We start from the raw sequence: 72,089 nt of genomic DNA on the forward strand, positions 1-72,089 counted from the left end.
TGTGTTCCCTAACTTCTAACTCTCTGCCAGGCCAGGCCCTGTTTCTTTTACTGCCAACCCCCTGACCCCTCGTCGTCCACCTACTTCCCGCTCTATTATGCCTTTTCCTTTTTTGCTCTCTTCCATGGCGTTTGAAAAAAAACGCAGGCCTAGCTGAGCCTCATGAAGGAAATCTACCAACAAAAGATGCATTCCTCGCTTATGGGAGGTGCTGTGAGACGAGTAACAAGGGCTGAAGAGGTGATTGGGTTGTTGAGTTGGGAAGCGCCAGAGGCGTAGCCAGGATTGTCTAGCAAATGGGGCCTGATGCTAATGTCGTTGGGCCCACTGCACTGACAAAAATATCTGTAATACCCACACAGCGCTGCTGATTGGGCATTTACAGATTTTGTGTGGGCCTTGCCCTTCAGGCCCTACCCTGCCTGCGCCTCTGCTCTCTCCCCCAGGGCAAAGAGTGGGAAAAGCTCGCTACAGCAAGAGTCTTTCAAATCTTTCACTTTTGAAAGCAGAGTGTTTACATTTAAGATCTTGAACAAGCAGCAATAAGGAAGCATACAGTAGCACAGGACAGAAGACTGCCCTGCGCATATCAGTACACCCCAATGACAAAGGCAAAGATTTAACTGACCTGCTTAGCTATTGGTGGCTCACACCTCACAATGAATATCATCTCTCCGTGAAGCAAAACATACTCTGAATTGGGGTGAAAGATAGATCTCATGGGCCAAAGGAAGGTAACATGGAAATTCAGTTTCCTGCTCTCAGAGGAAGGAGGGTAGACAGCCCAATGGGTTAATGCACCTACTGAAACCTCCTATGTGTAGCCTGCAGGCGACAAATTCAGTTGCTGGTGAGATGCTGATACAGGCTTGCTTGCTATGCAGGGCCCGGTGGTCACCTCGCAGCGCCTCGAGAAGGTGTCCTGTTTGAGTCCCCGTGCAAATATCTTATCAACCATGACCCGTAGGTTACACTCTTTCCCCTTGTGTTTTCCAGTCAGTTGGGGCCAGAGAGACAAGCTTTTGTATGGACGTTACCAAGGCCAGAGTGCAGAAAACAAATGCACAAGTGTTAGTAGGAATGCAGGTATTGAAGGGCCATTAGCTGTTGGCTGATCGCACAGGGCAATGCATACCCATTTTCAAAAAAAAGAAAAAAAGATTTTTTCCCTTTTTAAAAAAAACATGGCAAGGTGACTCCGAACATTGGGTTAGAACTCAGGTCTCCATCATTCCAAGACCAATCACCACTTGAGCAACAGGTGGCTGTGTGTCTGACTGTAGCTTTTGGGCGTATATATCTTTCTTTTGCATGCCCCTGTGAGCATACCCATTTACATTGTGAAACATATTCACTGAAGAAAATGAGGAAGGAACAACTGGGCCCCAGCTCCACCAAATACCAGCTAACTGCAGTAGCCTAGTGGTTAATTGCTTGCGTTACAGCGCTGGGTTCGAGTCCTGCTAACAGCACATAAACGGAATAGTTGTGTAGTCTCCTTGTACAGATGCAGTAGAAGAAAGCAGAGAGGCGGCGCTGTGGGAGTAAAGGCTAATGGAGGAGGTGGGCAGGCTAAAGGGGGAGGTAGGGCTATATGGATGGGACCCTGTGGAGAGGAGGCGAGGCTGGCTAGGCCTACAAGGGCATGGCATAGGTTCCGTGGTAGAGGAAGAAAGCCTAGAGGCAGCACCGAGGAGGCCAGGAAGTGCACGGTAAATAAAGGAGAAGGTGGGGCAGGCGAAAGAGTAGTGCTGGATGAGGAAAAAAATGTCAGTTCATGGTCCATTCCACCATCTATGGGGTACCCTTTTTTTCCCCTCCTCACTGGCCCCTTGCCCCATTAGATCACGCCTTTACTCACCCCCCCACAATTCAGGGCCCTCTTCCCCCCTGACACCGTCCCCAGGGTCCACTTTATCCTACATCCCCACGACCCTCACACCCCCCCTCCTCCTCCTATTCAGATGGACCCCCTTCATCAAGCCACACCACCCTCTTTAACCTGCCCCGTCTCCTCCTTTATTTACCCTGCACTTCCTCTCCCCCGCTTCCGCAGTCCCGCCTCTCCACCACAGAACTCATTACATATCCACAGAACCTTTTATTCCGTTTATGTGCCGAAAGCAGGACTCGAACCCAGGCCCCCAGCGCTGTAACGCAAGCACTTAACCTCTAGGCAATTGCAGTTAGCTGGTATTTAGTGGAGCGGGGGGCCAGATATTCTGTCCTCGTCATCGGCTTCAGTGAACATGGTTCACATCGCAAATGGGTATGCTCACATGGGCATGCAGGAGAAAGATATATATGCCCAAAAGCTGTTCTTAGCAGCACTGCCACCAGTGGCTCAAGTGGTAAGTGCTTGGTTTGGGAATGCTGGAGACCTGAGTTCTAATCCAATGTCCGGAATCTCCTGGGCATGCATCATTTTTTTATAAATGTTTTTTTTATTTTTAATTGAAAATGGGTATGCATTGCCCTGCGCGATCAGCGAACAGCTAATGCCCCTTCAATACCTGCATTCCGACTAACAGTTTTGTCTTTTTTCCTGCATTCTGGCCTTGGTAACGCCCATACAAAAGCTTGTTTTTCTGGCCCCAATTGACTGGAAAAAAACCGAGGGGAAAAGGAGCAATGTACGGCTCATGGTTGATACAATACTTGCTCTGGGACTCAAACTGGACACCTTCTCGAGGTGCTGTGAGGTGACCACCGGTCCCTGCATAGCAAGCAAAACTGTTTCAGCATCTCACCGGCAACTGAATGTGTCGCCTGTAGGCTACACATAAGAGGCAGCAGTAGGTGCATTAACGCATTGGGCTGTCGACCTTCCTTCCTCTGAGAGCTGGAAACTGAATTTCCATGTTGCCTTCCTTTGGCACATTAGATCTATCTTTCAACCCAATTCAGAGGATGTTTTGCTTCACGAAGAGATGATAATCATTGTGAGGTGTCAGCCACTAATAGCTAAGCAGGTCAGTTAAATCTTTGACTTTGTCATTGGGGTGTACTGATATGTGCAGGGCAGTCTTCTGTTTTCTGCTACTGTATGATTCCTAAATGTAAACACTCTGCTCTCAAAAGTGAAAGATTTGAAAGACTCTTGATGTAACAAGCCTTTCTCACTCTTTGCCCTGGGGGTGAAAGGGCTGCTTTCTGCCTTTAACACCCTGACTTTTGGAGTGGCTGGGTCCACCACTGAGAATCAGAGCCTACTGCTGGAGGGAAACAGACAGAGGTCTGCGCCCTGCGTCCTCCACGCGTCCCAAACGCGACCACAGCCCTTACGGGCACAGCCCTAGGTCCTGGCCAGTACAGCCTCTATGGTGCAGCCACCCTGGTAGCTTAGGGTTAGGATATGTGCTCTTCAACATAAGCCGGGCCAACCAGGCCCCAGAGAGTTTCACGGCATGCACTGTAATCCCCTAGTGATGGTGGCATTAGTGACAATATTCTTGCTGGAATACTGATGCCTTTTTTCCTCACAGAAGCCCCAGGAGCCTAGTCAAATGAAGCGGTGTGCACCTCTCACTGGCCTCTGTTCACCCTCTGGCTAACTGAAATTAGTTCTGGGCTCTCCAGGCAAATGTATCCATTCGGGAGAGGGGTAGGAATAGGAAGGCTCTTTCTGCAGGCACGGCGGGGCAGAGTCAGAGAGCTACATTCCTGAGGCCTCTTTCCTCCTCCCTCGCTCATTGTGTTCCCTAACTTCTAACTCTCTGCCAGGCCAGGCCCTGTTTCTTTTACTGCCAACCCCCTGACCCCTCGTCGTCCACCTACTTCCCGCTCTATTATGCCTTTTCCTTTTTTGCTCTCTTCCATGGCGTTTGAAAAAAAACGCAGGCCTAGCTGAGCCTCATGAAGGAAATCTACCAACAAAAGATGCATTCCTCGCTTATGGGAGGTGCTGTGAGACGAGTAACAAGGGCTGAAGAGGTGATTGGGTTGTTGAGTTGGGAAGCGCCAGAGGCGTAGCCAGGATTGTCTAGCAAATGGGGCCTGATGCTAATGTCGTTGGGCCCACTGCACTGACAAACATATCTGTAATACCCACACAGCGCTGCTGATTGGGCATTTACAGATTTTGTGTGGGCCTTGCCCTTCAGGCCCTACCCTGCCTGCGCCTCTGCTCTCTCCCCCAGGGCAAAGAGTGGGAAAAGCTCGCTACAGCAAGAGTCTTTCAAATCTTTTCACTTTTGAAAGCAGAGTGTTTACATTTAAGATCTTGAACAAGCAGCAATAAGGAAGCATACAGTAGCACAGGACAGAAGACTGCCCTGCGCATATCAGTACACCCCAATGACAAAGGCAAAGATTTAACTGACCTGCTTAGCTATTGGTGGCTCACACCTCACAATGAATATCATCTCTCCGTGAAGCAAAACATACTCTGAATTGGGGTGAAAGATAGATCTCATGGGCCAAAGGAAGGTAACATGGAAATTCAGTTTCCTGCTCTCAGAGGAAGGAGGGTAGACAGCCCAATGGGTTAATGCACCTACTGAAACCTCCTATGTGTAGCCTGCAGGCGACAAATTCAGTTGCTGGTGAGATGCTGATACAGGCTTGCTTGCTATGCAGGGCCCGGTGGTCACCTCGCAGCGCCTCGAGAAGGTGTCCTGTTTGAGTCCCCGTGCAAATATCTTATCAACCATGACCCGTAGGTTACACTCTTTCCCCTTGTGTTTTCCAGTCAGTTGGGGCCAGAGAGACAAGCTTTTGTATGGACGTTACCAAGGCCAGAGTGCAGAAAACAAATGCACAAGTGTTAGTAGGAATGCAGGTATTGAAGGGCCATTAGCTGTTGGCTGATCGCACAGGGCAATGCATACCCATTTTCAAAAAAAAGAAAAAAAGATTTTTTCCCTTTTTAAAAAAAACATGGCAAGGTGACTCCGAACATTGGGTTAGAACTCAGGTCTCCATCATTCCAAGACCAATCACCACTTGAGCAACAGGTGGCTGTGTGTCTGACTGTAGCTTTTGGGCGTATATATCTTTCTTTTGCATGCCCCTGTGAGCATACCCATTTACATTGTGAAACATATTCACTGAAGAAAATGAGGAAGGAACAACTGGGCCCCAGCTCCACCAAATACCAGCTAACTGCAGTAGCCTAGTGGTTAATTGCTTGCGTTACAGCGCTGGGTTCGAGTCCTGCTAACAGCACATAAACGGAATAGTTGTGTAGTCTCCTTGTACAGTTGCAGTAGAAGAAAGCAGAGAGGCGGCGCTGTGGGAGTAAAGGCTAAGGGAGGAGGTGGGCAGGCTAAAGGGGGAGGTAGGGCTATATGCATGGGTCCCTGTGGAGAGGAGGCGAGGCTGGCTAGGCCTACAAGGGCATGGCATAGGTTCCGTGGTAGAGGAAGAAAGCATAGAGGCAGCACCGAGGAGGCCAGGAAGTGCACGGTAAATAAAGGAGAAGGTGGGGCAGGCGAAAGAGTAGTGCTGGATGAGGAAAAAAATGTCAGTTCATGGTCCATTCCACCATCTATGGGGTACCCTTTTTTTCCCCTCCTCACTGGCCCCTTGCCCCATTAGATCACGCCTTTACTCACCCCCCCCACAATTCAGGGCCCTCTTCCCCCCTGACACCGTCCCCAGGGTCCACTTTATCCTACATCCCCACAACCCTCACACCCCCCCTCACCCATCCCCTCCTCCTCCTATTCAGATGGACCCCCTTCATCCAGCCACACCACCCTCTTTAACCTGCCCCGTCTCCTCCTTTAATTCCGTTTATGTGCCGAAAGCAGGACTCGAACCCAGGCCCCCAGCGCTGTAACGCAAGCACGTAACCTCTAGGCAATTGCAGTTAGCTGGTATTTAGTGGAGCGGGGGGCCAGATATTCTGTCCTCGTCATCGGCTTCAGTGAACATGGTTCACATCGCAAATGGGTATGCTCACATGGGCATGCAGGAGAAAGATATATATGCCCAAAAGCTGTTCTTAGCAGCACTGCCACCAGTGGCTCAAGTGGTAAGTGCTTGGTCTGGGAATGCTGGAGACCTGAGTTCTAATCCAATGTTCGGAATCTCCTGGGCATGCATCATTTTTTAAAAAATGTTTTTTTTATTTTTAATTGAAAATGGGTATGCATTGCCCTGCGCGATCAGCGAACAGCTAATGCCCCTTCAATACCTGCATTCCGACTAACAGTTTTGTCTTTTTTCCTGCATTCTGGCCTTGGTAACGCCCATACAAAAGCTTGTTTTTCTGGCCCCAATTGACTGGAAAAAAACCGAGGGGAAAAGGAGCAATGTACGGCTCATGGTTGATACAATACTTGCTCTGGGACTCAAACTGGAACCTTCTCGAGGTGCTGTGAGGTGACCACCGGTCCCTGCATAGCAAGCAAAACTGTTTCAGCATCTCACCGGCAACTGAATGTGTCGCCTGTAGGCTACACATAAGAGGCAGCAGTAGGTGCATTAACGCATTGGGCTGTCGACCTTCCTTCCTCTGAGAGCTGGAAACTGAATTTCCATGTTGCCTTCCTTTGGCACATTAGATCTATCTTTCAACCCAATTCAGAGGATGTTTTGCTTCACGAAGAGATGATAATCATTGTGAGGTGTCAGCCACTAATAGCTAAGCAGGTCAGTTAAATCTTTGACTTTGTCATTGGGGTGTACTGATATGTGCAGGGCAGTCTTCTGTTTTCTGCTACTGTATGATTCCTAAATGTAAACACTCTGCTCTCAAAAGTGAAAGATTTGAAAGACTCTTGATGTAACAAGCCTTTCTCACTCTTTGCCCTGGGGGTGAAAGGGCTGCTTTCTGCCTTTAACACCCTGACTTTTGGAGTGGCTGGGTCCACCACTGAGAATCAGAGCCTACTGCTGGAGGGAAACAGACAGAGGTCTGCGCCCTGCGTCCTCCACGCGTCCCAAACGCGACCACAGCCCTTACGGGCACAGCCCTAGGTCCTGGCCAGTACAGCCTCTATGGTGCAGCCACCCTGGTAGCTTAGGGTTAGGATATGTGCTCTTCAACATAAGCCGGGCCAACCAGGCCCCAGAGAGTTTCACGGCATGCACTGTAATCCCCTAGTGATGGTGGCATTAGTGACAATATTCTTGCTGGAATACTGATGCCTTTTTTCCTCACAGAAGCCCCAGGAGCCTAGTCAAATGAAGCGGTGTGCACCTCTCACTGGCCTCTGTTCACCCTCTGGCTAACTGAAATTAGTTCTGGGCTCTCCAGGCAAATGTATCCATTCGGGAGAGAGGTAGGAATAGGAAGGCTCTTTCTGCAGGCACGGCGGGGCAGAGTCAGAGAGCTACATTCCTGAGGCCTCTTTCCTCCTCCCTCGCTCATTGTGTTCCCTAACTTCTAACTCTCTGCCAGGCCAGGCCCTGTTTCTTTTACTGCCAACCCCCTGACCCCTCGTCGTCCACCTACTTCCCGCTCTATTATGCCTTTTCCTTTTTTGCTCTCTTCCATGGCGTTTGAAAAAAAACGCAGGCCTAGCTGAGCCTCATGAAGGAAATCTACCAACAAAAGATGCATTCCTCGCTTATGGGAGGTGCTGTGAGACGAGTAACAAGGGCTGAAGAGGTGATTGGGTTGTTGAGTTGGGAAGCGCCAGAGGCGTAGCCAGGATTGTCTAGCAAATGGGGCCTGATGCTAATGTCGTTGGGCCCACTGCACTGACAAACATATCTGTAATACCCACACAGCGCTGCTGATTGGGCATTTACAGATTTTGTGTGGGCCTTGCCCTTCAGGCCCTACCCTGCCTGCGCCTCTGCTCTCTCCCCCAGGGCAAAGAGTGGGAAAAGCTCGCTACAGCAAGAGTCTTTCAAATCTTTTCACTTTTGAAAGCAGAGTGTTTACATTTAAGATCTTGAACAAGCAGCAATAAGGAAGCATACAGTAGCACAGGACAGAAGACTGCCCTGCGCATATCAGTACACCCCAATGACAAAGGCAAAGATTTAACTGACCTGCTTAGCTATTGGTGGCTCACACCTCACAATGAATATCATCTCTCCGTGAAGCAAAACATACTCTGAATTGGGGTGAAAGATAGATCTCATGGGCCAAAGGAAGGTAACATGGAAATTCAGTTTCCTGCTCTCAGAGGAAGGAGGGTAGACAGCCCAATGGGTTAATGCACCTACTGAAACCTCCTATGTGTAGCCTGCAGGCGACAAATTCAGTTGCTGGTGAGATGCTGATACAGGCTTGCTTGCTATGCAGGGCCCGGTGGTCACCTCGCAGCGCCTCGAGAAGGTGTCCTGTTTGAGTCCCCGTGCAAATATCTTATCAACCATGACCCGTAGGTTACACTCTTTCCCCTTGTGTTTTCCAGTCAGTTGGGGCCAGAGAGACAAGCTTTTGTATGGACGTTACCAAGGCCAGAGTGCAGAAAACAAATGCACAAGTGTTAGTAGGAATGCAGGTATTGAAGGGCCATTAGCTGTTGGCTGATCGCACAGGGCAATGCATACCCATTTTCAAAAAAAAGAAAAAAAGATTTTTTCCCTTTTTAAAAAAAACATGGCAAGGTGACTCCGAACATTGGGTTAGAACTCAGGTCTCCATCATTCCAAGACCAATCACCACTTGAGCAACAGGTGGCTGTGTGTCTGACTGTAGCTTTTGGGCGTATATATCTTTCTTTTGCATGCCCCTGTGAGCATACCCATTTACATTGTGAAACATATTCACTGAAGAAAATGAGGAAGGAACAACTGGGCCCCAGCTCCACCAAATACCAGCTAACTGCAGTAGCCTAGTGGTTAATTGCTTGCGTTACAGCGCTGGGTTCGAGTCCTGCTAACAGCACATAAACGGAATAGTTGTGTAGTCTCCTTGTACAGTTGCAGTAGAAGAAAGCAGAGAGGCGGCGCTGTGGGAGTAAAGGCTAAGGGAGGAGGTGGGCAGGCTAAAGGGGGAGGTAGGGCTATATGCATGGGTCCCTGTGGAGAGGAGGCGAGGCTGGCTAGGCCTACAAGGGCATGGCATAGGTTCCGTGGTAGAGGAAGAAAGCATAGAGGCAGCACCGAGGAGGCCAGGAAGTGCACGGTAAATAAAGGAGAAGGTGGGGCAGGCGAAAGAGTAGTGCTGGATGAGGAAAAAAATGTCAGTTCATGGTCCATTCCACCATCTATGGGGTACCCTTTTTTTCCCCTCCTCACTGGCCCCTTGCCCCATTAGATCACGCCTTTACTCACCCCCCCCACAATTCAGGGCCCTCTTCCCCCCTGACACCGTCCCCAGGGTCCACTTTATCCTACATCCCCACAACCCTCACACCCCCCCTCACCCATCCCCTCCTCCTCCTATTCAGATGGACCCCCTTCATCCAGCCACACCACCCTCTTTAACCTGCCCCGTCTCCTCCTTTAATTCCGTTTATGTGCCGAAAGCAGGACTCGAACCCAGGCGCCCAGCGCTGTAACGCAAGCACTTAACCTCTAGGCAATTGCAGTTAGCTGGTATTTAGTGGAGCGGGGGGCCAGATATTCTGTCCTCGTCATCGGCTTCAGTGAACATGGTTCACATCGCAAATGGGTATGCTCACATGGGCATGCAGGAGAAAGATATATATGCCCAAAAGCTGTTCTTAGCAGCACTGCCACCAGTGGCTCAAGTGGTAAGTGCTTGGTCTGGGAATGCTGGAGACCTGAGTTCTAATCCAATGTTCGGAATCTCCTGGGCATGCATCATTTTTTTAAAAATGTTTTTTTTATTTTTAATTGAAAATGGGTATGCATTGCCCTGCGCGATCAGCGAACAGCTAATGCCCCTTCAATACCTGCATTCCGACTAACAGTTTTGTCTTTTTTCCTGCATTCTGGCCTTGGTAACGCCCATACAAAAGCTTGTTTTTCTGGCCCCAATTGACTGGAAAAAAACCGAGGGGAAAAGGAGCAATGTACGGCTCATGGTTGATACAATACTTGCTCTGGGACTCAAACTGGACACCTTCTCGAGGTGCTGTGAGGTGACCACCGGTCCCTGCATAGCAAGCAAAACTGTTTCAGCATCTCACCGGCAACTGAATGTGTCGCCTGTAGGCTACACATAAGAGGCAGCAGTAGGTGCATTAACGCATTGGGCTGTCGACCTTCCTTCCTCTGAGAGCTGGAAACTGAATTTCCATGTTGCCTTCCTTTGGCACATTAGATCTATCTTTCAACCCAATTCAGAGGATGTTTTGCTTCACGGAGAGATGATAATCATTGTGAGGTGTCAGCCACTAATAGCTAAGCAGGTCAGTTAAATCTTTGACTTTGTCATTGGGGTGTACTGATATGTGCAGGGCAGTCTTCTGTTTTCTGCTACTGTATGATTCCTAAATGTAAACACTCTGCTCTCAAAAGTGAAAGATTTGAAAGACTCTTGATGTAACAAGCCTTTCCCACTCTTTGCCCTGGGGGTGAAAGGGCTGCTTTCTGCCTTTAACACCCTGACTTTTGGAGTGGCTGGGTCCACCACTGAGAATCAGAGCCTACTGCTGGAGGGAAACAGACAGAGGTCTGCGCCCTGCGTCCTCCACGCGTCCCAAACGCGACCACAGCCCTTACGGGCACAGCCCTAGGTCCTGGCCGGTACAGCCTCTATGGTGCAGCCACCCTGGTAGCTTAGGGTTAGGATATGTGCTCTTCAACATAAGCCTGGCCAACCAGGCCCCAGAGAGTTTCACGGCATGCACTGTAATCCCCTAGTGATGGTGGCATTAATGACAATATTCTTGCTGGAATACTGATGCCTTTTTTCCTCACAGAAGCCCCAGGAGCCTAGTCAAATGAAGCGGTGTGCACCTCTCACTGGCCTCTGTTCACCCTCTGGCTAACTGAAATTAGTTCTGGGCTCTCCAGGCAAATGTATCCATTCGGGAGAGAGGTAGGAATAGGAAGGCTCTTTCTGCAGGCACGGCGGGGCAGAGTCAGAGAGCTACATCCCTGAGGCCTCTTTCCTCCTCCCTCGCTCATTGTGTTCCCTAACTTCTAACTCTCTGCCAGGCCAGGCCCTGTTTCTTTTACTGCCAACCCACTGACCCCTCGTCGTCCACCTACTTCCCGCTCTATTATGCCTTTTCCTTTTTTGCTCTCTTCCATGGCGTTTGAAAAAAAACGCAGGCCTAGCTGAGGCTCATGAAGGAAATCTACCAACAAAAGATGCATTCCTCGCTTATGGGAGGTGCTGTGAGACGAGTAACAAGGGCTGAAGTGGTGATTGGGTTGTTGAGTTGGGAAGCGCCAGAGGCGTAGCCAGGATTGTCTAGCAAATGGGGCCTGATGCTAATGTCGTTGGGCCCACTGCACTGACAAAAATATCTGTAATACCCACACAGCGCTGCTGATTGGGCATTTACAGATTTTGTGTGGGCCTTGCCCTTCAGGCCCTACCCTGCCTGCGCCTCTGCTCTCTCCCCCAGGGCAAAGAGTGGGAAAAGCTCGCTACAGCAAGAGTCTTTCAAATCTTTCACTTTTGAAAGCAGAGTGTTTACATTTAAGATCTTGAACAAGCAGCAATAAGGAAACATACAGTAGCACAGGACAGAAGACTGCCCTGCGCATATCAGTACACCCCAATGACAAAGGCAAAGATTTAACTGACCTGCTTAGCTATTGGTGGCTCACACCTCACAATGAATATCATCTCTCCGTGAAGCAAAACATACTCTGAATTGGGGTGAAAGATAGATCTCATGGGCCAAAGGAAGGTAACATGGAAATTCAGTTTCCTGCTCTCAGAGGAAGGAGGGTAGACAGCCCAATGGGTTAATGCACCTACTGAAACCTCCTATGTGTAGCCTGCAGGCGACAAATTCAGTTGCTGGTGAGATGCTGATACAGGCTTGCTTGCTATGCAGGGCCCGGTGGTCACCTCGCAGCGCCTCGAGAAGGTGTCCTGTTTGAGTCCCCGTGCAAATATCTTATCAACCATGACCCGTAGGTTACACTCTTTCCCCTTGTGTTTTCCAGTCAGTTGGGGCCAGAGAGACAAGCTTTTGTATGGACGTTACCAAGGCCAGAGTGCAGAAAACAAATGCACAAGTGTTAGTAGGAATGCAGGTATTGAAGGGCCATTAGCTGTTGGCTGATCGCACAGGGCAATGCATACCCATTTTCAAAAAAAAGAAAAAAAGATTTTTTCCCTTTTTAAAAAAAACATGGCAAGGTGACTCCGAACATTGGGTTAGAACTCAGGTCTCCATCATTCCAAGACCAATCACCACTTGAGCAACAGGTGGCTGTGTGTCTGACTGTAGCTTTTGGGCGTATATATCTTTCTTTTGCATGCCCCTGTGAGCATACCCATTTACATTGTGAAACATATTCACTGAAGAAAATGAGGAAGGAACAACTGGGCCCCAGCTCCACCAAATACCAGCTAACTGCAGTAGCCTAGTGGTTAATTGCTTGCGTTACAGCGCTGGGTTCGAGTCCTGCTAACAGCACATAAACGGAATAGTTGTGTAGTCTCCTTGTACAGTTGCAGTAGAAGAAAGCAGAGAGGCGGCGCTGTGGGAGTAAAGGCTAATGGAGGAGGTGGGCAGGCTAAAGGGGGAGGTAGGGCTATATGCATGGGTCCCTGTGGAGAGGAGGCGGGGCTGGCTAGGCCTACAAGGGCATGGCATAGGTTCCGTGGTAGAGGAAGAAAGCATAGAGGCAGCACCGAGGAGGCCAGGAAGTGCACGGTAAATAAAGGAGAAGGTGGGGCAGGCGAAAGAGTAGTGCTGGATGAGGAAAAAAATGTCAGTTCATGGTCCATTCCACCATCTATGGGGTACCCTTTTTTTCCCCTCCTCACTGGCCCCTTGCCCCATTAGATCACGCCTTTACTCACCCCCCCCACAATTCAGGGCCCTCTTCCCCCATGACACCGTCCCCAGGGTCCACTTTATCCTACATCCCCACGACCCTCACACCCCCCCTCACCCATCCCCTCCTCCTCCTATTCAGATGGACCCCCTTCATCCAGCCACACCACCCTCTTTAACCTGCCCCGTCTCCTCCTTTATTTACCCTGCACTTCCTCTCCCCCGCTTCCGCAGTCCCACCTCTCCACCCTCCCTTTACCACAGAACTCATTACATATCCATAGAACCTTTTATTCCGTTTATGTGGCGAAAGCAGGACTCGAACCCAGGCCCCCAGCGCTGTAACGCAAGCACTTAACCTCTAGGCAATTGCAGTTAGCTGGTATTTAGTGGAGCGGGGGGCCAGATATTCTGTCCTCGTCATCGGCTTCAGTGAACATGGTTCACATCGCAAATGGGTATGCTCACATGGGAATGCAGGAGAAAGATATATATGCCCAAAAGCTGTTCTTAGCAGCACTGCCACCAGTGGCTCAAGTGGTAACTGCTTGGTCTGGGAATGCTGGAGACCTGAGTTCTAATCCAATGTCCGGAATCTCCTGGGCATGCATCATTTTTTTAAAAATGTTTTTTTTATTTTTAATTGAAAATGGGTATGCATTGCCCTGCGCGATCAGCGAACAGCTAATGCCCCTTCAATACCTGCATTCCGACTAACAGTTTTGTCTTTTTTCCTGCATTCTGGCCTTGGTAACGCCCATACAAAAGCTTGTTTTTCTGGCCCCAATTGACTGGAAAAAAACCGAGGGGAAAAGGAGCAATGTACGGCTCATGGTTGATACAATACTTGCTCTGGGACTCAAACTGGACACCTTCTCGAGGTGCTGTGAGGTGACCACCGGTCCCTGCATAGCAAGCAAAACTGTTTCAGCATCTCACCGGCAACTGAATGTGTCGCCTGTAGGCTACACATAAGAGGCAGCAGTAGGTGCATTAACGCATTGGGCTGTCGACCTTCCTTCCTCTGAGAGCTGGAAACTGAATTTCCATGTTGCCTTCCTTTGGCACATTAGATCTATCTTTCAACCCAATTCAGAGGATGTTTTGCTTCACGGAGAGATGATAATCATTGTGAGGTGTCAGCCACTAATAGCTAAGCAGGTCAGTTAAATCTTTGACTTTGTCATTGGGGTGTACTGATATGTGCAGGGCAGTCTTCTGTTTTCTGCTACTGTATGATTCCTAAATGTAAACACTCTGCTCTCAAAAGTGAAAGATTTGAAAGACTCTTGATGTAACAAGCCTTTCCCACTCTTTGCCCTGGGGGTGAAAGGGCTGCTTTCTGCCTTTAACACCCTGACTTTTGGAGTGGCTGGGTCCACCACTGAGAATCAGAGCCTACTGCTGGAGGGAAACAGACAGAGGTCTGCGCCCTGCGTCCTCCACGCGTCCCAAACGCGACCACAGCCCTTACGGGCACAGCCCTAGGTCCTGGCCGGTACAGCCTCTATGGTGCAGCCACCCTGGTAGCTTAGGGTTAGGATATGTGCTCTTCAACATAAGCCTGGCCAACCAGGCCCCAGAGAGTTTCACGGCATGCACTGTAATCCCCTAGTGATGGTGGCATTAGTGACAATATTCTTGCTGGAATACTGATGCCTTTTTTCCTCACAGAAGCCCCAGGAGCCTAGTCAAATGAAGCGGTGTGCACCTCTCACTGGCCTCTGTTCACCCTCTGGCTAACTGAAATTAGTTCTGGGCTCTCCAGGCAAATGTATCCATTCGGGAGAGAGGTAGGAATAGGAAGGCTCTTTCTGCAGGCACGGCGGGGCAGAGTCAGAGAGCTACATCCCTGAGGCCTCTTTCCTCCTCCCTCGCTCATTGTGTTCCCTAACTTCTAACTCTCTGCCAGGCCAGGTCCTCTTTCTTTTACTGCCAACCCACTGACCCCTCGTTGTCCACCTACTTCCCGCTCTATTATGCCTTTTCCTTTTTTGCTCTCTTCCATGGCGTTTGAAAAAAAACGCAGGCCTAGCTGAGGCTCATGAAGGAAATCTACCAACAAAAGATGCATTCCTCGCTTATGGGAGGTGCTGTGAGACGAGTAACAAGGGCTGAAGTGGTGATTGGGTTGTTGAGTTGGGAAGCGCCAGAGGCGTAGCCAGGATTGTCTAGCAAATGGGGCCTGATGCTAATGTCGTTGGGCCCACTGCACTGACAAAAATATCTGTAATACCCACACAGCGCTGCTGATTGGGCATTTACAGATTTTGTGTGGGCCTTGCCCTTCAGGCCCTACCCTGCCTGCGCCTCTGCTCTCTCCCCCAGGGCAAAGAGTGGGAAAAGCTCGCTACAGCAAGAGTCTTTCAAATCTTTCACTTTTGAAAGCAGAGTGTTTACATTTAAGATCTTGAACAAGCAGCAATAAGGAAGCATACAGTAGCACAGGACAGAAGACTGCCCTGCGCATATCAGTACACCCCAATGACAAAGGCAAAGATTTAACTGACCTGCTTAGCTATTGGTGGCTCACACCTCACAATGAATATCATCTCTCTGTGAAGCAAAACATACTCTGAATTGGGGTGAAAGATAGATCTCATGGGCCAAAGGAAGGTAACATGGAAATTCAGTTTCCTGCTCTCAGAGGAAGGAGGGTAGACAGCCCAATGGGTTAATGCACCTACTGAAACCTCCTATGTGTAGCCTGCAGGCGACAAATTCAGTTGCTGGTGAGATGCTGATACAGGCTTGCTTGCTATGCAGGGCCCGGTGGTCACCTCGCAGCGCCTCGAGAAGGTGTCCTGTTTGAGTCCCCGTGCAAATATCTTATCAACCATGACCCGTAGGTTACACTCTTTCCCCTTGTGTTTTCCAGTCAGTTGGGGCCAGAGAGACAAGCTTTTGTATGGACGTTACCAAGGCCAGAGTGCAGAAAACAAATGCACAAGTGTTAGTAGGAATGCAGGTATTGAAGGGCCATTAGCTGTTGGCTGATCGCACAGGGCAATGCATACCCATTTTCAAAAAAAAGAAAAAAAGATTTTTTCCCTTTTTAAAAAAAACATGGCAAGGTGACTCCGAACATTGGGTTAGAACTCAGGTCTCCATCATTCCAAGACCAATCACCACTTGAGCAACAGGTGGCTGTGTGTCTGACTGTAGCTTTTGGGCGTATATATCTTTCTTTTGCATGCCCCTGTGAGCATACCCATTTACATTGTGAAACATATTCACTGAAGAAAATGAGGAAGGAACAACTGGGCCCCAGCTCCACCAAATACCAGCTAACTGCAGTAGCCTAGTGGTTAATTGCTTGCGTTACAGCGCTGGGTTCGAGTCCTGCTAACAGCACATAAACGGAATAGTTGTGTAGTCTCCTTGTACAGTTGCAGTAGAAGAAAGCAGAGAGGCGGCGCTGTGGGAGTAAAGGCTAATGGAGGAGGTGGGCAGGCTAAAGGGGGAGGTAGGGCTATATGCATGGGTCCCTGTGGAGAGGAGGCGGGGCTGGCTAGGCCTACAAGGGCATGGCATAGGTTCCGTGGTAGAGGAAGAAAGCATAGAGGCAGCACCGAGGAGGCCAGGAAGTGCACGGTAAATAAAGGAGAAGGTGGGGCAGGCGAAAGAGTAGTGCTGGATGAGGAAAAAAATGTCAGTTCATGGTCCATTCCACCATCTATGGGGTACCCTTTTTTTCCCCTCCTCACTGGCCCCTTGCCCCATTAGATCACGCCTTTACTCACCCCCCCCCACAATTCAGGGCCCTCTTCCCCCCTGACACCGTCCCCAGGGTCCACTTTATCCTACATCCCCACGACCCTCACACCCCCCCTCACCCATCCCCTCCTCCTCCTATTCAGATGGACCCCCTTCATCCAGCCACACCACCCTCTTTAACCTGCCCCGTCTCCTCCTTTATTTACCCTGCACTTCCTCTCCCCCGCTTCCGCAGTCCCGCCTCTCCACCCTCCCTTTACCACAGAACTCATTACATATCCACAGAACCTTTTATTCCGTTTATGTGCCGAAAGCAGGACTCGAACCCAGGCCCCCAGCGCTGTAACGCAAGCACTTAACCTCTAGGCAATTGCAGTTAGCTGGTATTTAGTGGAGCCGGGGGCCAGATATTCTGTCCTCGTCATCGGCTTCAGTGAACATGGTTCACATCGCTAATGGGTATGCTCACATGGGCATGCAGGAGAAAGATATATATGCCCAAAAGCTGTTCTTAGCAGCACTGCCACCAGTGGCTCAAGTGGTAAGTGCTTGGTCTGGGAATGCTGGAGACCTGAGTTCTAATCCAATGTTCGGAATCTCCTGGGCATGCATCATTTTTTAAAAAATGTTTTTTTTATTTTTAATTGAAAATGGGTATGCATTGCCCTGCGCGATCAGCGAACAGCTAATGCCCCTTCAATACCTGCATTCCGACTAACAGTTTTGTCTTTTTTCCTGCATTCTGGCCTTGGTAACGCCCATACAAAAGCTTGTTTTTCTGGCCCCAATTGACTGGAAAAAAACCGAGGGGAAAAGGAGCAATGTACGGCTCATGGTTGATACAATACTTGCTCTGGGACTCAAACTGGACACCTTCTCGAGGTGCTGTGAGGTGACCACCGGTCCCTGCATAGCAAGCAAAACTGTTTCAGCATCTCACCGGCAACTGAATGTGTCGCCTGTAGGTTACACATAAGAGGCAGCAGTAGGTGCATTAACGCATTGGGCTGTCAACCTTCCTTCCTCTGAGAGCTGGAAACTGAATTTCCATGTTGCCTTCCTTTGGCACATTAGATCTATCTTTCAACCCAATTCAGAGGATGTTTTGCTTCACGGAGAGATGATAATCATTGTGAGGTGTCAGCCACTAATAGCTAAGCAGGTCAGTTAAATCTTTGACTTTGTCATTGGGGTGTACTGATATGTGCAGGGCAGTCTTCTGTTTTCTGCTACTGTATGATTCCTAAATGTAAACACTCTGCTCTCAAAAGTGAAAGATTTGAAAGACTCTTGATGTAACAAGCCTTTCCCACTCTTTGCCCTGGGGGTGAAAGGGCTGCTTTCTGCCTTTAACACCCTGACTTTTGGAGTGGCTGGGTCCACCACTGAGAATCAGAGACTACTGCTGGAGGGAAACAGACAGAGGTCTGCGCCCTGCGTCCTCCACGCGTCCCAAACGCGACCACAGCCCTTACGGGCACAGCCCTAGGTCCTGGCCGGTACAGCCTCTATGGTGCAGCCACCCTGGTAGCTTAGGGTTAGGATATGTGCTCTTCAACATAAGCCTGGCCAACCAGGCCCCAGAGAGTTTCACGGCATGCACTGTAATCCCCTAGTGATGGTGGCATTAGTGACAATATTCTTGCTGGAATACTGATGCCTTTTTTCCTCACAGAAGCCCCAGGAGCCTAGTCAAATGAAGCGGTGTGCACCTCTCACTGGCCTCTGTTCACCCTCTGGCTAACTGAAATTAGTTCTGGGCTCTCCAGGCAAATGTATCCATTCGGGAGAGAGGTAGGAATAGGAAGGCTCTTTCTGCAGGCACGGCGGGGCAGAGTCAGAGAGCTACATCCCTGAGGCCTCTTTCCTCCTCCCTCACTCATTGTGTTCCCTAACTTCTAACTCTCTGCCAGGCCAGGCCCTGTTTCTTTTACTGCCAACCCACTGACCCCTCGTCGTCCACCTACTTCCCGCTCTATTATGCCTTTTCCTTTTTTGCTCTCTTCCATGGCGTTTGAAAAAAAACGCAGGCCTAGCTGAGGCTCATGAAGGAAATCTACCAACAAAAGATGCATTCCTCGCTTATGGGAGGTGCTGTGAGACGAGTAACAAGGGCTGAAGAGGTGATTGGGGTGTTGAGTTGGGAAGCGCCAGAGGCGTAGCCAGGATTGTCTAGCAAATGGGGCCTGATGCTAATGTCGTTGGGCCCACTGCACTGACAAAAATATCTGTAATACCCACACAGCGCTGCTGATTGGGCATTTACAGATTTTGTGTGGGCCTTGCCCTTCAGGCCCTACCCTGCCTGCGCCTCTGCTCTCTCCCCCAGGGCAAAGAGTGGGAAAAGCTCGCTACAGCAAGAGTCTTTCAAATCTTTCACTTTTGAAAGCAGAGTGTTTACATTTAAGATCTTGAACAAGCAGCAATAAGGAAGCATACAGTAGCACAGGACAGAAGACTGCCCTGCGCATATCAGTACACCCCAATGACAAAGGCAAAGATTTAACTGACCTGCTTAGCTATTGGTGGCTCACACCTCACAATGAATATCATCTCTCCGTGAAGCAAAACATACTCTGAATTGGGGTGAAAGATAGATCTCATGGGCCAAAGGAAGGTAACATGGAAATTCAGTTTCCTGCTCTCAGAGGAAGGAGGGTAGACAGCCCAATGGGTTAATGCACCTACTGAAACCTCCTATGTGTAGCCTGCAGGCGACAAATTCAGTTGCTGGTGAGATGCTGATACAGGCTTGCTTGCTATGCAGGGCCCGGTGGTCACCTCGCAACGCCTCGAGAAGGTGTCCTGTTTGAGTCCCCGTGCAAATATCTTATCAACCATCACCCGTAGGTTACACTCTTTCCCCTTGTGTTTTCCAGTCAGTTGGGGCCAGAGAGACAAGCTTTTGTATGGACGTTACCAAGGCCAGAGTGCAGAAAACAAATGCACAAGTGTTAGTAGGAATGCAGGTATTGAAGGGGCATTAGCTGTTGGCTGATCGCAAAGGGCAATGCATACCCATTTTCAAAAAAAAGAAAAAAAGATTTTTTCCCTTTTTAAAAAAAACATGGCAAGGTGACTCCGAACATTGGGTTAGAACTCAGGTCTCCATCATTCCAAGACCAATCACCACTTGAGCAACAGGTGGCTGTGTGTCTGACTGTAGCTTTTGGGCGTATATATCTTTCTTTTGCATGCCCCTGTGAGCATACCCATTTACATTGTGAAACATATTCACTGAAGAAAATGAGGAAGGAACAACTGGGCCCCAGCTCCACCAAATACCAACTAACTGCAGTAGCCTAGTGGTTAATTGCTTGCGTTACAGCGCTGGGTTCGAGTCCTGCTAACAGCACATAAACGGAATAGTTGTGTAGTCTCCTTGTACAGTTGCAGTAGAAGAAAGCAGAGAGGCGGCGCTGTGGGAGTAAAGGCTAATGGAGGAGGTGGGCAGGCTAAAGGGGGAGGTAGGGCTATATGCATGGGTCCCTGTGGAGAGGAGGCGAGGCTGGCTAGGCCTACAAGGGCATGGCATAGGTTCTGTGGTAGAGGAAGAAAGCATAGAGGCAGCACCGAGGAGGCCAGGAAGTGCACGGTAAATAAAGGAGAAGGTGGGGCAGGCGAAAGAGTAGTGCTGGATGAGGAAAAAAATGTCAGTTCATGGTCCATTCCACCATCTATGGGGTACCCTTTTTTTCCCCTCCTCACTGGCCCCTTGCCCCATTAGATCACGCCTTTACTCACCCCCCCACAATTCAGGGCCCTCTTCCCCCCTGACACCGTCCCCAGGGTCCACTTTATCCTACATCCCCACGACCCTCACACCCCCCATCACCCATCCCCTCCTATTCAGATGGACCCCCTTCATCCAGCCACACCACCCTCTTTAACCTGCCCCGTCTCCTCCTTTATTTACCCTGCACTTCCTCTCCCCCGCTTCCGCAGTCCCGCCTCTCCACCCTCCCTTTACCACAGAACTCATTACATATCCATAGAACCTTTTATTCCGTTTATGTGCCGAAAGCAGGACTCGAACCTAGGCCCCCAGCGCTGTAACGCAAGCACTTAACCTCTAGGCAATTGCAGTTAGCTGGTATTTAGTGGAGCGGGGGGCCAGATATTCTGTCCTCGTCATCGGCTTCAGTGAACATGGTTCACATCGCAAATGGGTATGCTCACATGGGAATGCAGGAGAAAGATATATATGCCCAAAAGCTGTTCTTAGCAGCACTGCCACCAGTGGCTCAAGTGGTAACTGCTTGGTCTGGGAATGCTGGAGACCTGAGTTCTAATCCAATGTCCGGAATCTCCTGGGCATGCATCATTTTTTTAAAAATGTTTTTTTTTATTTTTAATTGAAAATGGGTATGCATTGCCCTGCGCGATCAGCGAACAGCTAATGCCCCTTCAATACCTGCATTCCGACTAACAGTTTTGTCTTTTTTCCTGCATTCTGGCCTTGGTAACGCCCATACGAAAGCTTGTTTTTCTGGCCCCAATTGACTGGAAAAAAACCGAGGGGAAAAGGAGCAATGTACGGCTCATGGTTGATACAATACTTGCTCTGGGACTCAAACTGGACACCTTCTCGAGGTGCTGTGAGGTGACCACCGGTCCCTGCATAGCAAGCAAAACTGTTTCAGCATCTCACCGGCAACTGAATGTGTCGCCTGTAGGCTACACATAAGAGGCAGCAGTAGGTGCATTAACGCATTGGGCTGTCGACCTTCCTTCCTCTGAGAGCTGGAAACTGAATTTCCATGTTGCCTTCCTTTGGCACATTAGATCTATCTTTCAACCCAATTCAGAGGATGTTTTTCTTCACGGAGAGATGATAATCATTGTGAGGTGTCAGCCACTAATAGCTAAGCAGGTCAGTTAAATCTTTGACTTTGTCATTGGGGTGTACTGATATGTGCAGGGCAGTCTTCTGTTTTCTGCTACTGTATGATTCCTAAATGTAAACACTCTGCTCTCAAAAGTGAAAGATTTGAAAGACTCTTGATGTAACAAGCCTTTCCCACTCTTTGCCCTGGGGGTGAAAGGGCTGCTTTCTGCCTTTAACACCCTGACTTTTGGAGTGGCTGGGTCCACCACTGAGAATCAGAGCCTACTGCTGGAGGGAAACAGACAGAGGTCTGCGCCCTGCGTCCTCCACGCGTCCCAAACGCGACCACAGCCCTTACGGGCACAGCCCTAGGTCCTGGCCGGTACAGCCTCTATGGTGCAGCCACCCTGGTAGCTTAGGGTTAGGATATGTGCTCTTCAACATAAGCCTGGCCAACCAGGCCCCAGAGAGTTTCACGGCATGCACTGTAATCCCCTAGTGATGGTGGCATTAGTGACAATATTCTTGCTGGAATACTGATGCCTTTTTTCCTCACAGAAGCCCCAGGAGCCTAGTCAAATGAAGCGGTGTGCACCTCTCACTGGCCTCTGTTCACCCTCTGGCTAACTGAAATTAGTTCTGGGCTCTCCAGGCAAATGTATCCATTCGGGAGAGAGGTAGGAATAGGAAGGCTCTTTCTGCAGGCACGGCGGGGCAGAGTCAGAGAGCTACATCCCTGAGGCCTCTTTCCTCCTCCCTCGCTCATTGTGTTCCCTAACTTCTAACTCTCTGCCAGGCCAGGCCCTGTTTCTTTTACTGCCAACCCCCTGACCCCTCGTCGTCCACCTACTTCCCGCTCTATTATGCCTTTTCCTTTTTTGCTCTCTTCCATGGCGTTTGAAAAAAAACGCAGGCCTAGCTGAGCCTCATGAAGGAAATCTACCAACAAAAGATGCATTCCTCGCTTATGGGAGGTGCTGTGAGACGAGTAACAAGGGCTGAAGAGGTGATTGGGTTGTTGAGTTGGGAAGCGCCAGAGGCGTAGCCAGGATTGTCTAGCAAATGGGGCCTGATGCTAATGTCGTTGGGCCCACTGCACTGACAAAAATATTTGTAATACCCACACAGCGCTGCTGATTGGGCATTTACAGATTTTGTGTGGGCCTTGCCCTTCAGGCCCTACCCTGCCTGCGCCTCTGCTCTCTCCCCCAGGGCAAAGAGTGGGAAAAGCTCGCTACAGCAAGAGTCTTTCAAATCTTTCACTTTTGAAAGCAGAGTGTTTACATTTAAGATCTTGAACAAGCAGCAATAAGGAAGCATACAGTAGCACAGGACAGAAGACTGCCCTGCGCATATCAGTACACCCTAATGACAAAGGCAAAGATTTAACTGACCTGCTTAGCTATTGGTGGCTCACACCTCACAATGAATATCATCTCTCCGTGAAGCAAAACATACTCTGAATTGGGGTGAAAGATAGATCTCATGGGCCAAAGGAAGGTAACATGGAAATTCAGTTTCCTGCTCTCAGAGGAAGGAGGGTAGACAGCCCAATGGGTTAATGCACCTACTGAAACCTCCTATGTGTAGCCTGCAGGCGACAAATTCAGTTGCTGGTGAGATGCTGATACAGGCTTGCTTGCTATGCAGGGCCCGGTGGTCACCTCGCAGCGCCTCGAGAAGGTGTCCTGTTTGAATCCCCGTGCAAATATCTTATCAACCATGACCTGTAGGTTACACTCTTTCCCCTTGTGTTTTCCAGTCAGTTGGGGCCAGAGAGACAAGCTTTTGTATGGACGTTACCAAGGCCAGAGTGCAGAAAACAAATGCACAAGTGTTAGTAGGAATGCAGGTATTGAAGGGGCATTAGCTGTTGGCTGATCGCAAAGGGCAATGCATACCCATTTTCAAAAAAAAGAAAAAAAGATTTTTTCCCTTTTTAAAAAAAACATGGCAAGGTGACTCCGAACATTGGGTTAGAACTCAGGTCTCCCTCATTCCAAGACCAATCACCACTTGAGCAACAGGTGGCTGTGTGTCTGACTGTAGCTTTTGGGCGTATATATCTTTCTTTTGCATGCCCCTGTGAGCATACCCATTTACATTGTGAAACATATTCACTGAAGAAAATGAGGAAGGAACAACTGGGCCCCAGCTCCACCAAATACCAGCTAACTGCAGTAGCCTAGTGGTTAATTGCTTGCGTTACAGCGCTGGGTTCGAGTCCTGCTAACAGCACATAAACGGAATAGTTGTGTAGTCTCCTTGTACAGTTGCAGTAGAAGAAAGCAGAGAGGCGGCGCTGTGGGAGTAAAGGCTAATGGAGGAGGTGGGCAGGCTAAAGGGGGAGGTAGGGCTATATGCATGGGTCCCTGTGGAGAGGAGGCGAGGCTGGCTAGGCCTACAAGGGCATGGCATAGGTTCTGTGGTAGAGGAAGAAAGCATAGAGGCAGCACCGAGGAGGCCAGGAAGTGCACGGTAAATAAAGGAGAAGGTGGGGCAGGCGAAAGAGTAGTGCTGGATGAGGAAAAAAATGTCAGTTCATGGTCCATTCCACCATCTATGGGGTACCCTTTTTTTCCCCTCCTCACTGGCCCCTTGCCCCATTAGATCACGCCTTTACTCACCCCCCCCACAATTCAGGGCCCTCTTCCCCCCTGACACCGTCCCCAGGGTCCACTTTATCCTACATCCCCACGACCCTCACACCCCCCCTCACCCATCCCCTCCTCCTCCTATTCAGATGGACCCCCTTCATCCAGCCACACCACCCTCTTTAACCTGCCCCGTCTCCTCCTTTATTTACCCTGCATTTCCTCTCCCCCGCTTCCGCAGTCCCGCCTCTCCACCCTCCCTTTACCACAGAACTCATTACATATCCATAGAACTTTTTATTCCGTTTATGTGCCGAAAGCAGGACTCGAACCCAGGCCCCCAGCGCTGTAACGCAAGCACTTAACCGCTAGGCAATTGCAGTTAGCTGGTATTTATTGGAGCGGGGGGCCAGATATTCTGTCCTCGTCATCGGCTTCAGCGAACATGGTTCACATCGCAAATGGGTATGCTCACATGGGAATGCAGGAGAAATATATATATGCCCAAAAGCTGTTCTTAGCAGCACTGCCACCAGTGGCTCAAGTGGTAACTGCTTGGTCTGGGAATGCTGGAGACCTGAGTTCTAATCCAATGTCCGGAATCTCCTGGGCATGCATCATTTTTTTAAAAATGTTTTTTTTATTTTTAATTGAAAATGGGTATGCATTGCCCTGCGCGATCAGCGAACAGCTAATGCCCCCTCAATACCTGCATTCCGACTAACAGTTTTGTCTTTTTTCCTGCATTCTGGCCTTGGTAACGCCCATACAAAAGCTTGTTTTTCTGGCCCCAATTGACTGGAAAAAAACCGAGGGGAAAAGGAGCAATGTACGGCTCATGGTTGATACAATACTTGCTCTGGGACTCAAACTGGACACCTTCTCGAGGTGCTGTGAGGTGACCACCGGTCCCTGCATGGCAAGCAAAACTGTTTCAGCATCTCACCGGCAACTGAATGTGTCGCCTGTAGGCTACACATAAGAGGCAGCAGTAGGTGCATTAACGCATTGGGCTGTCGACCTTCCTTCCTCTGAGAGCTGGAAACTGAATTTCCATGTTGCCTTCCTTTGGCACATTAGATCTATCTTTCAACCCAATTCAGAGGATGTTTTGCTTCACGGAGAGATGATAATCATTGTGAGGTGTCAGCCACTAATAGCTAAGCAGGTCAGTTAAATCTTTGACTTTGTCATTGGGGTGTACTGATATGTGCAGGGCAGTCTTCTGTTTTCTGCTACTGTATGATTCCTAAATGTAAACACTCTGCTCTCAAAAGTGAAAGATTTGAAAGACTCTTGATGTAACAAGCCTTTCCCACTCTTTGCCCTGGGGGTGAAAGGGCTGCTTTCTGCCTTTAACACCCTGACTTTTGGAGTGGCTGGGTCCACCACTGAGAATCAGAGCCTACTGCTGGAGGGAAACAGACAGAGGTCTGCGCCCTGCGTCCTCCACGCGTCCCAAACGCGACCACAGCCCTTACGGGCACAGCCCTAGGTCCTGGCCGGTACAGCCTCTATGGTGCAGCCACCCTGGTAGCTTAGGGTTAGGATATGTGCTCTTCAACATAAGCCTGGCCAACCAGGCCCCAGAGAGTTTCACGGCATGCACTGTAATCCCCTAGTGATGGTGGCATTAGTGACAATATTCTTGCTGGAATACTGATGCCTTTTTTCCTCACAGAAGCCCCAGGAGCCTAGTCAAATGAAGCGGTGTGCACCTCTCACTGGCCTCTGTTCACCCTCTGGCTAACTGAAATTAGTTCTGGGCTCTCCAGGCAAATGTATCCATTCGGGAGAGAGGTAGGAATAGGAAGGCTCTTTCTGCAGGCACGGCGGGGCAGAGTCAGAGAGCTACATCCCTGAGGCCTCTTTCCTCCTCCCTCGCTCATTGTGTTCCCTAACTTCTAACTCTCTGCCAGGCCAGGCCCTGTTTCTTTTACTGCCAACCCACTGACCCCTCGTTGTCCACCTACTTCCCGCTCTATTATGCCTTTTCCTTTTTTGCTCTCTTCCATGGCGTTTGAAAAAAAACGCAGGCCTAGCTGAGGCTCATGAAGGAAATCTACCAACAAAAGATGCATTCCTCGCTTATGGGAGGTGCTGTGAGACGAGTAACAAGGGCTGAAGTGGTGATTGGGTTGTTGAGTTGGGAAGCGCCAGAGGCGTAGCCAGGATTGTCTAGCAAATGGGGCCTGATGCTAATGTCGTTGGGCCCACTGCACTGACAAAAATATCTGTAATACCCACACAGCGCTGCTGATTGGGCATTTACAGATTTTGTGTGGGCCTTGCCCTTCAGGCCCTACCCTGCCTGCGCCTCTGCTCTCTCCCCCAGGGCAAAGAGTGGGAAAAGCTCACTACAGCAAGAGTCTTTCAAATCTTTCACTTTTGAAAGCAGAGTGTTTACATTTAAGATCTTGAACAAGCAGCAATAAGGAAACATACAGTAGCACAGGACAGAAGACTGCCCTGCGCATATCAGTACACCCCAATGACAAAGGCAAAGATTTAACTGACCTGCTTAGCTATTGGTGGCTCACACCTCACAATGAATATCATCTCTCCGTGAAGCAAAACATACTCTGAATTGGGGTGAAAGATAGATCTCATGGGCCAAAGGAAGGTAACATGGAAATTCAGTTTCCTGCTCTCAGAGGAAGGAGGGTAGACAGCCCAATGGGTTAATGCACCTACTGAAACCTCCTATGTGTAGCCTGCAGGTGACAAATTCAGTTGCTGGTGAGATGCTGATACAGGCTTGCTTGCTATGCAGGGCCCGGTGGTCACCTCGCAGCGCCTCGAGAAGGTGTCCTGTTTGAGTCCCCGTGCAAATATCTTATCAACCATGACCCGTAGGTTACACTCTTTCCCCTTGTGTTTTCCAGTCAGTTGGGGCCAGAGAGACAAGCTTTTGTATGGACGTTACCAAGGCCAGAGTGCAGAAAACAAATGCACAAGTGTTAGTAGGAATGCAGGTATTGAAGGGCCATTAGCTGTTGGCTGATCGCACAGGGCAATGCATACCCATTTTCAAAAAAAAGAAAAAAAGATTTTTTCCCTTTTTAAAAAAAACATGGCAAGGTGACTCCGAACATTGGGTTAGAACTCAGGTCTCCATCATTCCAAGACCAATCACCACTTGAGCAACAGGTGGCTGTGTGTCTGACTGTAGCTTTTGGGCGTATATATCTTTCTTTTGCATGCCTCTGTGAGCATACCCATTTACATTGTGAAACATATTCACTGAAGAAAATGAGGAAGGAACAACTGGGCCCCAGCTCCACCAAATACCAGCTAACTGCAGTAGCCTAGTGGTTAATTGCTTGCGTTACAGCGCTGGGTTCGAGTCCTGCTAACAGCACATAAACGGAATAGTTGTGTAGTCTCCTTGTACAGTTGCAGTAGAAGAAAGCAGAGAGGCGGCGCTGTGGGAGTAAAGGCTAATGGAGGAGGTGGGCAGGCTAAAGGGGGAGGTAGGGCTATATGCATGGGTCCCTGTGGAGAGGAGGCGAGGCTGGCTAGGCCTACAAGGGCATGGCATAGGTTCCGTGGTAGAGGAAGAAAGCATAGAGGCAGCACCGAGGAGGCCAGGAAGTGCACGGTAAATAAAGGAGAAGGTGGGGCAGGCGAAAGAGTAGTGCTGGATGAGGAAAAAAATGTCAGTTCATGGTCCATTCCACCATCTATGGGGTACCCTTTTTTTCCCCTCCTCACTGGCCCCTTGCCCCATTAGATCACGCCTTTACTCATCCCCCCCACAATTCAGGGCCCTCTTCCCCCCTGACACCGTCCCCAGGGTCCACTTTATCCTACATCCCCACGACCCTCACACCCCCCCTCACCCATCCCCTCCTCCTCCTATTCAGATGGACCCCCTTCATCCAGCCACACCACCCTCTTTAACCTGCCCCGTCTCCTCCTTTATTTACCCTGCACTTCCTCTCCCCCGCTTCCGCAGTCCCGCCTCTCCACCCTCCCTTTACCACAGAACTCATTACATATCCACAGAACCTTTTATTCCGTTTATGTGCCGAAAGCAGGACTCGAACCCAGGCCCCCAGCGCTGTAACGCAAGCACTTAACCTCTAGGCAATTGCAGTTAGCTGGTATTTAGTGGAGCGGGGGGCCAGATATTCTGTCCTCGTCATCGGCTTCAGTGAACATGGTTCACATCGCAAATGGGTATGCTCACATGGGCATGCAGGAGAAAGATATATATGCCCAAAAGCTGTTCTTAGCAGCACTGCCACCATTGGCTCAAGTGGTAAGTGCTTGGTCTGGGAATGCTGGAGACCTGAGTTCTAATCCAATGTTCGAAATCTCCTGGGCATGCATCATTTTTTTAAAAATGTTTTTTTTATTTTTAATTGAAAATGGGTATGCATTGCCCTGCGCGATCAGCGAACAGCTAATGCCCCTTCAATACCTGCATTCCGACTAACAGTTTTGTCTTTTTTCCTGCATTCTGGCCTTGGTAACGCCCATACAAAAGCTTGTTTTTCTGGCCCCAATTGACTGGAAAAAAACCGAGGGGAAAAGGAGCAATGTACGGCTCATGGTTGATACAATACTTGCTCTGGGACTCAAACTGGACACCTTCTCGAGGTGCTGTGAGGTGACCACCGGTCCCTGCATAGCAAGCAAAACTGTTTCAGCATCTCACCGGCAACTGAATGTGTCGCCTGTAGGCTACACATAAGAGGCAGCAGTAGGTGCATTAACGCATTGGGCTGTCGACCTTCCTTCCTCTGAGAGCTGGAAACTGAATTTCCATGTTGCCTTCCTTTGGCACATTAGATCTATCTTTCAACCCAATTCAGAGGATGTTTTGCTTCACAGAGAGATGATAATCATTGTGAGGTGTCAGCCACTGATAGCTAAGCAGGTCAGTTAAATCTTTGATTTTGTCATTGGGGTGTACTGATATGTGCAGGGCAGTCTTCTGTTTTCTGCTACTGTATGATTCCTAAATGTAAACACTCTGCTCTCAAAAGTGAAAGATTTGAAAGACTCTTGATGTAACAAGCCTTTCCCACTCTTTGCCCTGGGGGTGAAAGGGCTGCTTTCTGCCTTTAACACCCTGACTTTTGGAGTGGCTGGGTCCACCACTGAGAATCAGAGCCTACTGCTGGAGGGAAACAGACAGAGGTCTGCGCCCTGCGTCCTCCACGCGTCCCAAACGCGACCACAGCCCTTACGGGCACAGCCCTAGGTCCTGGCCGGTACAGCCTCTATGGTGCAGCCACCCTGGTAGCTTAGGGTTAGGATATGTGCTCTTCAACATAAGCCTGGCCAACCAGGCCCCAGAGAGTTTCACGGCATGCACTGTAATCCCCTAGTGATGGTGGCATTAGTGACAATATTCTTGCTGGAATACTGATGCCTTTTTTCCTCACAGAAGCCCCAGGAGCCTAGTCAAATGAAGCGGTGTGCACCTCTCACTGGCCTCTGTTCACCCTCTGGCTAACTGAAATTAGTTCTGGGCTCTCCAGGCAAATGTATCCATTCGGGAGAGAGGTAGGAATAGGAAGGCTCTTTCTGCAGGCACGGCGGGGCAGAGTCAGAGAGCTACATCCCTGAGGCCTCTTTCCTCCTCCCTCGCTCATTGTGTTCCCTAACTTCTAACTCTCTGCCAGGCCAGGCCCTGTTTCTTTTACTGCCAACCCCCTGACCCCTCGTCGTCCACCTACTTCCCGCTCTATTATGCCTTTTCCTTTTTTGCTCTCTTCCATGGCGTTTGAAAAAAAACGCAGGCCTAGCTGAGCCTCATGAAGGAAATCTACCAACAAAAGATGCATTCCTCGCTTATGGGAGGTGCTGTGAGACGAGTAACAAGGGCTGAAGAGGTGATTGGGTTGTTGAGTTGGGAAGCGCCAGAGGCGTAGCCAGGATTGTCTAGCAAATGGGGCCTGATGCTAATGTCGTTGGGCCCACTGCACTGACAAAAATATCTGTAATACCCACACAGCGCTGCTGATTGGGCATTTACAGATTTTGTGTGGGCCTTGCCCTTCAGGCCCTACCCTGCCTGCGCCTCTGCTCTCTCCCCCAGGGCAAAGAGTGGGAAAAGCTCGCTACAGCAAGAGTCTTTCAAATCTTTCACTTTTGAAAGCAGAGTGTTTACATTTAAGATCTTGAACAAGCAGCAATAAGGAAGCATACAGTAGTACAGGACAGAAGACTGCCCTGCGCATATCAGTACACCCTAATGACAAAGGCAAAGATTTAACTGACCTGCTTAGCTATTGGTGGCTCACACCTCACATGAATATCATCTCTCCGTGAAGCAAAACATACTCTGAATTGGGGTGAAAGATAGATCTCATGGGCCAAAGGAAGGTAACATGGAAATTCAGTTTCCTGCTCTCAGAGGAAGGAGGGTAGACAGCCCAATGGGTTAATGCACCTACTGAAACCTCCTATGTGTAGCCTGCAGGCGACAAATTCAGTTGCTGGTGAGATGCTGATACAGGCTTGCTTGCTATACAGGGCCCGGTGGTCACCTCGCAGCGCCTCGAGAAGGTGTCCTGTTTGAGTCCCCGTGCAAATATCTTATCAACCATGACCCGTAGGTTACACTCTTTCCCCTTGTGTTTTCCAGTCAGTTGGGGCCAGAGAGACAAGCTTTTGTATGGACGTTACCAAGGCCAGAGTGCAGAAAACAAATGCACAAGTGTTAGTAGGAATGCAGGTATTGAAGGGGCATTAGCTGTTGGCTGATCGCAAAGGGCAATGCATACCCATTTTCAAAAAAAAGAAAAAAAGATTTTTTCCCTTTTTAAAAAAAACATTGCAAGGTGACTCCGAACATTGGGTTAGAACTCAGGTCTCCATCATTCCAAGACCAATCACCACTTGAGCAACAGGTGGCTGTGTGTCTGACTGTAGCTTTTGGGCGTATATATCTTTCTTTTGCATGCCCCTGTGAGCATACCCATTTACATTGTGAAACATATTCACTGAAGAAAATGAGGAAGGAACAACTGGGCCCCAGCTCCACCAAATACCAGCTAACTGCAGTAGCCTAGTGGTTAATTGCTTGCGTTACAGCGCTGGGTTCGAGTCCTGCTAACAGCACATAAACGGAATAGTTGTGTAGTCTCCTTGTACAGTTGCAGTAGAAGAAAGCAGAGAGGCGGCGCTGTGGGAGTAAAGGCTAATGGAGGAGGTGGGCAGGCTAAAGGGGGAGGTAGGGCTATATGCATGGGTCCCTGTGGAGAGGAGGCGAGGCTGGCTAGGCCTACAAGGGCATGGCATAGGTTCCGTGGTAGAGGAAGAAAGCATAGAGGCAGCACCGAGGAGGCCAGGAAGTGCACGGTAAATAAAGGAGAAGGTGGGGCAGGCGAAAGAGTAGTGCTGGATGAGGAAAAAAATGTCAGTTCATGGTCCATTCCACCATCTATGGGGTACCCTTTTTTTCCCCTCCTCACTGGCCCCTTGCCCCATTAGATCACGCCTTTACTCACCCCCCCACAATTCAGGGCCCTCTTCCCCCCTGACACCGTCCCCAGGGTCCACTTTATCCTACATCCCCACGACCCTCACACCCCCCCTCACCCATCCCCTCCTCCTCCTATTCAGATGGACCCCCTTCATCCAGCCACACCACCCTCTTTAACCTGCCCCGTCTCCTCCTTTATTTACCCTGCACTTCCTCTCCCCCGCTTCCGCAGTCCCGCCTCTCCACCCTCCCTTTACCACAGAACTCATTACATATCCACAGAACCTTTTATTCCGTTTATGTGCCGAAAGCAGGACTCGAACCCAGGCCCCCAGCGCTGTAACGCAAGCACTTAACCTCTAGGCAATTGCAGTTAGCTGGTATTTAGTGGAGCGGGGGGCCAGATATTCTGTCCTCGTCATCGGCTTCAGTGAACATGGTTCACATCGCAAATGGGTATGCTCACATGGGCATGCAGGAGAAAGATATATATGCCCAAAAGCTGTTCTTAGCAGCACTGCCACCAGTGGCTCAAGTGGTAAGTGCTTGGTCTGGGAATGCTGGAGACCTGAGTTCTAATCCAATGTTCGGAAACTCCTGGGCATGCATCATTTTTTTAAAAATGTTTTTTTTATTTTTAATTGAAAATGGGTATGCATTGCCCTGCGCGATCAGCGAACAGCTAATGCCCCTTCAATACCTGCATTCCGACTAACAGTTTTGTCTTTTTTCCTGCATTCTGGCCTTGGTAACGCCCATACGAAAGCTTGTTTTTCTGGCCCCAATTGACTGGAAAAAAACCGAGGGGAAAAGGAGCAATGTACGGCTCATGGTTGATACAATACTTGCTCTGGGACTCAAACTGGACACCTTCTCGAGGTGCTGTGAGGTGACCACCGGTCCCTGCATAGCAAGCAAAACTGTTTCAGCATCTCACCGGCAACTGAATGTGTCGCCTGTAGGCTACACATAAGAGGCAGCAGTAGGTGCATTAACGCATTGGGCTGTCGACCTTCCTTCCTCTGAGAGCTGGAAACTGAATTTCCATGTTGCCTTCCTTTGGCACATTAGATCTATCTTTCAACCCAATTCAGAGGATGTTTTGCTTCACGGAGAGATGATAATCATTGTGAGGTGTCAGCCACTAATAGCTAAGCAGGTCAGTTAAATCTTTGACTTTGTCATTGGGGTGTACTGATATGTGCAGGGCAGTCTTCTGTTTTCTGCTACTGTATGATTCCTAAATGTAAACACTCTGCTCTCAAAAGTGAAAGATTTGAAAGACTCTTGATGTAACAAGCCTTTCCCACTCTTTGCCCTGGGGGTGAAAGGGCTGCTTTCTGCCTTTAACACCCTGACTTTTGGAGTGGCTGGGTCCACCACTGAGAATCAGAGCCTACTGCTGGAGGGAAACAGACAGAGGTCTGCGCCCTGCGTCCTCCACGCGTCCCAAACGCGACCACAGCCCTTAGGGGCACAGCCCTAGGTCCTGGCCGCTACAGCCTCTATGGTGCAGCCACCCTGGTAGCTTAGGGTTAGGATATGTGCTCTTCAACATAAGCCTGGCCAACCAGGCCCCAGAGAGTTTCACGGCATGCACTGTAATCCCCTAGTGATGGTGGCATTAGTGACAATATTCTTGCTGGAATACTGATGCCTTTTTTCCTCGCAGAAGCCCCAGGAGCCTAGTCAAATGAAGCGGTGTGCACCTCTCACTGGCCTCTGTTCACCCTCTGGCTAACTGAAATTAGTTCTGGGCTCTCCAGGCAAATGTATCCATTCGGGAGAGAGGTAGGAATAGGAAGGCTCTTTCTGCAGGCACGGCGGGGCAGAGTCAGAGAGCTACATCCCTGAGGCCTCTTTCCTCCTCCCTCGCTCATTGTGTTCCCTAACTTCTAACTCTCTGCCAGGCCAGGCCCTGTTTCTTTTACTGCCAACCCCCTGACCCCTCGTCATCCACCTACTTCCCGCTCTATTATGCCTTTTCCTTTTTTGCTCTCTTCCATGGCGTTTGAAAAAAAACGCAGGCCTAGCTGAGCCTCATGAAGGAAATCTATCAACAAAAGATGCATTCCTCGCTTATGGGAGGTGCTGTGAGACGAGTAACAAGGGCTGAAGAGGTGATTGGGTTGTTGAGTTGGGAAGCGCCAGAGGCGTAGCCAGGATTGTCTAGCAAATGGGGCCTGATGCTAATGTCGTTGGGCCCACTGCACTGACAAAAATATCTGTAATACCCACACAGCGCTGCTGATTGGGCATTTACAGATTTTGTGTGGGCCTTGCCCTTCAGGCCCTACCCTGCCTGCGCCTCTGCTCTCTCCCCCAGGGCAAAGAGTGGGAAAAGCTCGCTACAGCAAGAGTCTTTCAAATCTTTCACTTTTGAAAGCAGAGTGTTTACATTTAAGATCTTGAACAAGCAGCAATAAGGAAGCATACAGTAGCACAGGACAGAAGACTGCCCTGCGCATATCAGTACACCCTAATGACAAAGGCAAAGATTTAACTGACCTGCTTAGCTATTGGTGGCTCACACCTCACAATGAATATCATCTCTCCGTGAAGCAAAACATACTCTGAATTGGGGTGAAAGATAGATCTCATGGGCCAAAGGAAGGTAACATGGAAATTCAGTTTCCTGCTCTCAGAGGAAGGAGGGTAGACAGCCCAATGGGTTAATGCACCTACTGAAACCTCCTATGTGTAGCCTGCAGGCGACAAATTCAGTTGCTGGTGAGATGCTGATACAGGCTTGCTTGCTATGCAGGGCCCGGTGGTCACCTCGCAGCGCCTCGAGAAGGTGTCCTGTTTGAGTCCCCGTGCAAATATCTTATCAACCATGACCCGTAGGTTACACTCTTTCCCCTTGTGTTTTCCAGTCAGTTGGGGCCAGAGAGACAAGCTTTTGTATGGACGTTACCAAGGCCAGAGTGCAGAAAACAAATGCACAAGTGTTAGTAGGAATGCAGGTATTGAAGGGGCATTAGCTGTTGGCTGATCGCAAAGGGCAATGCATACCCATTTTCAAAAAAAAGAAAAAAAGATTTTTTCCCTTTTTAAAAAAAACATGGCAAGGTGACTCCGAACATTGGGTTAGAACTCAGGTCTCCATCATTCCAAGACCAATCACCACTTGAGCAACAGGTGGCTGTGTGTCTGACTGTAGCTTTTGGGCGTATATATCTTTCTTTTGCATGCCCCTGTGAGCATACCCATTTACATTGTGAAACATATTCACTGAAGAAAATGAGGAAGGAACAACTGGGCCCCAGCTCCACCAAATACCAGCTAACTGCAGTAGCCTAGTGGTTAATTGCTTGCGTTACAGCGCTGGGTTCGAGTCCTGCTAACAGCACATAAACGGAATAGTTGAGTAGTCTCCTTGTACAGTTGCAGTAGAAGAAAGCAGAGAGGCGGCGCTGTGGGAGTAAAGGCTAATGGAGGAGGTGGGCAGGCTAAAGGGGGAGGTAGGGCTATATGCATGGGTCCCTGTGGAGAGGAGGCGAGGCTGGCTAGGCCTGCAAGGGCATGGCATAGGTTCCGTGGTAGAGGAAGAAAGCATAGAGGCAGCACCGAGGAGGCCAGGAAGTGCACGGTAAATAAAGGAGAAGGTGGGGCAGGCGAAAGAGTAGTGCTGGATGAGGAAAAAAATGTCTGTTCATGGTCCATTCCACCATCTATGGGGTACCCTTTTTTTCCCCTCCTCACTGGCCCCTTGCCCCATTAGATCACGCCTTTACTCACCCCCCCACAATTCAGGGCCCTCTTCCCCCCTGACACCGTCCCGAGGGTCCACTTTATCCTACATCCCCACGACCCTCACACCCCCCCTCACCCATCCCCTCCTCCTCCTATTCAGATGGACCCCCTTCATCCAGCCACACCACCCTCTTTAACCTGCCCCGTCTCCTCCTTTATTTACCCTGCACTTCCTCTCCCCCGCTTCCACAGTCCCGCCTCTCCACCCTCCCTTTACCACAGAACTCATTACATATCCACAGAACCTTTTATTCCGTTTATGTGCCGAAAGCAGGACTCGAACCCAGGCCCCCAGCGCTGTAACGCAAGCACTTAACCTCTAGGCAATTGCAGTTAGCTGGTATTTAGTGGAGCGGGGGGCCAGATATTCTGTCCTCGTCATCGGCTTCAGTGAACATGGTTCACATCGCAAATGGGTATGCTCACATGGGCATGCAGGAGAAAGATATATATGCCCAAAAGCTGTTCTTAGCAGCACTGCCACCAGTGGCTCAAGTGGTAAGTGCTTGGTCTGGGAATGCTGGAGACCTGAGTTCTAATCCAATGTTCGGAATCTCCTGGGCATGCATCATTTTTTTAAAAATGTTTTTTTTATTTTTAATTGAAAATGGGTATGCATTGCCCTGCGCGATCAGCGAACAGCTAATGCCCCTTCAATACCTGCATTCCGACTAACAGTTTTGTCTTTTTTCCTGCATTCTGGCCTTGGTAACGCCCATACAAAAGCTTGTTTTTCTGGCCCCAATTGACTGGAAAAAAACCGAGGGGAAAAGGAGCAATGTACGGCTCATGGTTGATACAATACTTGCTCTGGGACTCAAACTGGACACCTTCTCGAGGTGCTGTGAGGTGACCACCGGTCCCTGCATAGCAAGCAAAACTGTTTCAGCATCTCACCGGCAACTGAATGTGTCGCCTGTAGGCTACACATAAGAGGCAGCAGTAGGTGCATTAACGCATTGGGCTGTCGACCTTCCTTCCTCTGAGAGCTGGAAACTGAATTTCCATGTTGCCTTCCTTTGGCACATTAGATCTATCTTTCAACCCAATTCAGAGGATGTTTTGCTTCACGGAGAGATGATAATCATTGTGAGGTGTCAGCCACTAATAGCTAAGCAGGTCAGTTAAATCTTTGACTTTGTCATTGGGGTGTACTGATATGTGCAGGGCAGTCTTCTGTTTTCTGCTACTGTATGATTCCTAAATGTAAACACTCTGCTCTCAAAAGTGAAAGATTTGAAAGACTCTTGATGTAACAAGCCTTTCCCACTCTTTGCCCTGGGGGTGAAAGGGCTGCTTTCTGCCTTTAACACCCTGACTTTTGGAGTGGCTGGGTCCACCACTGAGAATCAGAGCCTACTGCTGGAGGGAAACAGACAGAGGTCTGCGCCCTGCGTCCTCCACGCGTCCCAAACGCGACCACAGCCCTTACGGGCACAGCCCTAGGTCCTGGCCGGTACAGCCTCTATGGTGCAGCCACCCTGGTAGCTTAGGGTTAGGATATGTGCTCTTCAACATAAGCCTGGCCAACCAGGCCCCAGAGAGTTTCACGGCATGCACTGTAATCCCCTAGTGATGGTGGCATTAGTGACAATATTCTTGCTGGAATACTGATGCCTTTTTTCCTCACAGAAGCCCCAGGAGCCTAGTCAAATGAAGCGGTGTGCACCTCTCACTGGCCTCTGTTCACCCTCTGGCTAACTGAAATTAGTTCTGGGCTCTCCAGGCAAATGTATCCATTCGGGAGAGAGGTAGGAATAGGAAGGCTCTTTCTGCAGGCACGGCGGGGCAGAGTCAGAGAGCTACATCCCTGAGGCCTCTTTCCTCCTCCCTCGCTCATTGTGTTCCCTAACTTCTAACTCTCTGCCAGGCCAGGCCCTGTTTCTTTTACTGCCAACCCCCTGACCCCTCGTCGTCCACCTACTTCCCGCTCTATTATGCCTTTTCCTTTTTTGCTCTCTTCCATGGCGTTTGAAAAAAAACGCAGGCCTAGCTGAGCCTCATGAAGGAAATCTACCAACAAAAGATGCATTCCTCGCTTATGGGAGGTGCTGTGAGACGAGTAACAAGGGCTGAAGAGGTGATTGGGTTGTTGAGTTGGGAAGCGCCAGAGGCGTAGCCAGGATTGTCTAGCAAATGGGGCCTGATGCTAATGTCGTTGGGCCCACTGCACTGACAAAAATATCTGTAATACCCACACAGCGCTGCTGATTGGGCATTTACAGATTTTGTGTGGGCCTTGCCCTTCAGGCCCTACCCTGCCTGCGCCTCTGCTCTCTCCCCCAGGGCAAAGAGTGGGAAAAGCTCGCTACAGCAAGAGTCTTTCAAATCTTTCACTTTTGAAAGCAGAGTGTTTACATTTAAGATCTTGAACAAGCAGCAATAAGGAAGCATACAGTAGCACAGGACAGAAGACTGCCCTGCGCATATCAGTACACCCTAATGACAAAGGCAAAGATTTAACTGACCTGCTTAGCTATTGGTGGCTCACACCTCACAATGAATATCATCTCTCCGTGAAGCAAAACATACTCTGAATTGGGGTGAAAGATAGATCTCATGGGCCAAAGGAAGGTAACATGGAAATTCAGTTTCCTGCTCTCAGAGGAAGGAGGGTAGACAGCCCAATGGGTTAATGCACCTACTGAAACCTCCTATGTGTAGCCTGCAGGCGACAAATTCAGTTGCTGGTGAGATGCTGATACAGGCTTGCTTGCTATGCAGGGCCCGGTGGTCACCTCGCAGCGCCTCGAGAAGGTGTCCTGTTTGAGTCCCCGTGCAAATATCTTATCAACCATGACCCGTAGGTTACACTCTTTCCCCTTGTGTTTTCCAGTCAGTTGGGGCCAGAGAGACAAGCTTTTGTATGGACGTTACCAAGGCCAGAGTGCAGAAAACAAATGCACAAGTGTTAGTAGGAATGCAGGTATTGAAGGGGCATTAGCTGTTGGCTGATCGCAAAGGGCAATGCATACCCATTTTCAAAAAAAAGAAAAAAAGATTTTTTCCCTTTTTAAAAAAAACATGGCAAGGTGACTCCGAACATTGGGTTAGAACTCAGGTCTCCATCATTCCAAGACCAATCACCACTTGAGCAACAGGTGGCTGTGTGTCTGACTGTAGCTTTTGGGCGTATATATCTTTCTTTTGCATGCCCCTGTGAGCATACCCATTTACATTGTGAAACATATTCACTGAAGAAAATGAGGAAGGAACAACTGGGCCCCAGCTCCACCAAATACCAGCTAACTGCAGTAGCCTAGTGGTTAATTGCTTGCGTTACAGCGCTGGGTTCGAGTCCTGCTAACAGCACATAAACGGAATAGTTGTGTAGTCTCCTTGTACAGTTGCAGTAGAAGAAAGCAGAGAGGCGGCGCTGTGGGAGTAAAGGCTAATGGAGGAGGTGGGCAGGCTAAAGGGGGAGGTAGGGCTATATGCATGGGTCCCTGTGGAGAGGAGGCGAGGCTGGCTAGGCCTACAAGGGCATGGCATAGGTTCCGTGGTAGAGGAAGAAAGCATAGAGGCAGCAACGAGGAGGCCAGGAAGTGCACGGTAAATAAAGGAGAAGGTGGGGCAGGCGAAAGAGTAGTGCTGGATGAGGAAAAAAATGTCAGTTCATGGTCCATTCCACCATCTATGGGGTACCCTTTTTTTCCCCTCCTCACTGGCCCCTTGCCCCATTAGATCACGCCTTTACTCACCCCCCCACAATTCAGGGCCCTCTTCCCCCCTGACACCGTCCCCAGGGTCCACTTTATCCTACATCCCCACGACCCTCACACCCCCCCTCACCCATCCCCTCCTCCTCCTATTCAGATGGACCCCCTTCATCCAGCCACACCACCCTCTTTAACCTGCCCCGTCTCCTCCTTTATTTACCCTGCACTTCCTCTCCCCCGCTTCCGCAGTCCCGCCTCTCCACCCTCCCTTTACCACAGAACTCATTACATATCCACAGAACCTTTTATTCCGTTTATGTGCCGAAAGCAGGACTCGAACCCAGGCCCCCAGCGCTGTAACGCAAGCACTTAACCTCTAGGCAATTGCAGTTAGCTGGTATTTAGTGGAGCGGGGGGCCAGATATTCTGTCCTCGTCATCGGCTTCAGTGAACATGGTTCACATCGCAAATGGGTATGCTCACATGGGCATGCAGGAGAAAGATATATATGCCCAAAAGCTGTTCTTAGCAGCACTGCCACCAGTGGCTCAAGTGGTAAGTGCTTGGTCTGGGAATGCTGGAGACCTGAGTTCTAATCCAATGTTCGGAATCTCCTGGGCATGCATCATTTTTTTAAAAATGTTTTTTTTATTTTTAATTGAAAATGGGTATGCATTGCCCTGCGCGATCAGCGAACAGCTAATGCCCCTTCAATACCTGCATTCCGACTAACAGTTTTGTCTTTTTTCCTGCATTCTGGCCTTGGTAACGCCCATACGAAAGCTTGTTTTTCTGGCCCCAATTGACTGGAAAAAAACCGAGGGGAAAAGGAGCAATGTACGGCTCATGGTTGATACAATACTTGCTCTGGGACTCAAACTGGACACCTTCTCGAGGTGCTGTGAGGTGACCACCGGTCCCTGCATAGCAAGCAAAACTGTTTCAGCATCTCACCGGCAACTGAATGTGTCGCCTGTAGGCTACACATAAGAGGCAGCAGTAGGTGCATTAACGCATTGGGCTGTCGACCTTCCTTCCTCTGAGAGCTGGAAACTGAATTTCCATGTTGCCTTCCTTTGGCACATTAGATCTATCTTTCAACCCAATTCAGAGGATGTTTTGCTTCACGGAGAGATGATAATCATTGTGAGGTGTCAGCCACTAATAGCTAAGCAGGTCAGTTAAATCTTTGACTTTGTCATTGGGGTGTACTGATATGTGCAGGGCAGTCTTCTGTTTTCTGCTACTGTATGATTCCTAAATGTAAACACTCTGCTCTCAAAAGTGAAAGATTTGAAAGACTCTTGATGTAACAAGCCTTTCCCACTCTTTGCCCTGGGGGTGAAAGGGCTGCTTTCTGCCTTTAACACCCTGACTTTTGGAGTGGCTGGGTCCACCACTGAGAATCAGAGCCTACTGCTGGAGGGAAACAGACAGAGGTCTGCGCCCTGCGTCCTCCACGCGTCCCAAACGCGACCACAGCCCTTACGGGCACAGCCCTAGGTCCTGGCCGGTACAGCCTCTATGGTGCAGCCACCCTGGTAGCTTAGGGTTAGGATATGTGCTCTTCAACATAAGCCTGGCCAACCAGGCCCCAGAGAGTTTCACGGCATGCACTGTAATCCCCTAGTGATGGTGGCATTAGTGACAATATTCTTGCTGGAATACTGATGCCTTTTTTCCTCACAGAAGCCCCAGGAGCCTAGTCAAATGAAGCGGTGTGCACCTCTCACTGGCCTCTGTTCACCCTCTGGCTAACTGAAATTAGTTCTGGGCTCTCCAGGCAAATGTATCCATTCGGGAGAGAGGTAGGAATAGGAAGGTTCTTTCTGCAGGCACGGCGGGGCAGAGTCAGAGAGCTACATCCCTGAGGCCTCTTTCCTCCTCCCCCGCTCATTGTGTTCCCTAACTTCTAACTCTCTGCCAGGCCAGGCCCTGTTTCTTTTACTGCCAACCCCCTGACCCCTCGTCGTCCACCTACTTCCCGCTCTATTATGCCTTTTCCTTTTTTGCTCTCTTCCATGGCGTTTGAAAAAAAACGCAGGCCTAGCTGAGGCTCATGAAGGAAATCTACCAACAAAAGATGCATTCCTCGCTTATGGGAGGTGCTGTGAGACGAGTAACAAGGGCTGAAGAGGTGATTGGGTTGTTGAGTTGGGAAGCGCCAGAGGCGTAGCCAGGATTGTCTAGCAAATGGGGCCTGATGCTAATGTCGTTGGGCCCACTGCACTGACAAAAATATCTGTAATACCCACACAGCGCTGCTGATTGGGCATTTACAGATTTTGTGTGGGCCTTGCCCTTCAGGCCCTACCCTGCCTGCGCCTCTGCTCTCTCCCCCAGGGCAAAGAGTGGGAAAAGCTCGCTACAGCAAGAGTCTTTCAAATCTTTCACTTTTGAAAGCAGAGTGTTTACATTTAAGATCTTGAACAAGCAGCAATAAGGAAGCATACAGTAGCACAGGACAGAAGACTTCCCTGCGCATATCAGTACACCCTAATGACAAAGGCAAAGATTTAACTGACCTGCTTAGCTATTGGTGGCTCACACCTCACAATGAATATCATCTCTCCGTGAAGCAAAACATACTCTGAATTGGGGTGAAAGATAGATCTCATGGGCCAAAGGAAGGTAACATGGAAATTCAGTTTCCTGCTCTCAGAGGAAGGAGGGTAGACATCCCAATGGGTTAATGCACCTACTGAAACCTCCTATGTGTAGCCTGCAGGCGACAAATTCAGTTGCTGGTGAGATGCTGATACAGGCTTGCTTGCTATGCAGGGCCCGGTGGTCACCTCGCAGCGCCTCGAGAAGGTGTCCTGTTTGAATCCCCGTGCAAATATCTTATCAACCATGACCCGTAGGTTACACTCTTTCCCCTTGTGTTTTCCAGTCAGTTGGGGCCAGAGAGACAAGCTTTTGTATGGACGTTACCAAGGCCAGAGTGCAGAAAACAAATGCACAAGTGTTAGTAGGAATGCAGGTATTGAAGGGGCATTAGCTGTTGGCTGATCGCAAAGGGCAATGCATACCCATTTTCAAAAAAAAGAAAAAAAGATTTTTTCCCTTTTTAAAAAAAACATGGCAAGGTGACTCCGAACATTGGGTTAGAACTCAGGTCTCCATCATTCCAAGGCCAATCACCACTTGAGCAACAGGTGGCTGTGTGTCTGACTGTAGCTTTTGGGCATAAATATCTTTCTTTTGCATGCCCCTGTGAGCATACCCATTTACATTGTGAAACATATTCACTGAAGAAAATGAGGAAGGAACAACTGGGCCCCAGCTCCACCAAATACCAGCTAACTGCAGTAGCCTAGTGGTTAATTGCTTGCGTTACAGCGCTGGGTTCGAGTCCTGCTAACAGCACATAAACGGAATAGTTGTGTAGTCTCCTTGTACAGTTGCAGTAGAAGAAAGCAGAGAGGCGGCGCTGTGGGAGTAAAGGCTAATGGAGGAGGTGGGCAGGCTAAAGGGGGAGGTAGGGCTATATGCATGGGTCCCTGTGGAGAGGAGGCGAGGCTGGCTAGGCCTACAAGGGCATGGCATAGGTTCCGTGGTAGAGGAAGAAAGCATAGAGGCAGCACGGAGGAGGCCAGGAAGTGCACGGTAAATAAAGGAGAAGGTGGGGCAGGCGAAAGAGTAGTGCTGGATGAGGAAAAAAATGTCAGTTCATGGTCCATTCCACCATCTATGGGGTACCCTTTTTTTCCCCTCCTCACTGGCCCCTTGCCCCATTAGATCACGCCTTTACTCACCCCCCCACAATTCAGGGCCCTCTTCCCCCCTGACACCGTCCCCAGGGTCCACTTTATCCTACATCCCCACGACCCTCACACCCCCCCTCACCCATCCCCTCCTCCTCCTCCTCCTCCTATTCAGATGGACCCCCTTCATCCAGCCACACCACCCTCTTTAACCTGCCCCGTCTCCTCCTTTATTTACCCTGCACTTCCTCTCCCCCGCTTCCGCAGTCCCGCCTCTCCACCCTCCCTTTACCACAGAACTCATTACATATCCACAGAACCTTTTATTCCGTTTATGTGCCGAAAGCAGGACTCGAACCCAGGCCCCCAGCGCTGTAACGCAAGCACTTAACCTCTAGGCAATTGCAGTTAGCTGGTATTTAGTGGAGCGGGGGGCCAGATATTCTGTCCTCGTCATCGGCTTCAGTGAACATGGTTCACATCGCAAATGGGTATGCTCACATGGGCATGCAGGAGAAAGATATATATGCCCAAAAGCTGTTCTTAGCAGCACTGCCACCAGTGGCTCAAGTGGTAAGTGCTTGGTCTGGGAATGCTGGAGACCTGAGTTCTAATCCAATGTTCGGAATCTCCTGGGCATGCATCATTTTTTTAAAAATGTTTTTTTTATTTTTAATTGAAAATGGGTATGCATTGCCCTGCGCGATCAGCGAACAGCTAATGCCCCTTCAATACCTGCATTCCGACTAACAGTTTTGTCTTTTTTCCTGCATTCTGGCCTTGGTAACGCCCATACGAAAGCTTGTTTTTCTGGCCCCAATTGACTGGAAAAAACCGAGGGGAAAAGGAGCAATGTACGGCTCATGGTTGATACAATACTTGCTCTGGGACTCAAACTGGACACCTTCTCGAGGTGCTGTGAGGTGACCACCGGTCCCTGCATAGCAAGCAAAACTGTTTCAGCATCTCACCGGCAACTGAATGTGTCGCCTGTAGGCTACACATAAGAGGCAGCAGTAGGTGCATTAACGCATTGGGCTGTCGACCTTCCTTCCTCTGAGAGCTGGAAACTGAATTTCCATGTTGCCTTCCTTTGGCACATTAGATCTATCTTTCAACCCAATTCAGAGGATGTTTTGCTTCACGGAGAGATGATAATCATTGTGAGGTGTCAGCCACTAATAGCTAAGCAGGTCAGTTAAATCTTTGACTTTGTCATTGGGGTGTACTGATATGTGCAGGGCAGTCTTCTGTTTTCTGCTACTGTATGATTCCTAAATGTAAACACTCTGCTCTCAAAAGTGAAAGATTTGAAAGACTCTTGATGTAACAAGCCTTTCCCACTCTTTGCCCTGGGGGTGAAAGGGCTGCTTTCTGCCTTTAACACCCTGACTTTTGGAGTGGCTGGGTCCACCACTGAGAATCAGAGCCTACTGCTGGAGGGAAACAGACAGAGGTCTGCGCCCTGCGTCCTCCACGCGTCCCAAACGCGACCACAGCCCTTACGGGCACAGCCCTAGGTCCTGGCCGGTACAGCCTCTATGGTGCAGCCACCCTGGTAGCTTAGGGTTAGGATATGTGCTCTTCAACATAAGCCTGGCCAACCAGGCCCCAGAGAGTTTCACGGCATGCACTGTAATCCCCTAGTGATGGTGGCATTAGTGACAATATTCTTGCTGGAATACTGATGCCTTTTTTCCTCACAGAAGCCCCAGGAGCCTAGTCAAATGAAGCGGTGTGCACCTCTCACTGGCCTCTGTTCACCCTCTGGCTAACTGAAATTAGTTCTGGGCTCTCCAGGCAAATGTATCCATTCGGGAGAGAGGTAGGAATAGGAAGGCTCTTTCTGCAGGCACGGCGGGGCAGAGTCAGAGAGCTACATCCCTGAGGCCTCTTTCCTCCTCCCTCGCTCATTGTGTTCCCTAACTTCTAACTCTCTGCCAGGCCAGGCCCTGTTTCTTTTACTGCCAACCCCCTGACCCCTCGTCGTCCACCTACTTCCCGCTCTATTATGCCTTTTCCTTTTTTGCTCTCTTCCATGGCGTTTGAAAAAAAACGCAGGCCTAGCTGAGCCTCATGAAGGAAATCTACCAACAAAAGATGCATTCCTCGCTTATGGGAGGTGCTGTGAGACGAGTAACAAGGGCTGAAGAGGTGATTGGGTTGTTGAGTTGGGAAGCGCCAGAGGCGTAGCCAGGATTGTCTAGCAAATGGGGCCTGATGCTAATGTCGTTGGGCCCACTGCACTGACAAAAATATCTGTAATACCCACACAGCGCTGCTGATTGGGCATTTACAGATTTTGTGTGGGCCTTGCCCTTCAGGCCCTACCCTGCCTGTGCCTCTGCTCTCTCCCCCAGGGCAAAGAGTGGGAAAAGCTCGCTACAGCAAGAGTCTTTCAAATCTTTCACTTTTGAAAGCAGAGTGTTTACATTTAAGATCTTGAACAAGCAGCAATAAGGAAGCATACAGTAGCACAGGACAGAAGACTACCCTGCGCATATCAGTACACCCTAATGACAAAGGCAAAGATTTAACTGACCTGCTTAGCTATTGGTGGCTCACACCTCACAATGAATATCATATCTCCGTGAAGCAAAACATACTCTGAATTGGGGTGAAAGATAGATCTCATGGGCCAAAGGAAGGTAACATGGAAATTCAGATTCCTGCTCTCAGAGGAAGGAGGGTAGACAGCCCAATGGGTTAATGCACCTACTGAAACCTCCTATGTGTAGCCTGCAGGCGACAAATTCAGTTGCTGGTGAGATGCTGATACAGGCTTGCTTGCTATGCAGGGCCCGGTGGTCACCTCGCAGCGCCTCGAGAAGGTGTCCTGTTTGAGTCCCCGTGCAAATATCTTATCAACCATGACCCGTAGGTTACACTCTTTCCCCTTGTGTTTTCCAGTCAGTTGGGGCCAGAGAGACAAGCTTTTGTATGGACGTTACCAAGGCCAGAGTGCAGAAAACAAATGCACAAGTGTTAGTAGGAATGCAGGTATTGAAGGGGCATTAGCTGTTGGCTGATCGCAAAGGGCAATGCATACCCATTTTCAAAAAAAAGAAAAAAAGATTTTTTCCCTTTTTAAAAAAAACATGGCAAGGTGACTCCGAACATTGGGTTAGAACTCAGGTCTCCATCATTCCAAGACCAATCACCACTTGAGCAACAGGTGGCTGTGTGTCTGACTGTAGCTTTTGGGCGTATATATCTTTCTTTTGCATGCCCCTGTGAGCATACCCATTTACATTGTGAAACATATTCACTGAAGAAAATGAGGAAGGAACAACTGGGCCCCAGCTCCACCAAATACCAGCTAACTGCAGTAGCCTAGTGGTTAATTGCTTGCGTTACAGCGCTGGGTTCGAGTCCTGCTAACAGCACATAAACGGAATAGTTGTGTAGTCTCCTTGTACAGTTGCAGTAGAAGAAAGCAGAGAGGCGGCGCTGTGGGAGTAAAGGCTAATGGAGGAGGTGGGCAGGCTAAAGGGGGAGGTAGGGCTATATGCATGGGTCCCTGTGGAGAGGAGGCGAGGCTGGCTAGGCCTGCAAGGGCATGGCATAGGTTCCGTGGTAGAGGAAGAAAGCATAGAGGCAGCACCGAGGAGGCCAGGAAGTGCACGGTAAATAAAGGAGAAGGTGGGGCAGGCGAAAGAGTAGTGCTGGATGAGGAAAAAAATGTCGGTTCATGGTCCATTCCACCATCTATGGGGTACCCTTTTTTTCCCCTCCTCACTGGCCCCTTGCCCCATTAGATCACGCCTTTACTCACCCCCCCACAATTCAGGGCCCTCTTCCCCCCTGACACCGTCTCCAGGGTCCACTTTATCCTACATCCCCACGACCCTCACACCCCCCCTCACCCATCCCCTCCTCCTCCTATTCTGATGGACCCCCTTCATCCAGCCACACCACCCTCTTTAACCTGCCCCGTCTCCTCCTTTATTTACCCTGCACTTCCTCTCCCCCGCTTCCGCAGTCCCGCCTCTCCACCCTCCCTTTACCACAGAACTCATTACATATCCACAGAACCTTTTATTCCGTTTATGTGCCGAAAGCAGGACTCGAACCCAGGCCCCCAGCGCTGTAACGCAAGCACTTAACCTCTAGGCAATTGCAGTTAGCTGGTATTTAGTGGAGCGGGGGGCCAGATATTCTGTCCTCGTCATCGGCTTCAGTGAACATGGTTCACATCGCAAATGGGTATGCTCACATGGGCATGCAGGAGAAAGATATATATGCCCAAAAGCTGTTCTTAGCAGCACTGCCACCAGTGGCTCAAGTGGTAAGTGCTTGGTCTGGGAATGCTGGAGACCTGAGTTCTAATCCAATGTTCAGAATCTCCTGGGCATGCATCATTTTTTTAAAAATGTTTTTTTTATTTTTAATTGAAAATGGGTATGCATTGCCCTGCGCGATCAGCGAACAGCTAATGCCCCTTCAATACCTGCATTCCGACTAACAGTTTTGTCTTTTTTCCTGCATTCTGGCCTTGGTAACGCCCATACGAAAGCTTGTTTTTCTGGCCCCAATTGACTGGAAAAAAACCGAGGGGAAAAGGAGCAATGTACGGCTCATGGTTGATACAATACTTGCTCTGGGACTCAAACTGGACACCTTCTCGAGGTGCTGTGAGGTGACCACCGGTCCCTGCATAGCAAGCAAAACTGTTTCAGCATCTCACCGGCAACTGAATGTGTCGCCTGTAGGCTACACATAAGAGGCAGCAGTAGGTGCATTAACGCATTGGGCTGTCGACCTTCCTTCCTCTGAGAGCTGGAAACTGAATTTCCATGTTGCCTTCCTTTGGCACATTAGATCTATCTTTCAACCCAATTCAGAGGATGTTTTGCTTCACGGAGAGATGATAATCATTGTGAGGTGTCAGCCACTAATAGCTAAGCAGGTCAGTTAAATCTTTGACTTTGTCATTGGGGTGTACTGATATGTGCAGGGCAGTCTTCTGTTTTCTGCTACTGTATGATTCCTAAATGTAAACACTCTGCTCTCAAAAGTGAAAGATTTGAAAGACTCTTGATGTAACAAGCCTTTCCCACTCTTTGCCCTGGGGGTGAAAGGGCTGCTTTCTGCCTTTAACACCCTGACTTTTGGAGTGGCTGGGTCCACCACTGAGAATCAGAGCCTACTGCTGGAGGGAAACAGACAGAGGTCTGCGCCCTGCGTCCTCCACGTGTCCCAAACGCGACCACAGCCCTTACGGGCACAGCCCTAGGTCCTGGCCGGTACAGCCTCTATGGTGCAGCCACCCTGGTAGCTTAGGGTTAGGATATGTGCTCTTCAACATAAGCCTGGCCAACCAGGCCCCAGCGAGTTTCACGGCATGCACTGTAATCCCCTAGTGATGGTGGCATTAGTGACAATATTCTTGCTGGAATACTGATGCCTTTTTTCCTCACAGAAGCCCCAGGAGCCTAGTCAAATGAAGCGGTGTGCACCTCTCACTGGCCTCTGTTCACCCTCTGGCTAACTGAAATTAGTTCTGGGCTCTCCAGGCAAATGTATCCATTCGGGAGAGAGGTAGGAATAGGAAGGCTCTTTCTGCAGGCACGGCGGGGCAGAGTCAGAGAGCTACATCCCTGAGGCCTCTTTCCTCCTCCCTCGCTCATTGTGTTCCCTAACTTCTAACTCTCTGCCAGGCCAGGCCCTGTTTCTTTTACTGCCAACCCCCTGACCCCTCGTCGTCCACCTACTTCCCGCTCTATTATGCCTTTTCCTTTTTTGCTCTCTTCCATGGCGTTTGAAAAAAAACGCAGGCCTAGCTGAGCCTCATGAAGGAAATCTACCAACAAAAGATGCATTCCTCGCTTATGGGAGGTGCTGTGAGACGAGTAACAAGGGCTGAAGAGGTGATTGGGTTGTTGAGTTGGGAAGCGCCAGAGGCGTAGCCAGGATTGTCTAGCAAATGGGGCCTGATGCTAATGTCGTTGGGCCCACTGCACTGACAAAAATATCTGTAATACCCACACAGCGCTGCTGATTGGGCATTTACAGATTTTGTGTGGGCCTTGCCCTTCAGGCCCTACCCTGCCTGCGCCTCTGCTCTCTCCCCCAGGGCAAAGAGTGGGAAAAGCTCGCTACAGCAAGAGTCTTTCAAATCTTTCACTTTTGAAAGCAGAGTGTTTACATTTAAGATCTTGAACAAGCAGCAATAAGGAAGCATACAGTAGCACAGGACAGAAGACTGCCCTGCGCATATCAGTACACCCTAATGACAAAGGCAAAGATTTAACTGACCTGCTTAGCTATTGGTGGCTCACACCTCACAATGAATATCATCTCTCCGTGAAGCAAAACATACTCTGAATTGGGGTGAAAGATAGATCTCATGGGCCAAAAGAAGGTAACATGGAAATTCAGTTTCCTGCTCTCAGAGGAAGGAGGGTAGACAGCCCAATGGGTTAATGCACCTACTGAAACCTCCTATGTGTAGCCTGCAGGCGACAAATTCAGTTGCTGGTGAGATGCTGATACAGGCTTGCTTGCTATGCAGGGCCCGGTGGTCACCTCGCAGCGCCTCGAGAAGGTGTCCTGTTTGAGTCCCCGTGCAAATATCTTATCAACCATGACCCGTAGGTTACACTCTTTCCCCTTGTGTTTTCCAGTCAGTTGGGGCCAGAGAGACAAGCTTTTGTATGGACGTTACCAAGGCCAGAGTGCAGAAAACAAATGCACAAGTGTTAGTAGGAATGCAGGTATTGAAGGGGCATTAGCTGTTGGCTGATCGCAAAGGGCAATGCATACCCATTTTCAAAAAAAAGAAAAAAAGATTTTTTCCCTTTTTAAAAAAAACATGGCAAGGTGACTCCGAACATTGGGTTAGAACTCAGGTCTCCATCATTCCAAGACCAATCACCACTTGAGCAACAGGTGGCTGTGTGTCTGACTGTAGCTTTTGGGCGTATATATCTTTCTTTTGCATGCCCCTGTGAGCATACCCATTTACATTGTGAAACATATTCACTGAAGAAAATGAGGAAGGAACAACTGGGCCCCAGCTCCACCAAATACCAGCTAACTGCAGTAGCCTAGTGGTTAATTGCTTGCGTTACAGCGCTGGGTTCGAGTCCTGCTAACAGCACATAAACGGAATAGTTGTGTAGTCTCCTTGTACAGTTGCAGTAGAAGAAAGCAGAGAGGCGGCGCTGTGGGAGTAAAGGCTAATGGAGGAGGTGGGCAGGCTAAAGGGGGAGGTAGGGCTATATGCATGGGTCCCTGTGGAGAGGAGGCGAGGCTGGCTAGGCCTACAAGGGCATGGCATAGGTTCCGTGGTAGAGGAAGAAAGCATAGAGGCAGCACCGAGGAGGCCAGGAAGTGCACGGTAAATAAAGGAGAAGGTGGGGCAGGCGAAAGAGTAGTGCTGGATGAGGAAAAAAATGTCAGTTCATGGTCCATTCCACCATCTATGGGGTACCCTTTTTTTCCCCTCCTCACTGGCCCCTTGCCCCATTAGATCACGCCTTTACTCACCCCCCCACAATTCAGGGCCCTCTTCCCCCCTGACACCGTCCCCAGGGTCCACTTTATCCTACATCCCCACGACCCTCACACCCCCCCTCACCCATCCCCTCCTCCTCCTATTCAGATGGACCCCCTTCATCCAGCCACACCACCCTCTTTAACCTGCCCCGTCTCCTCCTTTATTTACCCTGCACTTCCTCTCCTCCGCTTCCGCAGTCCCGCCTCTCCACCCTCCCTTTACCACAGAACTCATTACATATCCACAGAACCTTTTATTCCGTTTATGTGCCGAAGGCAGGACTCGAACCCAGGCCCCCAGCGCTGTAACGCAAGCACTTAACCTCTAGGCAATTGCAGTTAGCTGGTATTTAGTGGAGCGGGGGGCCAGATATTCTGTCCTCGTCATCGGCTTCAGTGAACATGGTTCACATCGCAAATGGGTATGCTCACATGGGCATGCAGGAGAAAGATATATATGCCCAAAAGCTGTTCTTAGCAGCACTGCCACCAGTGGCTCAAGTGGTAAGTGCTTGGTCTGGGAATGCTGGAGACCTGAGTTCTAATCCAATGTTCGGAATCTCCTGGGCATGCATCATTTTTTAAAAATGTTTTTTTTATTTTTAATTGAAAATGGGTATGCATTGCCCTGCGCGATCAGCGAACAGCTAATGCCCCTTCAATACCTGCATTCCGACTAACAGTTTTGTCTTTTTTCCTGCATTCTGGCCTTGGTAACGCCCATACGAAAGCTTGTTTTTCTGGCCCCAATTGACTGGAAAAAAACCGAGGGGAAAAGGAGCAATGTACGGCTCATGGTTGATACAATACTTGCTCTGGGACTCAAACTGGACACCTTCTCGAGGTGCTGTGAGGTGACCACCGGTCCCTGCATAGCAAGCAAAACTGTTTCAGCATCTCACCGGCAACTGAATGTGTCGCCTGTAGGCTACACATAAGAGGCAGCAGTAGGTGCATTAACGCATTGGGCTGTCGACCTTCCTTCCTCTGAGAGCTGGAAACTGAATTTCCATGTTGCCTTCCTTTGGCACATTAGATCTATCTTTCAACCCAATTCAGAGGATGGTTTGCTTCACGGAGAGATGATAATCATTGTGAGGTGTCAGCCACTAATAGCTAAGCAGGTCAGTTAAATCTTTGACTTTGTCATTGGGGTGTACATCTCCTCTCCATCAGTACACCCTAATGACAAAGGCAAAGATTTAACTGACCTGCTTAGCTATTGGTGGCTCACACCTCACAATGAATATCATCCCTCCGTGAAGCAAAACATACTCTGAATTGGGGTGAAAGATAGATCTCATGGGCCAAAGGAAGGTAACATGGAAATTCAGTTTCCTGCTCTCAGAGGAAGGAGGGTAGACAGCCCAATGGGTTAATGCACCTACTGAAACCTCCTATGTGTAGCCTGCAGGCGACAAATTCAGTTGCTGGTGAGATGCTGATACAGGCTTGCTTGCTATGCAGGGCCCGGTGGTCACCTCGCAGCGCCTCGAGAAGGTGTCCTGTTTGAGTCCCCGTGCAAATATCTTATCAACCATGACCCGTAGGTTACACTCTTTCCCCTTGTGTTTTCCAGTCAGTTGGGGCCAGAGAGACAAGCTTTTGTATGGACGTTACCAAGGCCAGAGTGCAGAAAACAAATGCACAAGTGTTAGTAGGAATGCAGGTATTGAAGGGGCATTAGCTGTTGGCTGATCGCAAAGGGCAATGCATACCCATTTTCAAAAAAAAGAAAAAAAGATTTTTTCCCTTTTTAAAAAAAACATGGCAAGGTGACTCCGAACATTGGGTTAGAACTCAGGTCTCCATCATTCCAAGACCAATCACCACTTGAGCAACAGGTGGCTGTGTGTCTGACTGTAGCTTTTGGGCGTATATATCTTTCTTTTGCATGCCCCTGTGAGCATACCCATTTACATTGTGAAACATATTCACTGAAGAAAATGAGGAAGGAACAACTGGGCCCCAGCTCCACCAAATACCAGCTAACTGCAGTAGCCTAGTGGTTAATTGCTTGCGTTACAGCGCTGGGTTCGAGTCCTGCTAACAGCACATAAACGGAATAGTTGTGTAGTCTCCTTGTACAGTTGCAGTAGAAGAAAGCAGAGAGGCGGCGCTGTGGGAGTAAAGGCTAATGGAGGAGGTGGGCAGGCTAAAGGGGGAGGTAGGGCTATATGCATGGGTCCCTGTGGAGAGGAGGCGAGGCTGGCTAGGCCTACAAGGGCATGGCATAGGTTCCGTGGTAGAGGAAGAAAGCATAGAGGCAGCACCGAGGAGGCCAGGAAGTGCACGGTAAATAAAGGAGAAGGTGGGGCAGGCGAAAGAGTAGTGCTGGATGAGGAAAAAAATGTCAGTTCATGGTCCATTCCACCATCTATGGGGTACCCTTTTTTTCCCCTCCTCACTGGCCCCTTGCCCCATTAGATCACGCCTTTACTCACCCCCCCACAATTCAGGGCCCTCTTCCCCCCTGACACCGTCCGCAGGGTCCACTTTATCCTACATCCCCACGACCCTCACACCCCCCCTCCTCCTATTCAGATGGACCCCCTTCATCCAGCCACACCACCCTCTTTAACCTGCCCCGTCTCCTCCTTTATTTACCCTGCACTTCCTCTCCCCCGCTTCCGCAGTCCCGCCTCTCCACCCTCCCTTTACCACAGAACTCATTACATATCCACAGAACCTTTTATTCCGTTTATGTGCCGAAAGCAGGACTCGAACCCAGGCCCCCAGCGCTGTAACGCAAGCACTTAACCTCTAGGCAATTGCAGTTAGCTGGTATTTAGTGGAGCGGGGGGCCAGATATTCTGTCCTCGTCATCGGCTTCAGTGAACATGGTTCACATCGCAAATGGGTATGCTCACATGGGCATGCAGGAGAAAGATATATATGCCCAAAAGCTGTTCTTAGCAGCACTGCCACCAGTGGCTCAAGTGGTAAGTGCTTGGTCTGGGAATGCTGGAGACCTGAGTTCTAATCCAATGTTCGGAATCTCCTGGGCATGCATCGTTTTTTTAAAAATGTTTTTTTTATTTTTAATTGAAAATGGGTATGCATTGCCCTGCGCGATCAGCGAACAGCTAATGCCCCTTCAATACCTGCATTCCGACTAACAGTTTTGTCTTTTTTCCTGCATTCTGGCCTTGGTAACGCCCATACGAAAGCTTGTTTTTCTGGCCCCAATTGACTGGAAAAAAACCGAGGGGAAAAGGAGCAATGTACGGCTCATGGTTGATACAATACTTGCTCTGGGACTCAAACTGGACACCTTCTCGAGGTGCTGTGAGGTGACCACCGGTCCCTGCATAGCAAGCAAAACTGTTTCAGCATCTCACTGGCAACTGAATGTGTCGCCTGTAGGCTACACATAAGAGGCAGCAGTAGGTGCATTAACGCATTGGGCTGTCGACCTTCCTTCCTCTGAGAGCTGGAAACTGAATTTCCATGTTGCCTTCCTTTGGCACATTAGATCTATCTTTCAACCCAATTCAGAGGATGTTTTGCTTCACGGAGAGATGATAATCATTGTGAGGTGTCAGCCACTAATAGCTAAGCAGGTCAGTTAAATCTTTGACTTTGTCATTGGGGTGTACTGATATGTGCAGGGCAGTCTTCTGTTTTCTGCTACTGTATGATTCCTAAATGTAAACACTCTGCTCTCAAAAGTGAAAGATTTGAAAGACTCTTGATGTAACAAGCCTTTCCCACTCTTTGCCCTGGGGGTGAAAGGGCTGCTTTCTGCCTTTAACACCCTGACTTTTGGAGTGGCTGGGTCCACCACTGAGAATCAGAGCCTACTGCTGGAGGGAAACAGACAGAGGTCTGCGCCCTGCGTCCTCCACGCGTCCCAAACGCGACCACAGCCCTTACGGGCACAGCCCTAGGCCCTGGCCGGTACAGCCTCTATGGTGCAGCCACCCTGGTAGCTTAGGGTTAGGATATGTGCTCTTCAACATAAGCCTGGCCAACCAGGCCCCAGAGAGTTTCACGGCATGCACTGTAATCCCCTAGTGATGGTGGCATTAGTGACAATATTCTTGCTGGAATACTGATGCCTTTTTTCCTCACAGAAGCCCCAGGAGCCTAGTCAAATGAAGCGGTGTGCACCTCTCACTGGCCTCTGTTCACCCTCTGGCTAACTGAAATTAGTTCTGGGCTCTCCAGGCAAATGTATCCATTCGGGAGAGAGGTAGGAATAGGAAGGCTCTTTCTGCAGGCACGGCGGGGCAGAGTCAGAGAGCTACATCCCTGAGGCCTCTTTCCTCCTCCCTCGCTCATTGTGTTCCCTAACTTCTAACTCTCTGCCAGGCCAGGCCCTGTTTCTTTTACTGCCAACCCCCTGACCCCTCGTCGTCCACCTACTTCCCGCTCTATTATGCCTTTTCCTTTTTTGCTCTCTTCCATGGCGTTTGAAAAAAAACGCAGGCCTAGCTGAGCCTCATGAAGGAAATCTACCAACAAAAGATGCATTCCTCGCTTATGGGAGGTGCTGTGAGATGAGTAACAAGGGCTGAAGAGGTGATTGGGTTGTTGAGTTGGGAAGCGCCAGAGGCGTAGCCAGGATTGTCTAGCAAATGGGGCCTGATGCTAATGTCGTTGGGCCCACTGCACTGACAAAAATATCTGTAATACCCACACAGCGCTGCTGATTGGGCATTTACAGATTTTGTGTGGGCCTTGCCCTTCAGGCCCTACCCTGCCTGCGCCTCTGCTCTCTCCCCCAGGGCAAAGAGTGGGAAAAGCTCGCTACAGCAAGAGTCTTTCAAATCTTTCACTTTTGAAAGCAGAGTGTTTACATTTAAGATCTTGAACAAGCAGCAATAAGGAAGCATACAGTAGCACAGGACAGAAGACTGCCCTGCGCATATCAGTACACCCTAATGACAAAGGCAAAGATTTAACTGACCTGCTTAGCTATTGGTGGCTCACACCTCACAATGAATATCATCTCTCCGTGAAGCAAAACATACTCTGAATTGGGGTGAAAGATAGATCTCATGGGCCAAAGGAAGGTAACATGGAAATTCAGTTTCCTGCTCTCAGAGGAAGGAGGGTAGACAGCCCAATGGGTTAATGCACCTACTGAAACCTCCTATGTGTAGCCTGCAGGCGACAAATTCAGTTGCTGGTGAGATGCTGATACAGGCTTGCTTGCTATGCAGGGCCCGGTGGTCACCTCGCAGCGCCTCGAGAAGGTGTCCTGTTTGAGTCCCCGTGCAAATATCTTATCAACCATGACCCGTAGGTTACACTCTTTCCCCTTGTGTTTTCCAGTCAGTTGGGGCCAGAGAGACAAGCTTTTGTATGGACGTTACCAAGGCCAGAGTGCAGAAAACAAATGCACAAGTGTTAGTAGGAATGCAGGTATTGAAGGGGCATTAGCTGTTGGCTGATCGCAAAGGGCAATGCATACCCATTTTCAAAAAAAAGAAAAAAAGATTTTTTCCCTTTTTAAAAAAAACATGGCAAGGTGACTCCGAACATTGGGTTAGAACTCAGGTCTCCATCATTCCAAGACCAATCACCACTTGAGCAACAGGTGGCTGTGTGTCTGACTGTAGCTTTTGGGCGTATATATCTTTCTTTTGCATGCCCCTGTGAGCATACCCATTTACATTGTGAAACATATTCACTGAAGAAAATGAGGAAGGAACAACTGGGCCCCAGCTCCACCAAATACCAGCTAACTGCAGTAGCCTAGTGGTTAATTGCTTGCGTTACAGCGCTGGGTTCGAGTCCTGCTAACAGCACATAAACGGAATAGTTGTGTAGTCTCCTTGTACAGTTGCAGTAGAAGAAAGCAGAGAGGCGGCGCTGTGGGAGTAAAGGCTAATGGAGGAGGTGGGCAGGCTAAAGGGGGAGGTAGGGCTATATGCATGGGTCCCTGTGGAGAGGAGGCGAGGCTGGCTAGGCGTGCAAGGGCATGGCATAGGTTCCGTGGTAGAGGAAGAAAGCATAGAGGCAGCACCGAGGAGGCCAGGAAGTGCACGGTAAATAAAGGAGAAGGTGGGGCAGGCGAAAGAGTAGTGCTGGATGAGGAAAAAAATGTCAGTTCATGGTCCATTCCACCATCTATGGGGTACCCTTTTTTTCCCCTCCTCACTGGCCCCTTGCCCCATTAGATCACGCCTTTACTCACCCCCCCACAATTCAGGGCCCTCTTCCCCCCTGACACCGTCCCCAGGGTCCACTTTATCCTACATCCCCACGACCCTCACACCCCCCCTCACCCATCCCCTCCTCCTCCTATTCAGATGGACCCCCTTCATCCAGCCACACCACCCTCTTTAACCTGCCCCGTCTCCTCCTTTATTTACCCTGCACTTCCTCTCCCCCGCTTCCGCAGTCCCGCCTCTCCACCCTCCCTTTACCACAGAACTCATTACATATCCACAGAACCTTTTATTCCGTTTATGTGCCGAAAGCAGGACTCGAACCCAGGCCCCCAGCGCTGTAACACAAGCACTTAACCTCTAGGCAATTGCAGTTAGCTGGTATTTAGTGGAGCGGGGGGCCAGATATTCTGTCCTCGTCATCGGCTTCAGTGAACATGGTTCACATCGCAAATGGGTATGCTCACATGGGCATGCAGGAGAAAGATATATATGCCCAAAAGCTGTTCTTAGCAGCACTGCCACCAGTGGCTCAAGTGGTAAGTGCTTGGTCTGGGAATGCTGGAGACCTGAGTTCTAATCCAATGTTCGGAATCTCCTGGGCATGCATCATTTTTTTAAAAATGTTTTTTTTATTTTTAATTGAAAATGGGTATGCATTGCCCTGCGCGATCAGCGAACAGCTAATGCCCCTTCAATACCTGCATTCCGACTAACAGTTTTGTCTTTTTTCCTGCATTCTGGCCTTGGTAACGCCCATACGAAAGCTTGTTTTTCTGGCCCCAATTGACTGGAAAAAAACCGAGGGGAAAAGGAGCAATGTACGGCTCATGGTTGATACAATACTTGCTCTGGGACTCAAACTGGACACCTTCTCGAGGTGCTGTGAGGTGACCACCGGTCCCTGCATAGCAAGCAAAACTGTTTCAGCATCTCACCGGCAACTGAATGTGTCGCCTGTAGGCTACACATAAGAGGCAGCAGTAGGTGCATTAACGCATTGGGCTGTCGACCTTCCTTCCTCTGAGAGCTGGAAACTGAATTTCCATGTTGCCTTCCTTTGGCACATTAGATCTATCTTTCAACCCAATTCAGAGGATGTTTTGCTTCACGGAGAGATGATAATCATTGTGAGGTGTCAGCCACTAATAGCTAAGCAGGTCAGTTAAATCTTTGACTTTGTCATTGGGGTGTACTGATATGTGCAGGGCAGTCTTCTGTTTTCTGCTACTGTATGATTCCTAAATGTAAACACTCTGCTCTCAAAAGTGAAAGTTTGAAAGACTCTTGATGTAACAAGCCTTTCCCACTCTTTGCCCTGGGGGTGAAAGGGCTGCTTTCTGCCTTTAACACCCTGACTTTTGGAGTGGCTGGGTCCACCACTGAGAATCAGAGCCTACTGCTGGAGGGAAACAGACAGAGGTCTGCGCCCTGCGTCCTCCACGCGTCCCAAACGCGACCACAGCCCTTACGGGCACAGCCCTAGGTCCTGGCCGGTACAGCCTCTATGGTGCAGCCACCCTGGTAGCTTAGGGTTAGGATATGTGCTCTTCAACATAAGCCTGGCCAACCAGGCCCCAGAGAGTTTCACGGCATGCACTGTAATCCCCTAGTGATGGTGGCATTAGTGACAATATTCTTGCTGGAATACTGATGCCTTTTTTCCTCACAGAAGCCCCAGGAGCCTAGTCAAATGAAGCGGTGTGCACCTCTCACTGGCCTCTGTTCACCCTCTGGCTAACTGAAATTAGTTCTGGGCTCTCCAGGCAAATGTATCCATTCGGGAGAGAGGTAGGAATAGGAAGGCTCTTTCTGCAGGCACGGCGGGGCAGAGTCAGAGAGCTACATCCCTGAGGCCTCTTTCCTCCTCCTTCGCTCATTGTGTTCCCTAACTTCTAACTCTCTGCCAGGCCAGGCCCTGTTTCTTTTACTGCCAACCCACTGACCCCTCGTCGTCCACCTACTTCCCGCTCTATTATGCCTTTTCCTTTTTTGCTCTCTTCCATGGCGTTTGAAAAAAAACGCAGGCCTAGCTGAGGCTCATGAAGGAAATCTACCAACAAAAGATGCATTCCTCGCTTATGGGAGGTGCTGTGAGACGAGTAACAAGGGCTGAAGAGGTGATTGGGTTGTTGAGTTGGGAAGCGCCAGAGGCGTAGCCAGGATTGTCTAGCAAATGGGGCCTGATGCTAATGTCGTTGGGCCCACTGCACTGACAAAAATATCTGTAATACCCACACAGCGCTGCTGATTGGGCATTTACAGATTTTGTGTGGGCCTTGCCCTTCAGGCCCTACCCTGCCTGCGCCTCTGCTCTCTCCCCCAGGGCAAAGAGTGGGAAAAGCTCGCTACAGCAAGAGTCTTTCAAATCTTTCACTTTTGAAAGCAGAGTGTTTACATTTAAGATCTTGAACAAGCAGCAATAAGGAAGCATACAGTAGCACAGGACAGAAGACTGCCCTGCGCATATCAGTACACCCCAATGACAAAGGCAAAGATTTAACTGACCTGCTTAGCTATTGGTGGCTCACACCTCACAATGAATATCATCTCTCCGTGAAGCAAAACATACTCTGAATTGGGGTGAAAGATAGATCTCATGGGCCAAAGGAAGGTAACATGGAAATTCAGTTTCCTGCTCTCAGAGGAAGGAGGGTAGACAGCCCAATGGGTTAATGCACCTACTGAAACCTCCTATGTGTAGCCTGCAGGCGACAAATTCAGTTGCTGGTGAGATGCTGATACAGGCTTGCTTGCTATGCAGGGCCCGGTGGTCACCTCGCAGCGCCTCGAGAAGGTGTCCTGTTTGAGTCCCCGTGCAAATATCTTATCAACCATGACCCGTAGGTTACACTCTTTCCCCTTGCGTTTTCCAGTCAGTTGGGGCCAGAGAGACAAGCTTTTGTATGGACGTTACCAAGGCCAGAGTGCAGAAAACAAATGCACAAGTGTTAGTAGGAATGCAGGTATTGAAGGGGCATTAGCTGTTGGCTGATCGCACAGGGCAATGCATACCCATTTTCAAAAAAAAGAAAAAAAGATTTTTTCCCTTTTTAAAAAAAACATGGCAAGGTGACTCCGAACATTGGGTTAGAACTCAGGTCTCCATCATTCCAAGACCAATCACCACTTGAGCAACAGGTGGCTGTGTGTCTGACTGTAGCTTTTGGGCGTATGTATCTTTCTTTTGCATGCCCCTGTGAGCATACCCATTTACATTGTGAAACATATTCACTGAAGAAAATGAGGAAGGAACAACTGGGCCCCAGCTCCACCAAATACCAGCTAACTGCAGTAGCCTAGTGGTTAATTGCTTGCGTTACAGCGCTGGGTTCGAGTCCTGCTAACAGCACATAAACGGAATAGTTGTGTAGTCTCCTTGTACAGTTGCAGTAGAAGAAAGCAGAGAGGCGGCGCTGTGGGAGTAAAGGCTAATGGAGGAGGTGGGCAGGCTAAAGGGGGAGGTAGGGCTATATGCATGGGTCCCTGTGGAGAGGAGGCGGGGCTGGCTAGGCCTACAAGGGCATGGCATAGGTTCCGTGGTAGAGGAAGAAAGCATAGAGGCAGCACCGAGGAGGCCAGGAAGTGCACGGTAAATAAAGGAGAAGGTGGGGCAGGCGAAAGAGTAGTGCTGGATGAGGAAAAAAATGTCAGTTCATGGTCCATTCCACCATCTATGGGGTACCCTTTTTTTCCCCCTCCTCACTGGCCCCTTGCCCCATTAGATCACGCCTTTACTCACCCCCCCACAATTCAGGGCCCTCTTCCCCCCTGACACCGTCCCCAGGGTCCACTTTATCCTACATCCCCACGACCCTCACACCCCCCCTCACCCATCCCCTCCTCTTCCTATTCAGATGGACCCCCTTCATCCAGCCACACCACCCTCTTTAACCTGCCCCGTCTCCTCCTTTATTTACCCTGCACTTCCTCTCCCCCGCTTCCGCAGTCCCGCCTCTCTTTACCACAGAACTCATTACATATCCACAGAACCTTTTATTCCGTTTATGTGCCGAAAGCAGGACTCGAACCCAGGCCCCCAGCGCTGTAACGCAAGCACTTAACCTCTAGGCAATTGCAGTTAGCTGGTATTTAGTGGAGCGGGGGGCCAGATATTCTGTCCTCGTCATCGGCTTCAGTGAACATGGTTCACATCGCAAATGGGTATGCTCACATGGGAATGCAGGAGAAAGATATATATGCCCAAAAGCTGTTCTTAGCAGCACTGCCACCAGTGGCTCAAGTGGTAACTGCTTGGTCTGGGAATGCTGGAGACCTGAGTTCTAATCCAATGTCCGGAATCTCCTGGGCATGCATCATTTTTTAAAAAATGTTTTTTTTATTTTTAATTGAAAATGGGTATGCATTGCCCTGCGCGATCAGCGAACAGCTAATGCCCCTTCAATACCTGCATTCCGACTAACAGTTTTGTCTTTTTTCCTGCATTCTGGCCTTGGTAACGCCCATACAAAAGCTTGTTTTTCTGGCCCCAATTGACTGGAAAAAAACCGAGGGGAAAAGGAGCAATGTACGGCTCATGGTTGATACAATACTTGCTCTGGGACTCAAACTGGACACCTTCTCGAGGTGCTGTGAGGTGACCACCGGTCCCTGCATAGCAAGCAAAACTGTTTCAGCATCTCACCGGCAACTGAATGTGTCGCCTGTAGGTTACACATAAGAGGCAGCAGTAGGTGCATTAACGCATTGGGCTGTCAACCTTCCTTCCTCTGAGAGCTGGAAACTGAATTTCCATGTTGCCTTCCTTTGGCACATTAGATCTATCTTTCAACCCAATTCAGAGGATGTTTTGCTTCACGGAGAGATGATAATCATTGTGAGGTGTCAGCCACTAATAGCTAAGCAGGTCAGTTAAATCTTTGACTTTGTCATTGGGGTGTACTGATATGTGCAGGGCAGTCTTCTGTTTTCTGCTACTGTATGATTCCTAAATGTAAACACTCTGCTCTCAAAAGTGAAAGATTTGAAAGACTCTTGATGTAACAAGCCTTTCCCACTCTTTGCCCTGGGGGTGAAAGGGCTGCTTTCTGCCTTTAACACCCTGACTTTTGGAGTGGCTGGGTCCACCACTGAGAATCAGAGCCTACTGCTGGAGGGAAACAGACAGAGGTCTGCGCCCTGCATCCTCCACGCGTCCCAAACGCGACCACAGCCCTTACGGGCACAGCCCTAGGTCCTGGCCGGTACAGCCTCTATGGTGCAGCCACCCTGGTAGCTTAGGGTTAGGATATGTGCTCTTCAACATAAGCCTGGCCAACCAGGCCCCAGAGAGTTTCACGGCATGCACTGTAATCCCCTAGTGATGGTGGCATTAGTGACAATATTCTTGCTGGAATACTGATGCCTTTTTTCCTCACAGAAGCCCCAGGAGCCTAGTCAAATGAAGCGGTGTGCACCTCTCACTGGCCTCTGTTCACCCTCTGGCTAACTGAAATTAGTTCTGGGCTCTCCAGGCAAATGTATCCATTCGGGAGAGAGGTAGGAATAGGAAGGCTCTTTCTGCAGGCACGGCGGGGCAGAGTCAGAGAGCTACATCCCTGAGGCCTCTTTCCTCCTCCCTCGCTCATTGTGTTCCCTAACTTCTAACTCTCTGCCAGGCCAGGCCCTGTTTCTTTTACTGCCAACCCACTGACCCCTCGTCGTCCACCTACTTCCCGCTCTATTATGCCTTTTCCTTTTTTGCTCTCTTCCATGGCGTTTGAAAAAAAACGCAGGCCTAGCTGAGGCTCATGAAGGAAATCTACCAACAAAAGATGCATTCCTCGCTTATGGGAGGTGCTGTGAGACGAGTAACAAGGGCTGAAGAGGTGATTGGGTTGTTGCGTTGGGAAGCGCCAGAGGCGTAGCCAGGATTGTCTAGCAAATGGGGCCTGATGCTAATGTCGTTGGGCCCACTGCACTGACAAAAATATCTGTAATACCCACACAGCGCTGCTGATTGGGTATTTACAGATTTTGTGTGGGCCTTGCCCTTCAGGCCCTACCCTGCCTGCGCCTCTGCTCTCTCCCCCAGGGCAAAGAGTGGGAAAAGCTCGCTACAGCAAGAGTCTTTCAAATCTTTCACTTTTGAAAGCAGAGTGTTTACATTTAAGATCTTGAACAAGCAGCAATAAGGAAGCATACAGTAGCACAGGACAGAAGACTGCCCTGCGCATATCAGTACACCCCAATGACAAAGGCAAAGATTTAACTGACCTGCTTAGCTATTGGTGGCTCACACCTCACAATGAATATCATCTCTCCGTGAAGCAAAACATACTCTGAATTGGGGTGAAAGATAGATCTCATGGGCCAAAAGAAGGTAACATGGAAATTCAGTTTCCTGCTCTCAGAGGAAGGAGGGTAGACAGCCCAATGGGTTAATGCACCTACTGAAACCTCCTATGTGTAGCCTGCAGGCGACAAATTCAGTTGCTGGTGAGATGCTGATACAGGCTTGCTTGCTATATAGGGCCCGGTGGTCACCTCGCAGCGCCTCGAGAAGGTGTCCTGTTTGAGTCCCCGTGCAAATATCTTATCAACCATGACCCGTAGGTTACACTCTTTCCCCTTGTGTTTTCCAGTCAGTTGGGGCCAGAGAGACAAGCTTTTGTATGGACGTTACCAAGGCCAGAGTGCAGAAAACAAATGCACAAGTGTTAGTAGGAATGCAGGTATTGAAGGGGCATTAGCTGTTGGCTGATCGCACAGGGCAATGCATACCCATTTTCAAAAAAAAGAAAAAAAGATTTTTTCCCTTTTTAAAAAAAACATGGCAAGGTGACTCCGAACATTGGGTTAGAACTCAGGTCTCCATCATTCCAAGACCAATCACCACTTGAGCAACAGGTGGCTGTGTGTCTGACTGTAGCTTTTGGGCGTATATATCTTTCTTTTGCATGCCCCTGTGAGCATACCCATTTACATTGTGAAACATATTCACTGAAGAAAATGAGGAAGGAACAACTGGGCCCCAGCTCCACCAAATACCAGCTAACTGCAGTAGCCTAGTGGTTAATTGCTTGCGTTACAGCGCTGGGTTCGTTCGAGTCCTGCTAACAGCACATAAACGGAATAGTTGTGTAGTCTCCTTGTACAGTTGCAGTAGAAGAAAGCAGAGAGGCGGCGCTGTGGGAGTAAAGGCTAATGGAGGAGGTGGGCAGGCTAAAGGGGGAGGTAGGGCTATATGCATGGGTCCCTGTGGAGAGGAGGCGAGGCTGGCTAGGCCTACAAGGGCATGGCATAGGTTCCGTGGTAGAGGAAGAAAGCATAGAGGCAGCACCGAGGAGGCCAGGAAGTGCACGGTAAATAAAGGAGAAGGTGGGGCAGGCGAAAGAGTAGTGCTGGATGAGGAAAAAAATGTCAGTTCATGGTCCATTCCACCATCTATGGGGTACCCTTTTTTTCCCCTCCTCACTGGCCCCTTGCCCCATTAGATCACGCCTTTACTCACCCCCCCCACAATTCAGGGCCCTCTTCCCCCCTGACACCGTCCCCAGGGTCCACTTTATCCTACATCCCCACGACCCTCACACCCCCCCTCACCCATCCCCTCCTCCTCCTATTCAGATGGACCCCCTTCATCCAGCCACACCACCCTCTTTAACCTGCCCCGTCTCCTCCTTTATTTACCCTGCACTTCCTCTCCCCCGCTTCCGCAGTCCCGCCTCTCCACCCTCCCTTTACCACAGAACTCATTACATATCCACAGAACCTTTTATTCCGTTTATGTGCCGAAAGCAGGACTCGAACCCAGGCCCCCAGCGCTGTAACGCAAGCACTTAACCTCTAGGCAATTGCAGTTAGCTGGTATTTAGTGGAGCGGGGGGCCAGATATTCTGTCCTCGTCATCGGCTTCAGTGAACATGGTTCACATCGCAAATGGGTATGCTCACATGGGCATGCAGGAGAAAGATATAGATGCCCAAAAGCTGTTCTTAGCAGCACTGCCACCAGTGCCTCAAGTGGTAAGTGCTTGGTCTGGGAATGCTGGAGACCTGAGTTCTAATCCAATGTTCGGAATCTCCTGGGCATGCATCATTTTTTTAAAAATGTTTTTTTTATTTTTAATTGAAAATGGGTATGCATTGCCCTGCGCGATCAGCGAACAGCTAATGCCCCTTCAATACCTGCATTCCGACTAACAGTTTTGTCTTTTTTCCTGCATTCTGGCCTTGGTAACGCCCATACGAAAGCTTGTTTTTCTGGCCCCAATTGACTGGAAAAAAACCGAGGGGAAAAGGAGCAATGTACGGCTCATGGTTGATACAATACTTGCTCTGGGACTCAAACTGGACACCTTCTCGAGGTGCTGTGAGGTGACCACAGGTCCCTGCATAGCAAGCAAAACTGTTTCAGCATCTCACCGGCAACTGAATGTGTCGCCTGTAGGCTACACATAAGAGGCAGCAGTAGGTGCATTAACGCATTGGGCTGTCGACCTTCCTTCCTCTGAGAGCTGGAAACTGAATTTCCATGTTGCCTTCCTTTGGCACATTAGATCTATCTTTCAACCCAATTCAGAGGATGTTTTGCTTCACGGAGAGATGATAATCATTGTGAGGTGTCAGCCACTGATAGCTAAGCAGGTCAGTTAAATCTTTGACTTTGTCATTGGGGTCTACTGATATGTGCAGGGCAGTCTTCTGTTTTCTGCTACTGTATGATTCCTAAATGTAAACACTCTGCTCTCAAAAGTGAAAGATTTGAAAGACTCTTGATGTAACAAGCCTTTCCCACTCTTTGCCCTGGGGGTGAAAGGGCTGCTTTCTGCCTTTAACACCCTGACTTTTGGAGTGGCTGGGTCCACCACTGAGAATCAGAGCCTACTGCTGGAGGGAAACAGACAGAGGTCTGCGCCCTGCGTCCTCCACGCGTCCCAAACGCGACCACAGCCCTTACGGGCACAGCCCTAGGTCCTGGCCGGTACAGCCTCTATGGTGCAGCCACCCTGGTAGCTTACGGTTAGGATATGTGCTCTTCAACATAAGCCTGGCCAACCAGGCCCCAGAGAGTTTCACGGCATGCACTGTAATCCCCTAGTGATGGTGGCATTAGTGACAATATTCTTGCTGGAATACTGATGCCTTTTTTCCTCACAGAAGCCCCAGGAGCCTAGTCAAATGAAGCGGTGTGCACCTCTCACTGGCCTCTGTTCACCCTCTGGCTAACTGAAATTAGTTCTGGGCTCTCCAGGCAAATGTATCCATTCGGGAGAGAGGTAGGAATAGGAAGGCTCTTTCTGCAGGCACGGCGGGGCAGAGTCAGAGAGCTACATCCCTGAGGCCTCTTTCCTCCTCCCTCGCTCATTGTGTTCCCTAACTTCTAACTCTCTGCCAGGCCAGGCCCTGTTTCTTTTACTGCCAACCCCCTGACCCCTCGTCGTCCACCTACTTCCCGCTCTATTATGCCTTTTCCTTTTTTGCTCTCTTCCATGGCGTTTGAAAAAAAATGCAGGCCTAGCTGAGCCTCATGAAGGAAATCTACCAACAAAAGATGCATTCCTCGCTTATGGGAGGTGCTGTGAGACGAGTAACAAGGGCTGAAGAGGTGATTGGGTTGTTGAGTTGGGAAGCGCCAGAGGCGTAGCCAGGATTGTCTAGCAAATGGGGCCTGATGCTAATGTCGTTGGGCCCACTGCACTGACAAAAATATCTGTAATACCCACACAGCGCTGCTGATTGGGCATTTACAGATTTTGTGTGGGCCTTGCCCTTCAAGCCCTACCCTGCCTGCGCCTCTGCTCTCTCCCCCAGGGCAAAGAGTGGGAAAAGCTCGCTACAGCAAGAGTCTTTCAAATCTTTCACTTTTGAAAGCAGAGTGTTTACATTTAAGATTTGAACAAGCAGCAATAAGGAAGCATACAGTAGCACAGGACAGAAGACTGCCCTGCGCATATCAGTACACCCTAATGACAAAGGCAAAGATTTAACTGACCTGCTTAGCTATTGGTGGCTCACACCTCACAATGAATATCATCTCTCCGTGAAGCAAAACATACTCTGAATTGGGGTGAAAGATAGATCTCATGGGCCAAAGGAAGGTAACATGGAAATTCAGTTTCCTGCTCTCAGAGGAAGGAGGGTAGACAGCCCAATGGGTTAATGCACCTACTGAAACCTCCTATGTGTAGCCTGCAGGCGACAAATTCAGTTGCTGGTGAGATGCTGATACAGGCTTGCTTGCTATGCAGGGCCCGGTGGTCACCTCGCAGCGCCTCGAGAAGGTGTCCTGTTTGAGTCCCCGTGCAAATATCTTATCAACCATGACCCGTAGGTTACACTCTTTCCCCTTGTGTTTTCCAGTCAGTTGGGGCCAGAGAGACAAGCTTTTGTATGGACGTTACCAAGGCCAGAGTGCAGAAAACAAATGCACAAGTGTTAGTAGGAATGCAGGTATTGAAGGGCCATTAGCTGTTGGCTGATCGCACAGGGCAATGCATACCCATTTTCAAAAAAAAGAAAAAAAGATTTTTTCCCTTTTTAAAAAAAACATGGCAAGGTGACTCCGAACATTGGGTTAGAACTCAGGTCTCCATCATTCCAAGACCAATCACCACTTGAGCAACAGGTGGCTGTGTGTCTGACTGTAGCTTTTGGGCGTATATATCTTTCTTTTGCATGCCCCTGTGAGCATACCCATTTACATTGTGAAACATATTCACTGAAGAAAATGAGGAAGGAACAACTGGGCCCCAGCTCCACCAAATACCAGCTAACTGCAGTAGCCTAGTGGTTAATTGCTTGCGTTACAGCGCTGGGTTCGAGTCCTGCTAACAGCACATAAACGGAATAGTTGTGTAGTCTCCTTGTACAGTTGCAGTAGAAGAAAGCAGAGAGGCGGCGCTGTGGGAGTAAAGGCTAATGGAGGAGGTGGGCAGGCTAAAGGGGGAGGTAGGGCTATATGCATGGGTCCCTGTGGAGAGGAGGCGAGGCTGGCTAGGCCTGCAAGGGCATGGCATAGGTTCCGTGGTAGAGGAAGAAAGCATAGAGGCAGCACCGAGGAGGCCAGGAAGTGCACGGTAAATAAAGGAGAAGGTGGGGCAGGCGAAAGAGTAGTGCTGGATGAGGAAAAAAATGTCAGTTCATGGTCCATTCCACCATCTATGGGGTACCCTTTTTTTCCCCTCCTCACTGGCCCCTTGCCCCATTAGATCACGCCTTTACTCACCCCCCCCACAATTCAGGGCCCTCTTCCCCCCTGACACCGTCCCCAGGGTCCACTTTATCCTACATCCCCACGACCCTCACACCCCCCCGCTTCCGCAGTCCCGCCTCTCCACCCTCCCTTTACCACAGAACTCATTACATATCCACAGAACCTTTTAATCCGTTTATGTGCCGAAAGCAGGACTCAAACCCAGGCCCCCAGCGCTGTAATGCAAGCACTTAACCTCTAGGCAATTGCAGTTAGCTGGTATTTAGTGGAGCGGGGGGCCAGATATTCTGTCCTCGTCATCGGCTTCAGTGAACATGGTTCACATCGCAAATGGGTATGCTCACATGGGCATGCAGGAGAAAGATATATATGCCCAAAAGCTGTTCTTAGCAGCACTGCCACCAGTGGCTCAAGTGGTAACTGCTTGGTCTGGGAATGCTGGAGACCTGAGTTCTAATCCAATGTCCGGAATCTCCTGGGCATGCATCATTTTTTTAAAAATGTTTTTTTTATTTTTAATTGAAAATGGGTATGCATTGCCCTGCGCGATCAGCGAACAGCTAATGCCCCTTCAATACCTGCATTCCGACTAACAGTTTTGTCTTTTTTCCTGCATTCTGGCCTTGGTAACGCCCATACAAAAGCTTGTTTTTCTGGCCCCAATTGACTGGAAAAAAACCGAGGGGAAAAGGAGCAATGTACGGCTCATGGTTGATACAATACTTGCTCTGGGACTCAAACTGGACACCTTCTCGAGGTGCTGTGAGGTGACCACCGGTCCCTGCATAGCAAGCAAAACTGTTTCAGCATCTCACCGGCAACTGAATGTGTCGCCTGTAGGCTACACATAAGAGGCAGCAGTAGGTGCATTAACGCATTGGGCTGTCGACCTTCCTTCCTCTGAGAGCTGGAAACTGAATTTCCATGTTGCCTTCCTTTGGCACATTAGATCTATCTTTCAACCCAATTCAGAGGATGTTTTGCTTCACGGAGAGATGATAATCATTGTGAGGTGTCAGCCACTAATAGCTAAGCAGGTCAGTTAAATCTTTGACTTTGTCATTGGGGTGTACTGATATGTGCAGGGCAGTCTTCTGTTTTCTGCTACTGTATGATTCCTAAATGTAAACACTCTGCTCTCAAAAGTGAAAGATTTGAAAGACTCTTGATGTAACAAGCCTTTCCCACTCGTTGCCCTGGGGGTGAAAGGGCTGCTTTCTGCCTTTAACACCCTGACTTTTGGAGTGGCTGGGTCCACCACTGAGAATCAGAGCCTACTGCTGGAGGGAAACAGACAGAGGTCTGCGCCCTGCGTCCTCCACGCGTCCCAAACGCGACCACAGCCCTTACGGGCACAGCCCTAGGTCCTGGCCGGTACAGCCTCTATGGTGCAGCCACCCTGGTAGCTTAGGGTTAGGATATGTGCTCTTCAACATAAGCCTGGCCAACCAGGCCCCAGAGAGTTTCACGGCATGCACTGTAATCCCCTAGTGATGGTGGCATTAGTGACAATATTCTTGCTGGAATACTGATGCCTTTTTTCCTCACAGAAGCCCCAGGAGCCTAGTCAAATGAAGCGGTGTGCACCTCTCACTGGCCTCTGTTCACCCTCTGGCTAACTGAAATTAGTTCTGGGCTCTCCAGGCAAATGTATCCATTCGGGAGAGAGGTAGGAATAGGAAGGCTCTTTCTGCAGGCACGGCGGGGCAGAGTCAGAGAGCTACATCCCTGAGGCCTCTTTCCTCCTCCCTCGCTCATTGTGTTCCCTAACTTCTAACTCTCTGCCAGGCCAGGCCCTGTTTCTTTTACTGCCAACCCACTGACCCCTCGTCGTCCACCTACTTCCCGCTCTATTATGCCTTTTCCTTTTTTGCTCTCTTCCATGGCGTTTGAAAAAAAACGCAGGCCTAGCTGAGGCTCATGAAGGAAATCTACCAACAAAAGATGCATTCCTCGCTTATGGGAGGTGCTGTGAGACGAGTAACAAGGGCTGAAGTGGTGATTGGGTTGTTGAGTTGGGAAGCGCCAGAGGCGTAGCCAGGATTGTCTAGCAAATGGGGCCTGATGCTAATGTCGTTGGGCCCACTGCACTGACAAAAATATCTGTAATACCCACACAGCGCTGCTGATTGGGCATTTACAGATTTTGTGTGGGCCTTGCCCTTCAGGCCCTACCCTGCCTGCGCCTCTGCTCTCTCCCCCAGGGCAAAGAGTGGGAAAAGCTCACTACACAAGAGTCTTTCAAATCTTTCACTTTTGAAAGCAGAGTGTTTACATTTAAGATCTTGAACAAGCAGCAATAAGGAAACATACAGTAGCACAGGACAGAAGACTGCCCTGCGCATATCAGTACACCCCAATGACAAAGGCAAAGATTTAACTGACCTGCTTAGCTATTGGTGGCTCACACCTCACAATGAATATCATCTCTCCGTGAAGCAAAACATACTCTGAATTGGGGTGAAAGATAGATCTCATGGGCCAAAGGAAGGTAACATGGAAATTCAGTTTCCTGCTCTCAGAGGAAGGAGGGTAGACAGCCCAATGGGTTAATGCACCTACTGAAACCTCCTATGTGTAGCCTGCAGGCGACAAATTCAGTTGCTGCTGAGATGCTGATACAGGCTTGCTTGCTATGCAGGGCCCGGTGGTCACCTCGCAGCGCCTCGAGAAGGTGTCCTGTTTGAGTCCCCGTGCAAATATCTTATCAACCATGACCCGTAGGTTACACTCTTTCCCCTTGTGTTTTCCAGTCAGTTGGGGCCAGAGAGACAAGCTTTTGTATGGACGTTACCAAGGCCAGAGTGCAGAAAACAAATGCACAAGTGTTAGTAGGAATGCAGGTATTGAAGGGCCATTAGCTGTTGGCTGATCGCACAGGGCAATGCATACCCATTTTCAAAAAAAAGAAAAAAAGATTTTTTCCCTTTTTAAAAAAAACATGGCAAGGTGACTCCGAACATTGGGTTAGAACTCAGGTCTCCATCATTCCAAGACCAATCACCACTTGAGCAACAGGTGGCTGTGTGTCTGACTGTAGCTTTTGGGCGTATATATCTTTCTTTTGCATGCCCCTGTGAGCATACCCATTTACATTGTGAAACATATTCACTGAAGAAAATGAGGAAGGAACAACTGGGCCCCAGCTCCACCAAATACCAGCTAACTGCAGTAGCCTAGTGGTTAATTGCTTGCGTTACAGCGCTGGGTTCGAGTCCTGCTAACAGCACATAAACGGAATAGTTGTGTAGTCTCCTTGTACAGTTGCAGTAGAAGAAAGCAGAGAGGCGGCGCTGTGGGAGTAAAGGCTAATGGAGGAGGTGGGCAGGCTAAAGGGGGAGGTAGGGCTATATGCATGGGTCCCTGTGGAGAGGAGGCGAGGCTGGCTAGGCCTACAAGGGCATGGCATAGGTTCCGTGGTAGAGGAAGAAAGCATAGAGGCAGCACCGAGGAGGCCAGGAAGTGCACGGTAAATAAAGGAGAAGGTGGGGCAGGCGAAAGAGTAGTGCTGGATGAGGAAAAAAATGTCAGTTCATGGTCCATTCCACCATCTATGGGGTACCCTTTTTTTCCCCTCCTCACTGGCCCCTTGCCCCATTAGATCACGCCTTTACTCACCCCCCCCACAATTCAGGGCCCTCTTCCCCCCTGACACCGTCCCAGGGTCCACTTTATCCTACATCCCCACGACCCTCACACCCCCCCTCACCCATCCCCTCCTCCTCCTATTCAGATGGACCCCCTTCATCCAGCCACACCACCCTCTTTAACCTGCCCCGTCTCCTCCTTTATTTACCCTGCACTTCCTCTCCCCCGCTTCCGCAGTCCCGCCTCTCCACCCTCCCTTTACCACAGAACTCATTACATATCCACAGAACCTTTTATTCCGTTTATGTGCCGAAAGCAGGACTCGAACCCAGGCCCCCAGCGCTGTAACGCAAGCACTTAACCTCTAGGCAATTGCAGTTAGCTGGTATTTAGTGGAGCGGGGGGCCAGATATTCTGTCCTCGTCATCGGCTTCAGTGAAAATGGTTCACATCGCAAATGGGTATGCTCACATGGGCATGCAGGAGAAAGATATATATGCCCAAAAGCTGTTCTTAGCAGCACTGCCACCAGTGGCTCAAGTGGTAAGTGCTTGGTCTGGGAATGCTGGAGACCTGAGTTCTAATCCAATGTTCGGAATCTCCTGGGCATGCATCATTTTTTTAAAAATGTTTTTTTTATTTTTAATTGAAAATGGGTATGCATTGCCCTGCGCGATCAGCGAACAGCTAATGCCCCTTCAATACCTGCATTCCGACTAACAGTTTTGTCTTTTTTCCTGCATTCTGGCCTTGGTAACGCCCATACGAAAGCTTGTTTTTCTGGCCCCAATTGACTGGAAAAAAACCGAGGGGAAAAGGAGCAATGTACGGCTCATGGTTGATACAATACTTGCTCTGGGACTCAAACTGGACACCTTCTCGAGGTGCTGTGAGGTGACCACCGGTCCCTGCATAGCAAGCAAAACTGTTTCAGCATCTCACCGGCAACTGAATGTGTCGCCTGTAGGCTACACATAAGAGGCAGCAGTAGGTGCATTAACGCATTGGGCTGTCGACCTTCCTTCCTCTGAGAGCTGGAAACTGAATTTCCATGTTGCCTTCCTTTGGCACATTAGATCTATCTTTCAACCCAATTCAGAGGATGTTTTGCTTCACGGAGAGATGATAATCATTGTGAGGTGTCAGCCACTGATAGCTAAGCAGGTCAGTTAAATCTTTGACTTTGTCATTGGGGTGTACTGATATGTGCAGGGCAGTCTTCTGTTTTCTGCTACTGTATGATT

Source organism: Ambystoma mexicanum, chromosome 11, assembly GCF_040938575.1.
Source record: "Ambystoma mexicanum isolate Mex_15411 chromosome 11, UKY_AmexF1_1, whole genome shotgun sequence".
Classification (NCBI taxonomy): domain Eukaryota; kingdom Metazoa; phylum Chordata; class Amphibia; order Caudata; family Ambystomatidae; genus Ambystoma; species Ambystoma mexicanum.